This window comes from Mobula birostris, chromosome 5 (assembly GCF_030028105.1).
Source record: "Mobula birostris isolate sMobBir1 chromosome 5, sMobBir1.hap1, whole genome shotgun sequence".
In the NCBI taxonomy this organism is placed as follows: Eukaryota; Metazoa; Chordata; class Chondrichthyes; order Myliobatiformes; family Myliobatidae; genus Mobula; species Mobula birostris.
Genome location: NC_092374.1, coordinates 6,285,334 through 6,339,755, shown reverse-complemented (window position 1 = coordinate 6,339,755; position 54,422 = coordinate 6,285,334). Strand labels below are relative to the sequence as shown.

Here is a 54,422-nt window from a genome sequence, read left to right as displayed (position 1 = left end):
TTGTGCTGTATATCAATTATTTAGATGGCATAAAACACAAACTGCTGGAGGAGCGCAGCAGGCCAGGCAGCATCTATGGAGAACAGTACAGTCGACCTTTCGGGCCAAGACATCGACTGTGCTCTTTTCCATAGTTGCTGCTTGGCCTGCTGAGTTCCTCCAGCAGTTTGTGTATGTTGCTTGTATTTCCAGCATCTGCAGATTTCTTCCTGTTTGTAGATAACGGAATAAATGGCTTTGTTGCTAATTTTGCAGATGATACAAAAATTGGTAGAGGGGCAGGTAGGGTTGAGGAAACAGGTAGGCTGCAGAAGGACTTAAACAGATTAGGAGAATGGGCAAGAAAGTGGCAAATGAAATACAATGTTGGAAAATGCATTCGCATGCACTTTGGTAGTAGAAATAAATGTGTAAACTATTTTCTAAACGGGGAGAAAATCCAAAAATCTGAGATGCATAGGGACTTGGGAGTTCTTGTGCAGAACATCCTAAAAGTTAATTTGCAGGTTGAGTCGGTGGTGAGGAAGGCAAATGCAACGTTAGCATTCGTTTCAAGAGGACTAGAATACAAGAGTTGGGATGTGATGCTGAGGCTTTATAAGGCACTGGTGAGACCTCAACTTGAGTACTGTGAACAGTTTTGGGCCCCTCATCTTAGAAAAGAGGTGCTGGCATTGAAGAGAGTTCAGAAGAAATTCACAAGGATAATTCTGGAATGAAAGGGTTATCATACAAGGAATGTTTATTAGCTCTGGGTCTGTACTTGCTGGAATTTAGAAAGACGAAAGGGGAATCTCATTGAACCCTTTCGAATGTTGAAAGGCCTAGACAGAGTAGATGTGGAAAAGATGTTTCCTATCATGGGGGAGTGTAGGACAAGAGGGCACAGTCTCAGGATAGAGGGGCATCCACTTAAAACAGAAATGCGGAGAAATTTCTTTAGCCAGAGGGTGGTGAATTTGTGACCACAGGCAGCTGTGGAGACCAGGTCGTTGGGTGTATTTAAGGGAGAGATTGATAGGTTCTTGATTGGACATGGCATCAAAGGTTACGGGGAGAAGACCAGGGAGTGAGGCTGAGGGGGGGAAAAAGAATCAGCCATGATTGAATGACAGAGCAGACTCAATGAGCCAAATGGCCTAATTCTGCTCCTATGTCTTATGGTCTAACTCAGAGAAGCCCACATCATACCTGCTCATCTCTAACTATGCTTCAGGTTCATCTACCTTATTTTATATGCTGCATGCATTCAAATATAACACATTCAGTTCTGTATTCATCACCTTTTATGATTTTGACACCCTTTTACGATTTTGACACCCTTTTACATTGCAACTCATCCTGTTGACTCCAATTTTGGCCTATCCTTGCTAGCAGTCTCACTACACATTGTCTCTGTTTGTAAATCAACCGCCCCATCCTCAGCTCTATCACTCCAGTCCCCATCCCCCTGCCAAATTAGTTTAAACCCTCCCCAACAGCTCCAGCAAACCTGACTGCAAAAGTATTGATTCCCTTGGTTTCTGGTGTAACACATCCCTTGTGTACAGGTCATGCCTTTCCCATTCAGCTGCATGACCTTTGAAAGTGTTATATCCGAAATGCTTCTTCCCCCCCCATGCTGTTAATCTGATCAACCATCCTAGTTAGCCCCCTCCTCACCCCACTACCCCCATCACTGTACTGTACACACTTTAAACCACTTTTATATTGTGCATATATTGTAAATACTTCCTGGTATTTATATCTGCACTTTTGTATAATTATTTCTAATTGTTAGATGTTGGCATGACACACTAACACACCACAGTATATTCCTAATACACACAAATGTTAAAAAGTTGAACCTTGATGCATTTTATCATAGGCCCTGACCTCTCTCTCAGCAGCACACAAAACAAGAGTTCAACATATCCAAGTCAATGAAAGCTCAGGGAAAGGGAGACTCCCTTGCTGCCTGTTATGTGGTGACACTGGTTGTTGGAAGCTGGGCTGAGTCCCAGGACATCACTGTTGGTAGTTGGTACATGCGACAAACTATTCATACAGAACCATTTATTACAACACATTGAATTAGTACAAGGGAAAGCAGTAACAGAATGCAGAATGAAGTGTTACAGTTACAGAGAGTGCCATGCAGCACAGATAATATTTGTAAGGTCATAACAAGGTAGATTGTGAGGTCAAGAGCCCATCTTATTGTACTAGGGGATGATTTAGTAATGTGGTAACAGTGGGATTTATCTTCTGCCCTATGTCCAGATTACGCTGGTTGCTTTACTGAGGTGGCTGATAACCGTAGATCGAGTCCAAAGAGTAGAGGCTGGTTTCTGTGATGCCAACTCTACACGACCTTGTGGTCACATGCAGAGTAGTTGTTACACCAAGCCGTGATGCACCTGGATAGGATGCTTTTTATGGTGCATTGACAGAAGTTAAGTGAGGGTCATGGCAAATGTCTTCAGCCTCCTGAGGAAGCAGAGACATTGTTGAGTGTTCTTCACCATGGCGTCAGCATGGTTGGACTAGGACAGGGTATCTGTGATGTATAGTTGTAGAATCTGATGTTTTTGAAGAGATGACATAGAGAATTGATGATGGAAGAACAATAGATATTCCCATCACTACCTGTATTTCTGACAACTCAGAGCTTCTCCTGGAGACAGCAACATAGAAATTTTCCTCTCTTAAACACATCCAAGCCTTTTCTACCATGCATTCAAGCTGGGAGTCTTGGGAGAAACTTGGAATGAACCGTAACTCACTATTTCAATACTGTAAATGATTTGAAATAAACAACCCCCACACTTTATTCACTATAAGGTACAGAATGGCACAATACAATCCACAGAAACTGCAAAAATCATCAGTATATATATCCAAAACATGTGCTTTCACTTCTGCTATTAAGGCCCTACAGTTTGAGGCCAACCTATTCTCATAGTGCAAGAGAGACCGCAAGAAAGATTAGCATTTATATTAAATCTCATTCTAAGTCAAAACACTCACATACAAGTTACTTTGAAGTGTGGCCTCTCTTCCCCCACCCCACCCCACCTTTCAGTAGGAAATCCTTCCTACGTTCTCGCTGAATCCACAATTATTTCCTGGAGCTGGGAACCTTTAACCACAACTGACTATGGAAGCTTTGTGACTGGTTATCAGGTTATAGAAGCTTTAAACCTTTCCCTGGAAGGGGTTTGCAAAGTGCAATTATTCATTATATGGATTCAGAGCACCACCGCATTCACAGTCCATGCGGTCCAACTTGTCTAGGTCAACCAACATATCTTGGCTATCTACCTTTACACAGAGAGTGGTGGGTATCTGCAATCTGCTGCCTGCGGTGACTGTAGGGGCAGAAATATTAGGGATTTTTTTAAAAAAACATTTAGATAGGCACCTGAATGTGAAGAAAATGGAGGGATATGGACAATGTGTAGGCAGAAGAGATTAGTTAGCCTTTTGGTTGGATCAGCACAACACTGTGGGCCAAAGGTCCTGTGCTGTTCTGTCTACAATAGTCTCACTTGCCTGCATTTGGCCCATACCCCACTAAACCTCTCTGATACACATATTTGTGCAATGTCCCTTAAACATTGTAATTCCATCCACTTCTATAGTTTCCTCTGGCAGGTCACTCTACATAGCCACCACCCTCGGTGGAAACACTATCTTATTATGTTTCTTTTGTGCTGCATCAGATTCGGAGTAACAATTATTTCATTCTCCCTTACACTCGTGAACTGTTAATGCATTACATCTTTCTCCTCTCACCTTAAGCCTATGCTGTCTAGTTGTAGACTTCCCTGCCCCTAGGAAAAAAAAGAGTATACAGATAGATGAGAGCTGTCTGCTGTCGAGCTTTAAGATTTATTTCCTTCTCAAGGAGTGTGGATGGCCTGCAGACTACTTCCCACCCTCAACTGATCATTAACTGCACTGGTATTTGTGGACCCTACTGGGTAAAATGAGGAGTCCACTGCCCTGAAGCAAAACAATGATTAGTTTCTACGACGTCGAGAAGATAAGTCGAGAGAGAGGTCTATGCAAGACACACCGGCTGGTGCACAGTACCTGCAACAGCAAGACTTCACTCACATCAGGGTGTCCAGAGCACTCTGCGACCAGGGCTTTACTCCGCATACGATCATTATCGTGGGAAGCCGCCAGGTTTCATTAGTAACAGCCAGTCAAAACTGCCCGACCCATCACCAGCACCAGCCCACCCACCATCAAGGACATGTATGCAGAAAGCTCCAGTAACATCATGAAAGATCCCGCCCCCCCCCCACCCTGCTCACGGACTGTTTGTCCCACTCCCATCAGAGAGGAGGCTACGCAGCATCCACACCAAGACCACCAGACACAGAAAGAGTTACTTTCTCTAAGCAGCAGGTCTGATCAACACTGTCCATCCATTAACCCACCTCCCCACATCCCTAACCACGACTTTATCATTTCCTGTCAGTCACCTTATGTAGACACGTGCCTAGTGTCAGTTTATGAACATAACGATCTACATATTTCAGTTATGCATTTACGTTCAGAGTGTTTTTAAACTTATTATTGTGCTCCTTAGTGTTTTTTTGCATTGTATCTGATCTGGAATAATAATTATTTTGTTCTCGTTTACACTTGTATACTGCAAATGATATTAAACAATCTTGAATATTGAAGTGTTGCTGGTTGAAGAATAAACACTGACTGGCAATAATATCCCTGTTCTTGTCCATCAGAGGACAGTTGTTCTTCACGCCTCAAATGAAGGATAGTCTCTGACTGCACTGCGTATTGGTCACAGATTCCACAGCAGGGAACAGGCCCTTCCCTGCCAACTTTGTTGCCCAGCCAGCGAGTCCCGCTGCCTGTGTTTGGCCCATGTCCCTCTAAACCTCTACAGTCCATGTTCTTATCTGGAAGGCTTTTAAATATTGCTGATGCACCTACCTCAACCACCATTTCTGGCAGGTCAATCCAAACACACACCACCTTTTTGTGAAGGAGTTGCTCCCGATCTCCCTTTTAAATCTCTCGCCTCTGTGTGAAACCTACAGCCTCGTTTTTAGCCCCCCCACCCCTGAGAAAATGATGATGTGCTTTCACCCTGACTATGCTCCTTACGATCTTGTAGACCTCTATCAGGTCACCCTTGTTGCAGGGAATGAAGTCCTAGAGTACACACAACCCCTCCTTGTAACTCAGATCCCGAAGTCCAGGCAACGTCTCGGTAAAACCTCCCTAAGCACCGTGCAGGACCGCTGATTTATTTGGAGAAACAGCGCAGAACCGGCCCTCCCCAATTTAACCCTAGTCTAATCACGGGCAATATACAATCACTGATTAACCTACTAACCTTTGGACTGTAGGACGAAACCCACGCATCCCACAGTACAGACTCCTTGCAGTTGACGTCAGTATTGAATTCTGACACCCCAAACTGCAATAGTGCAGCTAACCACTACACTACGGTGATGCCCATCTGTTGCAGCTTACACCCTCAAGCAGTGACCACCCCCATGGTCACCATAGGGAGGTGGAGAGTTTTGCTGTTGCACCCTCACCCTCTGCCTGGCTCCATCTACCTGCCCATCCCCCAATTCTATCACTCCCCTCCCCTACCTGACTCCACTCTTCTCCCTCCCCTTTACTCCCTCTCCAGTGGCACAGGGTTTCCACCTGAAACGTTGACAATTCTTCTCCCCACAGCAGCTGTTCGACCCGCTGACCCTCCACCAGATTGTGCACTGTTTCAGATCCGCAGTCTCACGTGCCTCCACCACTTCGGAACCCTCGCCTCCGCAGTATTTGTGCATCTTCTAAAGACCAAGAGGGCACCATAATCACATGGAATTGAACTAGATGGAGAGTCCATTACCCTGAACTTCATGATACGTCTTTGGACGCACAGTGAGAAGCAACGTAACCGACCAAATTCTCTGGGTTAGGTTCTTTGATCTGGCCTTCCCCACTTCAACTTCAGACCAGGGGCCATTGATCTGTTACCCACTGTACCCCTTTGCTTCCCTGACAGTGCTCAACTCTCTGCCTCTCTTCTGTGACTTTTCCCTCCGCACTTCCCGGTTCGCCTCCAGCAGTAGCTCGATATCTTGGATCGCCCTGCCTGTCTTTGTCAGCGCTCCCTCGACGCTCCAGCCCTCCTCTGCCTCCGCGTGGCTGGTCTCCTTGGGCCGCTGAGTGACAGGATGGTCGAACGGTGGGGTCTCTCGCTTCAGACAGCTGGAATTCTCCAGCAGAACTATAGGACATGTGTTAAAGAAAACTAACGACAGATTGGACAAATTTAGACAAACCACACCTCCAACCCCACCAGTGAACACAATGCCAATGTGGAAACTATATGTTCTATTGTTAACTGGCAATTAAAACCTACAATGACAAATTGTGTACAATAGGGTCTTTTGAGAGCCTCTTAAGATGGGTGCATGAAGCTTGGAAAAATAGAGGGCCATGCGGCAGGGAAATTCTAAGCAGTTTCTAGAGTAGGTCACACGATCAGTACAACATTGTGGGCCGAAGGGCCTGTAATGTGCTGTAGATCTCTATGTAACACGATAGCGCGGCAGCGTAGTGGTTAGCGCATCGCTTTGCAGCACCAGCGACGGGGATTCAATTCCCACCATTGTAAAGAGTTTGTATGTTCTCCGTGTGACCGCATGGGTTTCCTCCCACATTCTAAAGATATGGTCAATTTGTGTAATTGGGTGGCATGGACTCATTAGGCTGGAAGGGCCTGTTAGCGTACTGTTTCTCTAAATAAATAACTTTGGAGTGTACAGCAGAGTACAGACCTTTTTGGCCCAAAATGTTGTGCTGACCCTTTATCTGTAGATCTGAACTTCCCATGATTCAGGACATTTACAAGGACAGGTGTGAGAAAAGGGGCCCTTAGGATCATTGGGGACCCGAGTCACCCCAACTGTTCCACAATCTATTCCAGCTGCTACCATCTGGGAAACGGTACCGCGGCATAAAAGCCAGGGCCAACAGGCTCCAGGACGGCTGCTTCCACCATGCCAACAGACTGATGAACTCACGCTGATTTGAGTGTATTTCTATGTTGCATTGACTGTTCTGTTTATTATAAATTACTATGATTGCACATTGCACATTTAGATGGAGACGTAACGTAAAGATTTTTACTCCTCATGTAGATGAAGGATATAAGAAATAAAGTCAATTCAATTCATTTTCTATCAGATTACAGGAGATCCATTTTCCAGCCTCTGTTCTAGAACCGCTAATACCTGAAACCAGGGATTCCTAACCTTTTTTATGCTGTGGACCCTTACCATTAACTAAAGAGTCCGTGGACCTCAGGTTGGGAACCCCTGCCCTGCTTAACTATCTCCAAGTTGAAGAACCCATGGGGTTCTCTGAACAGTGTTCTGGTTAGGGCATTCAGACCATCAAGTCTGTGCCATCATCCAGCCATGGCTGATTTTTTTCCCTAAGCCTGTTCTCCTGCCTTCTCCCTGTAATCTGTAACCCGCTTACCAATCAGGAACATATCAACATTTGCCTTAAATACAACTAATAACTCTGTGGCAGTGAATTCAACAGATTCACCACCCTCTGGCTGATCAAACTCTTACTCATCTCGGTTTTGAAGGGATGTTCCTTTATTCTGAAGCCATGCCTTTGGATCCTAGACTCTCTTACTAATGGAAACATCCTCTTTACACTCCCTCTGTCCTGGTCTTTCTGTATTGGGTAGGTTTCAATATGCTTCTTGACATCCTTAAACGGTCAGGTCTGACCTCAGAAATTCCTTCCTAAACTTTAGTCAGAGGTTAGTGAATCTGTGGAATTCATTGTGTCACGTACCCAGTGACGAGAATAAAGAACCAGCAGAAATAGAAAAGTTAACCAGTTCTTAAAGTGACAGTCCAACAGTTAATCTTCGTCTCTCTCTCTCTCTTTTACAAACAACCTGTGTTAAATAACTCTCTCTCTCTCTTTTCAAAACAACAGTTCATAGGAGTACTTCAGGATCCCCTCACAATTGATGGCTGTAGAGGCCAAGCAATTGGGTATATTTAAAATGGAGGTTGATAGTTTGTGATTTGTCAGCACGTCAAAGGTTACAGGGAGAAGGCAAGAGAATGGGGTTGAGAGAGATAATAAGTCAGCCATGATGCAATGGCAGAGCAGACTCAATGGGCCGAATGGCCTAATTCTACCACCCCCCCCCCCCCCAATGTCTTTATGGTCTAATGAAACACACACACACATACAGCTGATAATGATATATACTCTACAAAGGATACAGTTAAACCTTTGGATTTTTTGAAGTTCTGAGATGACAGACCTGGAAAATACAAAAGCTCATGATATACAAGGAAAGTCTCTGCCCGCAGGACACAAAGTCCATGCTCTCTTCTCACTGCAGCCATCAGAAACGAGGTACAGCAGCCTTAATCCCACCCCACCACGTTCTGGAGCAGTTCCTACCCCCCAACCATCAGGCTCCTAAACCACTCGCCACTACTCTCAACGGCTTCCACAACCTGTCCACTCACTTTTAAGGCCTCCTTTCAACTCATGCTCGCAATATTATTGTTTGTTAATTTATTATTAATATTTTGTTTTTCATTTTGTATTTGCATAATTTGTGTGTTTTCAACTAGTTTGTCAGTCTTTGAGTATAGTTTTCCATTGATTCTATCGTGTTTCTTTGTGTCAGCTGTGAAAGCCCACAGGAAAATGAATCTCAGGGTTGTATGATAATAAATTTATTTTGAAGTTTGAAGTGTCTGGTAGGTCAACATGGCTGAACCGAACTGTTTCATTCCGTCACGCATCAGAAACAAATCTGAAGGTGCTGGAAGGCAGCACCTGTGAAGGAGGAAAGAGTTAGTGTGTCAGATCAACAGCCTTTCACCAGAGCATTGACCTGAAATTGTCAACTGTTTCTCTTGCCACAGATGCTGCTGGTTGTTGACACAAATGATGCACCTCACTGCATGTTTCAATACATGACAAATAAAGCTAATCTAAAAGAGAGGGGGAAGGGGCAGACTAATTCCTGTGTCCAGTTCAGTCCCAGAATCTACATTGTTATATGATTTTCAGACTTTGAAACGCAGACTTTCAAGAAGCAGGTTTTTCATAGACTACAGCACAGAAACAGGCCCTTCAGCCCATCTAGTCCACTCCAAAATATTAACCTGCCTAATCTCATCAACCACACCCAGACCATAGCACTCCACACCCCTCCCATCCATGCACATATCCAAATTTCTCTTAAGTGTTGAAATCAAACCCATGTCCACCACTTCCACTGGCAGCTCATTTCACACCCTCACCACCCCGAGTGAATGAGCTTCCCCTCAAAATCCACTTTCACCCTTAACCCATGACCTCTAGTTCTAGACCCAGCCAACTTCAGTGGAAAAAGCCTGTTTGCATTAACCCTATCTATCCCCCTCATAATTTTGTACATCTCTATCAAATCTCACCTCATTCATTAACCCTCCAGGGAATAAAGTCTGAACCTATTTAACCTTACCACATAGCTCAGATCCTCAAGTCCTGGCAACATGCTTGTAAATTTTCTCTGCACTCTTTCATTGGAAATGGTTTATTATTGTCACGTAGTGAAAATTCTTGTCCTGCATATTGTTCATACAGATCAGAATCAGTTTTAACATCAGCACAAACCTTTGGAATGTGGATGTTAAAGGAAACAAAAGGAGTGTTTGGAGTAAACACAAAATACTCTGCAGATGCTGGGGTCAAAGCAACACTCACAACACGCTGGAGGAACTCAGCAGGTCAGGCAGCATCCGTGGAAAAGATCGGTCGACGTTTCGGGGACTGCTTCGTCGAGCACCTCCGCTCCGTCCGCCACAACAGACAGGATCTCCCAGTAGCCACCCACTTTAACTCTGCTTCCCACTTCCATTCAGATATGTCCATACATGGCCTCTTCTACTGCCATGATGAGGCTAAACTCAGGTTGGAGGAGCAACACCTCATATACAGTCTAGGTAGTCTCCAGTCCCTTGGTATGAACATAGAATTCTCCAACTTCCGGTAATTCCCTCCCCCTCCCTTCCCCTATCCCTATTTCACTCTGCCCCCTCCCCCAGCTGCCTATCACCTCCCTCATGGTTCCGCCTCCTTCTGCTACCCATTGTGTTTTCCCCTATTCCCCCTTCACCTTTCCTGCCTCCCCTCCCCACCCCTTTATCTTTCCCCTTACTGGTTTTTCACCTGGAACCTACCAGCCTTCTCCTTCCCACCCTCCCCCCACCTTCTTTATAGGGCCTCGGCCCCTTCCCTCTACAGTCCTGACGATGGGTTCCGGCCCGAAACGTCAACTGATCGTTTCCACAGATGCTGCCTGACCTGCTGAGTTCCTCCAACGTGTTGTGAGGTAGGAGACAGAACACAAACAGAGACACAGAATGGGTGAGGGTGGGGAAAGGGTCAAGGAAGGTGGGAGATGAAGTCAAGGTCTTGTTAATAGGATTAATATTAAATGAAAATATTTATGAAGCAAAATTAAAACAATGAAAATTAATATTGATCATAAATACCAAGTATAAAGTAACAATCAATAACGAAGTTTCCCCTGCGGTGTTCAGCCCGAGGAAGTGGCTGAGCTGGGTACAACTTTATTGATTTTATTTTATTCAGAGATTCAGCGGGGAACAGGGTTCCTTTGGCTCACAAGCCGCACTGCCCAGCAACCCACCAACCCTTTGAAAAGTGGGAGGAAACTAGAGCACCTGCGGTCATGGGGAGGGACGTACAAACTCCTTACAGATGGTTCCAGAGATGAACTCTGAACTCCAGTGCCTTGAGCTGTAATAGCGTTGCGAGAACTGCCACGCTACAGTGGCGGGATTGTGACATTTAAGAGGCATTTGGATTGGTACATGGCTTGAATGGTTATGAGCTGAATGTGGGCAACTGGGACGAGCAAGGAGGATGCCGTGGTCAGCAGGGACCAGTTTCAGAATCAGCTTTATTATACCGACATTGATGGCAGTATTGTTTAACATCACCAGCAATTATGATCAGGATTCAATTCCCACTGGTCTGGAAGAAGCTTTCACTTTCTCCCATTTCATCTGGATGCTCCGATTCCCCCACGTTCCAAAGACGTATGGGTTCAGGTGAGCAAGCTGAGGGCACGAAGCACGGTGACACCTGCGGGCGGCCCGCAGCGCATCCTTGTGCTTCAGCAGCAGTACCGTGCAAGACATGAAAATTACTGTTTTGCGACAGGTAGACAGACAAATAAACAAACAAATAATGCAAAGTAAGTGGTTGGACAGAAAGGCCTGCCTCCATGGCTCTATACAGTGGTGGATCCAGAAATTTGGCAGAGCAAGGAGAGATGCCCCAGTTCACGGTCGTGGTTAGAGACCAAGACAAGGTGCGTTTGGAGAAGAGGTCTGTTACAGTGTTGTGAAGACCGTGGAACAATCCCCTCACCAATCCTGATGCTGCCCACACGCCTGTAGTTGGGGCTCGTCCATGGATTTCCTCTGCTGTGGGTTGTCCCTCAGATATCGACACCAGTCAGCTGCAGCAGCAACGTACCTACAGCGGCAGGAGAGAAAGCTATCACTCACATGCCCACTACCGCCGATTTCCCCTCGAAACACACAAGGTGATAAGAGGCATTTTCCGAGGCAGAAATAGCTAATAAGGGGGGCATAACTTTAAGGTGATTGGAGGAAAATATGGGGGGAGGTGGGGGGAATGAGTGATGCAAGTTTTTTTTAAAATACAGAGAGTGGTGCATGGAATGCTCTGTCAGATACATTATGGACATTTAAGACACTCTTAGGCACATCAATAAAAGAAAAAATGGAGAAAGGTTAAATTGATTTTTAGAGTGGGTTAAAAGATTGGCACAATATCATAGGCCAAAGGGCCTTTACTATACTGCAGTGTTCTGTGTTCGGCACAGGAATACTGTGCTGTAGTCTCCTGTGTTTTCTTTGCATGTTGATAATTGTAGTTCCAAGGATCTGGGAAAATTCTGGGGAGGGCCTGAGTTAGTCCAGCATCTCTGTATGGCATTTTAGTAACCAATCCCACGATGTGAGTACCAGGGTATTTATTGCCCACCCTTTGAGAAGTTTAGGTTAAGCCATGTCCTTGAACTGCTGCAGTCCTTCTGGTGAGAGCCCTCTGCAGAGCTGTGGGCAGGGAGCTCCAGGATATAGAGCCAAATATACAGGCAGTCTTCAAGTTACAAAGGGATCTGTTCTTGAGAATTGATTGCAACTAACTTTTCACGTTTCACTGGATGAAATGAAGCTAATTTTTATCTTTATACTTAAATCAGCAGGCTGGAGGTCTCACGGGACCAACACCCACTCCTCCTTGTGTGTTTTCAGGAGAGGTGGGACACGGGGGGTGGGGGTGGGGGTGAAATGAGATGTGCACATGATATAGAAGTACTGGTTCCCACCTCTCGTAGCTTCCAGCAGAATGCAATTGCACCACTTGGGAGGACCCATCTGGGAACAGTAACTGGAACCAACCAGGCTTCATGTCTGTTTCCATTTCACTTAGCACCACAGGCAAGATCAAGGGATTCCACTGCTGAAGAGTAAAATCGAAGACTCACATTATTGCAAGCACTACAAAACCAGATTCGATGATCAGAATCAGGTTTAACATCACTGACAAATGTCATGAAATTTGTTGCAATGTGGCAGCAGTACATTGCAATACACAATGTTAATAAAACTATAAATTACGATGATGTATATATTAAAAATTAAATTACATAAGTACTGCAAAATGAAAGAAGAGTAGTGAGGTAGTGTTCATGGGTTCAATGTTCATTCAGAAATCTGATGGCAGAAGGGAAGAAGCTGTTGAGTGTGTGTCTTTGTGTTCCCGTACCTCCTGGATGCCGGGCAGGTTGGTACCCATGATGGAGTTGGACGAGTTTGAAACTTTCTGCAGCCTTTTCTGATCCTGTGCGGTGGCCCCTCTATACCAGACGGTGATGCAACCAGTCAGAATGCTCTCTACGGTACATCTGTAGAAACTTGCGAGTGTCTTTGGTGACATAACATTTCTCCTCAAACTCCCAATAAAATATAGCAGCTGGCATGCCTTCTTTGCAATTGCATCAATATTGGGTCCAGGAAAGATCCTCAGAGATATTGACACCCAGGAACTTGAAACTGCTTTCCCTCTCCACCTCTGGTCCCTTGGTGAGGACTGGTGATCAGATTCCTTCCTCTTTAGCCCTTTACCTCTTCCACTTTCTCACTTCAACCTCCCCTCCCCCCCACCCACCTACCTGGTCTCACCTATCATCTGCCAACTTGTACTCCTCCCCCGCCCCACCTTCTTATTCTGGCCTCTCCTTCCTTTCCAGCCCTGATGAAGCGTCTCAGCCCAAAACATCGACTGTTTATTCCCCTCCACAGATGCTGCCTGACTTGCTGAGTTTTTCTTTTGTTTGTGCTATTCACTATTTTGCTCTTGGTTTGCACTATTTTATAATCTTATTGCAATTTACAATAATTATTTATTACTAATTTATGCATTGCACTGTACTGCTACCACAAAACAACGAATCTCACAAGGTACTGTATGTGATAATAAACCTGATTCTCTGACACTCCACCAGCTGTGCTGACAAACTGACCGAAGACAAGGCCGGCTCCTTTCGCCTGTGCTGCGACCCAGAGTCCCAGGACGTGTTCAGTCTCACACCATTGCAGAAACTGATGTGGACCCGTCCATTGGAGAATGCCAGAAATCTTCCAACATTCTCAATCACTTTCTCAGAGAGAACAAGTGGGAGCTGGTTAGAATGTCCTGGCTGGAACTCCTCCTGCAAAAAAGAGAAAGGAAATTCATTATCTACAGACTCCTCAGAAAGCAGAGAGCAGAGGCATTGGTGAGCTTTCCTGACTCTGGGACCATGAGAGGTTGTGCAAGATGTGCACTCCCAGGAGTCTGAAACTGCTCGCTGTTTCCACTGCTGTGCCACACCACCCCCACCCCACCATTTTATCATTTCCTGCCAGTCACCTTGTGCCTAGTGTCACTTTATGGTCATACAAGCAATGTATACAAGTTATCTTACAGTATCTATTTATATTTATTGTGGGGTTTTTTTTGTGCTGTTTCAGATCTAGAGTGACAATTATTTCATTCTCCTTTACACTTGTGTACTGGAAATGACATTAAACAATCTTGAACTCTGTGAGCCCAATTCTACAGGGACCCAGGCATCCTTCCCGAATCTACAAGCACCTAGGTACACCACCAAAAAGAGGACTTATTTAACATTATTTTATCAGACATCCACAATAAGTCAAGGGTCAAGGATCAGTATATTCACCATAGTATTAGGAATTTGCTGTGGTGTGTTGATGCAACATGCAACAAGAAACATTTTACATGGGGCGCCGTGTAGCGTAGTGGTTAGTGTAACATTATCACAGATCGGCGGGGGGGGGGGGGGAGCGGGGAAGAGACGGGGAAAGTGTTCCAGATTTCGGAGTTCAATTCTGGTGCTGTCTGTAAGCAGTTTGTATGTTCTCCCTGTGAACCGCGTGGGTTTCCTTCCACAGCCCAAATTGATCATGGTAAATTGTCCTGTGATTAGGCTAGGGTTGCTGGGCTGGAAGGACCTATTCTGCACCCATTTCTAAATAAAAATAAACATTCAACAATTATAAATAATGATATAAAAATGAAGTTAGAGGGTAAAGTACAGATATTAAATAAAATTTGAGACTGCGCCTGTCCGTAAATGGAGTAACAGCAGTTTTGTGCTGCTCTTAGCTTTGTTCCTCTCCCACTAGTTTAAACTTCGAATTTAAAATTTTTATTTGCTGATTCTTGAGGGGAACAATATGTCTATGTCTATGAGGAGTGGGAAGAACTTGTCTGAACCTAGTGACAAAGGAAATGGGAAAGGAAAGGTGCAAAAGGAAAGATCTGATGAAGTGCCATCGAGGGCTGAAGATATCGTTCGGACACTGAATTCAATTAAGGATCAGAATGGGTCAATTAAAGACCAACTGGAAAAGAATAGTAATGAAATGAAGTCATTTCTGGGAAAACTTAAAGACCTGGAAACTCAAGTTATTTCACACGAAGAGGAATTGAAGATAACTAAGCAAAAATTGTTTGAAGCTACAACTCGTTTGAAAAGATATCAAAATAAGATTATAGACCTGGAAACTAGGTCTCGCCAAAGGAATATATGAATTGTTGGGCTGCAAGAAGGAGCTGAAGATGGAGATTTAACTGCTTACTTTGGTAAGCTTTTTCATACTCTATTTCCTACCATATTATCACAGCCGCCTGCTTTAGAAAGAGCAAACAGAGCTCTTACTTTGAAATTTAAAGATCCAAATAAACCAAGATCTGTTTTGGTTTGTTTTCATCACTTTAAAATTAAAGATCAAATAATGTGACAGGCAAGAAAACAGAGTTTTTAGATTTAAGGAATCTGAGCTCCGTTTTTATGAGAATTATCCGAAGGAGGTAATGGAACAAAGATCTCAAGATTTGCCCTGGTAATGAAACAGGCATATGATAAAAAACTGTTTCCTTCTTTGCGTTACCCGACAAGAATTAAAGTTTTTCTCCTAACTCTCCTCCTCATACATTTTTTGATCCAAAAGCCGCACTGGACTTCGTTCAAACTACACCTGCCACCGCTACCAAATGAACTGTCTGAAAGGTTGTTTGGTTATCTGTATATTATTGGCATTTTGGAAAGATGATTTATGAAAGTTACTTGGATATTTCATAGAGAGACTAATAGAAGAAGATAAGGAGTTTTGTTCATTATTGCATATGATTGGTTTTTTTGGAAAGATCTATGGTTCAAGTATGACTGTTTAAATGGTTACTCCAACATCCGACTGAGAAAAAGAAGATAAAGGGACTTGTTCCTTTAAGCTAATATTTGGTTTGATGGCTTTCTTTGTTTCTTTCTTAATTAATTAATTGGTAGTGTTTCCTACTAATGGGGCTTCTTTATACACACACACACACACATATATATATATGCACATACACACACTTAGGGGAGGGTTCAATTACTTATGATATTATTAATTGGTATTTTTGAAAATTTAGTTGGGTTAAATATGCTTTTAACTTTTTTTTCTGCTTTATTATAGTGTCTTATAACCGAATTCAAGGTTTCTTTTTAGGGATTTAATGTTAAATTTAAAAATGGTGCTGGTTTTTCTTTAAGAGATAAAATTATTTTGGTTCTTTTTTGTTTAAAAAAAGATTAAATATAAATACAGGATAGCTTGTAGATGCTGGAATGTAAACACTTTCCTTTGTTGAGACTTTATCGTTCCTCTTACAACGTCAATTGTTTTTTTTAAACTGAGGGAGGGAGGGAGAATCTTTTAAATTTTTTTTCTGTACAGACAGCGCAGTCCCTGGCTTTGTATTCTATCATAGGGTGCCTGCCTTTTTTCAGGCTTTGGGGGGGAGGGAGGTGGGGTTAGAGTTAGGAGTTTTTTCCCCATTGGGTGGTTCCGGAGCATGCGTGTGGTTGTATTCTTCATCTCCGCCATTTTCTATCATCCCGTATTGGTACGTGCTCTGCACATGTGTAAAGTAGAATAAAATTATAGTATGGAATTTAAACGGATTAATGTAATAAGTTGGAATCATCCTATCAAATGAAAAAAGACTTTTAAAATCATTAATCGATTCCAACCTGATATAATTTTTGCTCAAGAGACACATATCAGGGCAGGAGATCAAAATAGATTTTTTGGATGGTGGAGGGGTTTGCAGTTTCACTCCACTTCTCCGAGTAAAACCAAGGGCGTGTCCATCTTTATTAAATCCAATATATTTACTCAAAAGGATATTGAGTCAGATTTCAATGGTAGATTTTTAATTGTTAAAGGAGTGATCTGTAACAGAAAAGTTGTTTTGTCAATTTGTACGGTCCTAACTTAGATGACCCTTTTTTTAAAAAAGGTATTTGTTTTACTGCCTGATTTAAATGAATATATGTTGATAATGGGTGGGGATTTTCACTGTTGTTTAAATCCTTTGATTGATAAGAGCTCAACCAATCAGCGACTTCCAAATCACTCCGTGTCACTTATTAACTCTTTTTTTGACCGATTTTGGATTGATTGAATTATGGAGCTACCTACACCCTGATAACAGAGAATATTCTTTCTTTTCACATGTTTATAAAAATATTTGAGGATCGATCATATTATAATCGATCCTCGCTTCTTGCCTAGTGTTAAAAATTGTGGATATGACGCTATTGCTAATCTGATCATGCGCCTCGGAGTTTGTCTTTTGAATTTGATGATGTCATTCTTGCCCATCCATCATGGCGCATGTCTCAGACATTATTGCAAAACTCTGACTTTGTCAGTTTCATTGAAACCCAGATTAAAGAATTTTTTCTTTTTAATGATATAGGGGGTGCATCCAAATTAATTATATGGGATACATTTAAAGCATTTTTACGTGGTCAGATCAATTCTTATTCAGCTAAGCTTAAAAAACAGACTAAAGTAGAATTAGATAAGATTTCAAAACAATTATTACTATTCCACACAGTAGGCTTATTCAGAAAGTCAGAAGGCATGGGATCCAGGGATGTTTGGCCAGGTGGATTCAGAATTGGGTTGCCTGCAGAAGGCAGAGAGTCGTTGTGGAGGGAGTATATTCGGATTGGAGGGTTGTGACTAGTGATGTCCCACGAGGATCGGTTCTGGGACCTCTACTTTTCATGATTTTTATTAACGTCCTGGATGTGGGGGTAGAAGGGTGGGCTGGCAAGATTGCAGACGACACAAAGGTTGGTGGAGTTGTAGATAGTGTAGGGGACTGTTGAAGATTGCAGAGAGACATTGATAGGATGCAGAAGTGGGCTGAGAAGTGGCAGATGGAGTTCAACCCGGAGAAGTGTGAGGTGGTACACTTTGGAAGGACAAACTCCAAGGCAAAGTACAAAGTAAATGGCAGGATACTTGGTAGTGTGGAGGAGCAGAGGGATCTGGGAGTACATGTCCACAGATCCCTGAAAGTTGCCTCACAGGTAGATAGGGTAGTTAAGAAAGCTTATGAGGTGTTAGCTTTCATAAGTCGAGAGATAGAGTTTAAGAGTCGCGAGGTAATGATGGCGCTCTATAAAACTCTGGTTAGGCCACACTTGGAGTATTGTGTCCAGTTCTGGTCACCTCACTATAGGAAGGATGTGGAAGCATTGGAAAGGGTACAGAGGAGATTTACCAGGATGCTGCCTGGTTTAGAGAGTATGCATTATGATCAGAGATTAAGGGAGCTAGGGCTTTACTCTTTGGAGAGAAGGAGGATGAGAGGAGACATGATAGAGGTATACAAGATATTAAGAGGAATAGATAGAGTGGATAGCCAGCACCTCTTCCCCATGGCACCACTGCTCAATACAAGAGGACATGGCTTTAAGGTAAGGGGTGGGAAGTTCAAGGGGGATATTAGAGGAAGGTTTTTTACTCAAAGAGTGGTTGGTGTGTGGAATGCATGCCTGAGTCAGTGGTGGAGGCAGATACATTAGTGAAATTTAACAGACTACTAGACAGGTATATGGAGGAATTTAAGGTGGGGGGTTATATGGGAGGCAGGGTTTGAGGGTCAGCACAACATCATGGGCCGAAGGGTCTGTACTGTGCTGTACTGTTCTATGTTCATGCAATTTCCCCTGATATTGATTTATTCAAACAAAGGGTGGAACTTCAATCACAATATAACCTGTTATTAAGTCATCCCATTGAAGGCTATTTGCTTAAGTTAAAGAGCCAATTTTATATGTTTGGAGATAAAAATAATAAACTGCTCGCATCTCAATTAACAACGGCTAGAGCCAAAAGGCAAATTTTGAAAATTCGTAGGAAAGATGGTACCCTGGCTTGGGAATATGAAGAAATTAATAAGATTTTTCAAGATTTTTATACTGAACTTTATAAATCTCAATGTCCAGTAGATTCTTCTAAAATGAATGTTTTCTTACGAAAGATCGCTTTTCCTAAAATTTCTGTTGAGGATCAAAGAACTCTTGATGCCCAAATTACTGAAGCCAAAATTCATAAAGCCATTTTTTTAAAAAATGCAATCTGGTAAGGCCCCTGGACTTGATGGTTATCCTGTAGAATTTTATTAAAAAATTTGGAAAATTGCTTTCTCCATATATGTTGGAAATGTTTAAGGATTCTTTTGTGAAAGGTGATTTACCCTCTACTTTCTATGAGGATTCGATTTCTTTAATGCTTAAAAAGGATAAAGATCCTACTGATTGTGCCTCATATAGACCTATTTCATCATTGAATGTTGATGCTAAGATTCTGTCAAAGATAATAGCCAATCGGTTGGAGAATATTTTGGGTAAAATTATTTGTAAAGATCAAACAGGCTTTACAAACGGTCGTTATTCTTTTTCAAATGTTCGGAGACTATTTAACATTATATATTCATCCTCTTTATAAACGCCACAATGTGTCGTCTCTTTGGATGCCGAAAAAGCGTTCGATCGAGTCGAATGGAAATGTTTATTTAATGTTTTAGAGAAATTTGGCTTTGGTGTTAATTTTAATAATTGGATTAGAATGATATATAAAGCCCCTATTGCTACTGTTGTCACTAACAATTGTTGGTCTCCTTTTTTTTCCAGCTTTCACGGGGGACAAGACAAGGTTGTCCATTAAGTCCTTTGTTTAATTTAATATTAGATCCCCTTGCTATTGCTCCTCGTGAAGTTACAAATATTTATGGGATTTTTGTGAATGAGACCATTTATAAGATTTCTCTTTACGCTGATGATTTATTGATTTATATATCTAATCCCGAGGAATCTATTCCTGCCTTGCTAAAATTATATAATGAATTTGGAGATTTTTCAGGATATAAAATAAATTTTAGTAAAAGTGAATTGTTTCCTTTAAATGAATCTGTTTCTATATATGATAATACTCCTCTCAAAGTCACGGATTCTTTTAGATATTTAGGTGTTATAATCACTAAAAAAATATAAGGATCTTTATAAAGCCAATTTTGTTCCCTTGGTAGACTCTATGAGGTATTTATTTAGTAGATGGAGTCCACTCACATTTTCACTTGTTGGTCGCATCCATATAGTCAAAATGATGATTTTACCAAAATTTTTATATTTATTTCAGAATATCCCTGTTTTTTTGACTAAGAGGTTTTTTGATCGGATTGATTCTATTATTTTATCTTTTATTTGGAATAATAAAAGACCAAGAATTAGTAAATGTCACTTACAAAAGTTGAAAAAGGATGGAGGTCTCGCTTTGCCTAATTTAAGAATGTATTACTGGGCTGTTAATGTGCGATACATGTCCTTTTGGTTATATTGGGTTGATGAGAATGATCGGCCAATTTGGGTAGACTTGGAATTGAAAGCTGTGAAACAGTTTTATTTAACCTCGTTATTGGGAGCTGCTTTACCTATACAATTAGCTAAAGTTGCTAATTTAAAACTTATACCCTGTGATTAAGCATTCTTTACAAACTTGGCTCCAGTTCCGCAATTTTTTTGATCTTAAAAAATTTAAACTTTGTAGCTTAATTTATCGAAATTACTTTTTTAAGCCTTCCTTGAATGATCCAATTTTTTTACTTTGGAAAAATAAAGGTATTAATTCTTTTTTGAATTTATTTAAAGAAGATAGTCTGATGTCTTTTGAACAATTAGTTGATAAATATCCTCTTTCATACTCACGCTTTTTACAATACCTTCAAGTTAGACATTTCTTACAAAAATATTTAAGTAATTTTCCTTACATATTGGATGCTGACCTGTTAGATACTATTATGAGTATGGAAGAATTCCATTGGAAGAATTTATAATTTACTATTACAATGGGATAAGCGTCCTTTACTTAAGATTAAGCAAGATTGGAAAAAGGAACTCGATTTGTCTTTTATGATGGAGAATTAGATGCGGATTCTGAAGCTGGTTAACTCTTCTTCGATCTGTGCAAGTCATTCACTGGTTCAATTTAAAATTGTACATCGTTACCATTTGACGAAGGAGAGATTGTCTAAAATATTCCCTAATGTTGATAGTTATTGTGATAGATGTAAAACTGCGACAGCTACACTGACACACATGTTTTGGTCTTGTTCTATACTGGAACAGTTCTGGAAGTCAGTTTTTTTTGACAATTTCTAAAATATTTAAAATTTACAACCTAACAAACTGTGCTTTTTAGAATAATTCCTCAAAATATCCGTGGTATCTCTGTGTCTGACCAACATGTTATTGCATTTGTTACATTGATAGCTAGGAGGGCCATTTTGTTGAAGTGGAAGGATACATCGGCTCCCACTTTGTCACAATGGTTCTCTCAAGTGATGCTGCCTTAGTTTGGAGAAAATTAGAAGTCGAACCTTTGAACCTGTGTTTGATTTTGAGAAAAGATGCGGTTCATTTGCTCATTATTATCATTTGAGTTAATTGATAGATTTCCTCCACAATCTAATTGTAAATTTTTGGTACTTTTCTTCGTGCTGGCGGTTTGATGTTTATCTTTAGAAGCTTTCTCTGGCTCCGGGGTTGAACACTTAATGGGGCTTTTTCCCCCCACTTTTTCTTGGGTTTTTTAAATCACCAAAATTTTTTCAATCTTTAAAATAATGTTTTTTATCTTGAGACATTGTACGTGTTGCGTACTCGTGTTAATTTTGGATAATAATAATAAAAAGATTTGAAAAGGAAGAAAGGATAAAATCTGTAAATATGCAAGTGTACTTTCACAAGAGATAATTATGGTCCATTCAGCCCATCTTAATTAGCCTGACTGGAAAGACCCTCCGCTCTGCAATGAGTGGTCACTTGGCAGACATTCCCAGCAACAGAAATGAGCATCAGGGAAGGAGGTGTGGTAGGAAGGGAAGAAAAACACTGGGACAGAGATTAGACAAATCCATTAGCAGTGATTACTGGACACTAGACAGGAGATTTTGAAACCTCCAAAGGCCTGAAGGTAGAATGGTACACTGCTGTCTATACAACACCAGAAGACATACGGGCAGAATTAGGTCATTCAGCCCCCGTCAAGTCTGCTCTACCATTCAATCATGGCTGATTTACTATCCTTGTCAACCTCATTCTCCCGTAACCTTTGACACCGTAACTCAATAAGTCGCTATCAACCTTCACTTTAAATATACCCAATGACTTGGCTGTCACAAACTCCTTACAGACGACGGTGGGAATCGAACCCCAATCTTACTGTGGGCTGCTGCAAAGTGTTACGCTACCGTGCTGCTCCAGTTCCTCTGGCAATGCCTGGCCAGCCAGGAACATCCTGCCGTTACAGAGGAGGGCACTTTGGCCCAAGCCGAGGGCCAGGGCAGAAGAGACACTCACCGTTTGCCAGCAGCACATCCCGAGCGGTTTGAGAGACAGCTTCAACTGGTTCCGGAACTGCAGCATCCTGCAAAACATGACACCCAGCCAAGAGAAAACAGGGAAAGGTAAGTGCATTCTCAATTATTACCAATGCCATCACTTCAGGGAGAACACAGCCGTGAGGACACGAGAGATTTATTTATTTAAAATATGCTTCCTCATTCCACCCCTCTCTCGCCACTCTGCATCCTCCAAACTCATTCATTGGTCACTGTAGGTTCTATTTTATGTATTCAAAGACACAACACAGTAACAGGCCCTTCAGGTCCAACAAGCCCACACCCCCCTATTACACGCAGGAGACTAATTAATCTACAAACCTGTACGACTTTGGACTGTGGGAGGAAACCCACACGGCGAAGGGAAGAATATACAAACTCCTTACAGACAGCGAAGGGAAATCCGTAATCACTAGTGTTAACCATTATGCTACTGCCGCCCCACCTGGGCAATTGGTGGACTGAGGAAGGGTGAGACTAGAGATGAAAGATTAGCTTTATTTGTCACATTTATATTGAAGCATACAGTGAAATTTCTTTGTGTCAGCCACCAACACAGTCTGAGGATGTGCTGAGAGCAGTCTGCAAATGTTTCCAGCACCAACGCAATATGTCCATAACTTACTAACCCTAACCAAACATCTTTGAAATGTGGGAGAGAACTGGAGCACCGCAAGGAAACCAGCGCAGTCACAGGGCGAATGCACAAAGGCCTCACGGACAGCAGCGGAAATGGACCTGGGGCGTTGGCACTGTAATAGTTACGCTAACTGCCTGCCCTAGCTACAGTGAATATCAGTAACAGGCTACTCTGACAGACCTCACCCCCCAGTACTGGCAATGGCTGTGAGCATATGGAAACAACTGCCCTCCAAGTCCCTTCAGAACAGAGATGGGGAGCACTTCCTTCAGCCAGAGGGCAGTGATTCTGTAAAATTCATTGCTACAGAGAGCTGTGAAGGCCAAGTTATTGGGTATATTGGCAGCTTCACTGAGTTGGGTAATCAATGTGAGGCAGTATGTTTAAAGAACTACCTTTCCATCAGGACTGCGATCAAGATTTAAAAGGCAGAGTTTCGTGGCAGTTTCACTGAGTTGGGCAGCAACCGACCAATGAGAGGGATTCATTAGAAAAGGCCAATAAAAATAAGGGCTAGTGCAAATGGAGCAGCCACTGCTGTGAGTGTGCCAGTGTTTAGAGTGGTTTCCACTCATCAGGCTTGGGCGAGGTAAAGTATCTGGTAAGTTTCTCTCTTTTTGTTCATTTTTCGTCTGTTAGGGCATCGTAGTGCCGTGAGAATGGCTCTGGGGCAGTGTTTTGTACTGTGTGTAGGATGTGGGATCTCCAGTCTCCCCAATAAACACCGAGCTGCAGCTCCTGAGAGAACACATTGAGGAACTGGAGCTGCAGCTCGATGACCGTCAACTCATTCGGGAGAATGAGGGGGTGATAGGCAGGGAGAGCTACAGGGAGGTAGTCACCCCTAGGTTGCGGGAGACAGGTAATTGGGTGACTGTCAGGAGAAGGTGGGGAAATGCACAACCAGTGCAGAGAACACCGGTGCCCATTCCCCTCGATAATAGGTATACAACTTTAGATACTGCCAGTGAGGAGCCACAGTGACCGGGTCTCTGGCACCAGGTCTGGCGCTGTGGCTCAGAACAGCAGAGAGGTGAAGAGGACTGCAGTGTTGAGAGGAGATTCCTCAGTCAGAGGAATATTGAAGAGATTGTGTGGGCATGATAGATACACACGGATGGTATGTTGCCACCCTGGTGCCAGGGTCAGGAATGTCATGGAACATTCTTAAGGGCGAGGGTCTTAGTGCACAATGTGCAGAGGACCTGAAGGAAGACTTTAGGGAGCTAGGTAGAAAGCTGTAAGACATGACCTCCAGGATAGCAATCTCTGGATTGCTGCCTGTAACTCACACCAGTGAGGATAAGAACAGGATGATTTGGCAGGTGAATGCGTGATTGAGGAGATTTAAGGATCATTGGGATCTCTTCTGGGAAAAGTATGACCAGTTCAACATCCTTGCGGACAGGTTTGCTAGAGTTACTCCGGAGAGTTTAAACTAATTTGGCAGGGGGATGGGAACCAGAGTAATTGTGATGAGGATGAGATAGTTGGTTTACAAACAAAGGCAATCTGTAATGCGACTCCTAGCAAGGAGAGGCTGACGATAGGGCAAAAATTGCAGTCAACAGGAGGAGTTGCAATGCAAAGGGCAGACCAAATCAAAAAAGGTGAATACAGTACTGGAGATGTTACATTTGATGCATGCAGTCCACTGAATAAAGTCGATGAAACTGCCGCAGTTACAGATTGGCATGTATGATGTTGTAGGCATCACTGAATCATGGTTGAAGGAAGATTATTGCTAGGAGCTTAATATCCAATGATACACATTGTATCGAAAGAACAGGCAAGTAGACTTTATTGGTATAAGTTTAAATAAAATCATTAGAAAGAGGTGACAGAGGGTCAGAAGGTGTTGAATTGTTGTGGATAGAGCTAAGGAACTGCGGGGTAAAAAGACCCTGATGGGAGTTGTATACAGACTCCCTAACAGTAGCAAGAATGTGCTTTACAAATTACAATGGGAGCTACAAAATGCATGCCAAAAGGGTAATGTTATAATAGTCATGGGGGATTTCAATACACAGGTAGATTGGGAAAATTAGGTTGATGCTGGATCCTAAGAGGAGGAATTTCTAGACTGTCTACGAGATGGCTTTTTAGAGCAGCTTAAGGTTCAGCCCAATAGGGTATCAGCTATTCTAGATTGGGTGTGAAGAAGTTTCCCCTCATGTTCCCCTTAAATATTTCACCTTTTACCCTAAACTATGACCTCTAGTTGTAGTCCCACCCAACCACAGTGGAAAAGGCCTGCTTGCATTTACGCTATGTGCAATGAACCAGAACTGATTACAGAGTGCTTAAGGTAAAAGAATCCTTAATATTGCAAGTGATCATAATATGATCGAATTCACCCTGAAATTTGAGAAGGAGAAACCAAAGTCAGATATATCAGTATTGCAGTGGAATAAAGGGAATTACACAGGCATGAGAGAGGAGTTGGCCTAAATCAAATAGAAAGAACACTGGCAGGGATGATGGCAGAGCAGCAATGACTGGAATTTCTGGAAACAATTCGGAAGAAGTAGTATTCTAAAGGGAAGATGACACAACCGTGGCTAACAAGAGAAATCAAAACCAACACCAACATAAAAGCCAAAGAGAGGGCATTAATAGAGCAAAAATTAATGGGAAGCTATTAAGAACCAACAGAAGGCAACTAAGTAAGTCATTAAGGAGGAAAAGATGGAATGCAAAAGTGAGCTAGCCAATAATATTAAAAAGGATACCAGAAGACAGTAGATATTGGACTGCTGGAAAATGATGCCTGAGAGGTAGTAATGAGAGACAACGAAATGGCGGACAAACTGAATAAGTACTTTGCATCATTCTTCACTGTGTGGAAGACACAAGCTGTATGGAGGAAGTTCAAGGTGTCAGGGGTCATGAAGGGTGTGAAGTTACCATTACTAGCGAGAAGGTTCTTGGTAAACTGAAACATCTGAAGAGACAGTGGAGGCATTAGTAATGATCTTTCAAGAATCACTAGATTCTGGAATGGTTGCAGATTGCTGGAAAATTCAGAAGAAAGAAAATTATAGGCCAATTAGTCTGACATCAGTGGTTGGGAAGATGTTGGAGTCCATTGTAAAGGATGTGGTTTCGGGTATTTGGCGACACATGATAAAATAGGCCATAGTCTGCATGGTTTTCTCAAGAGAAAATCTTGCCTGACAAATCTGCTGGAATTCTTTGAAGAAATAACAAGCAGGACAGACAAAGGAGAATCAGTTGATGTGTACTTCGATTTTCAGAAGGCCTTTGACAAGATGCCACACGAGGCTGCTTAACAAGTCAACAAGAGCCCATGATATTACAGGAAAGAAACTAGCATGGATAAAGCAGTGGCTGATTGGCAGGAGGCAAAGAGTGGGAATAAAGGGAGCCTTTTCTGGTTGGCTACTGGTGACTAGTGGTGTTCCACAGAGGTCTGTGTTGGGACCCATTCCGTTTACATTATACGTCAATGATTTGGATGATGGAATTGATGGCTTTGTTGCAAAGTTTGCAGATGATACAAAGATAGATGGAGAGGCAAGTGTTTTGAGGAAGTAGAGAGCCTACAGAAGGACTTAGATTAGGAGAATGGGCAAAGAAGTGGCAGATGGAACATAGTGTAGGGACAAGTAAGGTCATACACTCTGGTAGAAGAAATAAAAGGGTTGACTATTTTCTAAACAGAGAGAAAGTACAAAGGGACTTGGGAGTCCTTATGTAGGATTCCCTAAAGGTTAATTTACAAGCCTATGATGAGGATTGCAAATGCAATGTTAGCACTCATTCATGTGGACTTCTTAATAGTAAGGCCACAGTCAGTCTGTGTGGACAGCAAAGTCTCTTGTTCCTTTACACTGAACACTGGCACTCCCCAAGGCTGTGTGCTCAGCCCACAGCTGATGCACAACTATGTCACAGGATTCAGCTCAAACTGCATCACCAGGTTTGTGATGACACAACAGTGGTTGGCCTTATCAAGAACGATGACGAGACAAAGTACAGAGTGGAAGTGGTGTGGCAGGTGGATAGTGTGAGAACAACATACGCTTGAACATGGAGAAGACAAAGGGAACCATTGTGGACTTCAGAAAGATGCCTAACGGACAATCTCACCTGGTCCCTTACTATGGCCTCCCTGATCACGGCGGTGCAGCAGTGTCTCCAGCTCCTAAGAAGATTAAGGCAAGCAAGGCCCCTCACCCCTCCTCAACCATCTTAACTGTGTTTTACAGGAGCACCATTGAGAGCATCCTGACAAGCTGCATCTCCGTCTGGTGTGGGAGCAGTCGAGCATCGGACCAGAAGCCCCTACAAAGGACTGTGAGTACAGCTGGGAGGATCATAAGCCTCTCTCTACCACCCATCGGGGACACTTATCAGCAGCACTGCACACACAGGCCCTTAATATAATTAAGGATCCCACCCATCCATCCAGCATCCTCTGACCTTCTACCATCAGGCAGGGGACTACGATGCGTAAAAACAAGAACTGTCAGGATGAGAAACACTTTCTTCTCCCAGGCCATTAGGCTTCTGAACTCCCTGCTGCATCGTATTTGAAGAGCTGCTGGTTAATCTGTTCCAGTACAATATTTAATATTAATGTACTTCAGTTTGTTATTTATGTGTGATTCATCCGTAGATTTTATCCGCACCTTCATAAGTTACCGTTTGTTATGTGTTCTACTGTGCTTTACACCCTGGTTTGGAGAAACGTTGTCTTGTTTCTATATACATTATATGTTATATTCATGTATATAGTTATGACAACAAACCTGACTTTACATTTCAAGAGGGCTAAAATATAAAAGTAAAGATGTAATGCTGAAACTTTATAAAGCACGGGTGAGGCCTCACTTGGAGTATTGTGAGCAGTTTTAGGCCCCTTACCTGAGAAAGAATGTGCTGACACTGGACAGGGTTCAAAGGAGGCTCACGAAAATGATTTCAGGATTGAGCAGCTTGTCATATGAAGAGCGTTTAATGGCTCTGGGCCTGTACTCACTAGAATTCAGACGATTGCGGGGTGACCTCATTGAGGCCTATCAAATGGTGAAAGGTCTTAACTGAGTGGAAGTTGAGAGGATGTTTCCTATGCTGGGACAGGCTAAGATTACATAGACTCAGAATAGAGCGACGTCCCTTTAGAACAGAGCTGAAGAAGAATTTCTTCAGCCAGGGAGTGGTGAATCTGTGGAATTCCTTGCCACAGGCAGCTGTGCAGGCCAATTCTTTATGTACAGTGCAAAAGTTTGGGCACCCCTGGTCAAAATTTCTGTTATTGTGAATAGCTAAGCGAGTAAAAGATGACCTGATTTCCAAAAGGCATAAAGTTAAAGATGACACATTTCTTTAATATTTTAAGCAAGATTACTTTTTTATTTCCATTTTTTACAGTTTCAAAATAACAAAAAAGGAAAAGGGCCTGAAGCAAATGTTTGGGCACATGGTCAGTACTTAATAACACCCCCTTTGGCAAGTATCACAGCTTGTAAACGCTTTCTGTAGCCAGCTAAGAGTCTTTCAATTCTTGTTTGGGGGATTTTTGTCCATTCTTCTAGTTCTGTGAGATTCTTGGGCCGTCTTGCATGCACTGCTCTTTTGAGGTCTATCCACAGATTTTCGATGATGTTTAGATCGGGGGACTGTGAGGGCCATGGCAAAACCTTCAGCTTGCACCTCTTGAGCTAGTCCATTGTGGATTTTGAGGTGTATTTAGGATCATTATCCTGTTGTAGAAGCCATCCTCTTTTCATCTTCAGGTTTTTTTTTTACAGATGGTGTGACGTTTGCTTCCAGAATTTGCTGGTATTTAATTGAATTCATTCTTCCCTCTACCAGTGAAATGTTCCCCGTGCCACTGGCTGCAACACAAGCCCAAAGCATGATCGATCCACCCCCGTGCTTAACAGTTGGAGAGGTGTTCTTTTCATGAAATTCTGCACCCTTTTTTCTCCAAACATACCTTTGCTCATTGCAGCAAAAAAGTTCTATTTTAACTTCATCAGTCCACAGGACTTGTTTCCAAAATGCATCAGGCTTGTTTAGATGTTCCTTTGCAAACTTCTGACACTGAATTTTGTGGTGAGGACACAGGAAAGGTTTTCTTCTGATGACTCTTCCATGAAGGTCATATTTGTGCAGGTGTCGCTGCACAGTAGAACAGTGCACCACCACTCCAGGGTCTGCTAAATCCTCCTGAAGGTGTTTTGCAGTCAAACTGGGGTTTTGATTTGCCTTTCCAGCAATCCTACGAGCAGCTCTCTTGGAAAGTTTTCTTGGTCTTCCAGACCTCAACTTGACCTCCACCATTCCTGTTAACTGCCATTTCTTATTAACATTACGAACTGAGGAAATGGCTACCTAAAAACGATTTGCTATCTTCTTATAGCCTTCGCCTGCTTTGTGGGCATCATTTATTTTAATTTTCAGAGTGCTAGGCAGCTGCTTAGAGGAGCCCATGGCTGCTGATTGTTGGGACAAGGTTTGAGGAGTCAGGGTATTTATAAAGCTTTGAAATTTGCATCGCCTGGCCTTTCCTAACGTTGATTGTGAACAAGCCATAGCCCTAACAAGCTAATTAAGGTCTGAGACCTTGGTAAAAGTTATCTGAGAGCTCAAATCTCTTGGGGTGCCCAAACTTTTGCACGATACTCCTTTCCTTTTTCTCGCTCTAAAATTGTACAAAACAAAAATAATACACTAATCTTGCTTAAAATGTTGAAAAGAATGTTTCATCTTTAACTTTATGACTTTTGGAGATCAGTTCATCTTCTACTCACTTAACTATTCACAGTAACAGAAATTTTGACCAGGGGTGCCCAAACTTTTGCATACCACTGTATACTTAAGCCAGAGGTTGATATATTATTGATTGGTCAGGGTATGAAGGGATATGGGGAGAAGGCAGGAGATTGGGCAGTGCAGACTCGATGGGTCAGATGGCCTAATTCTGCTCCTATTTCTTATGGTCTTGTGTTTAAAGTGGAGATTGATAGGTTTTTGATTAGTCAGGGTGTCAAAGGTCATGAGGGAAAGGCAGGAGAACAGGGTTGAGAGGGAAAATAAATCTGCCATGACAAGACACGATGGGCTAAAAGCCTAATTCTGCTTCTAAATCTTATGGTCTAGCAACATGGGAAAAATCGTTGTAGTTTCAATTACTTTCTCAAGGCCTATTAGGGATAGGCATTAATGTTGAGTCCACAACAATGAACACATTTTAAATTAAATAGTTGAAACGTTGGGAGCAGCGTACCTGATTGCACGTGTGACCAAGGAACAGATGGAGTACTTGGAGCCTGGTCTGTCCGGAGGAAGGCTGCTCACCCTGTACATTCTCTCTTCTCCCTGACCCAAAAATAGAAAGGACATCCAGTGAAGCTCCTTGATGCTGCGTCACGGCCACTGCAAACACACACAGAAATACAGACAGGGAACTCCCGCATTTAAATCTGATAAACCTGCAAGAGGTTTGCACAGAGAAGGCTCCTCTGGCTCTTTCAGTCACAATGCCCCAGCAACTCCATGAGCCTGAACAACCCCAACCTAATCACAGGATAACCTCAAGTTCAAAATAAACTTTATTATCAAAGTACACATGTCACCACATACAACCCAGAGATTCATTTTCTTCTGGGCATACTCAACAAATCTAAAGAATAACAACTATAACAGAAGGAATAAAAGACCACCCACCTTGGGCATTGAGTGCAGAACACAACAAAAGCAAATACAACAAAAAAAAAACGATAATAGATAAATAAGCAATAAATATCGAGAACATGAGATAAAGAATCCTTGAAAGTGAGTCCATAGGTTGTAGGAACAGTTCAGTGATGAGGCAAGTGAAGTTATTCCCTTTGGTTCAAGAGCCTGATGGTTGAGAGATAATAACTGTTCCACAACTTTTTGTAGGATTTTCTGTTCAAGGGCATTGGTGTTTCCATACCAGACTGTAATGCAGCAGGTCAATATACTCTCCACTACACATCTACAGAAGTTTGTCAAAGTTTTAGACGTCACACCGAATATCCGCAAACTCCTAAGGAAGTAGAGGTACTGACCTGATTTCCTCGTAGTTATACTTGTGTGCTGGGCCCAGGACAAGTTCACCAAAAAAATAACACCTAGGAATCTGAAGTTGCTAACCCTCTCCAATGAGGAGACCTCTGGTTTCCTTTCCTGATGTCTATAATCAGCTCCTTGGACTTGCTGACATTGAGTGAGAGGTTGTTGCTATGATACCATTCAGACAGATTTTCAATCTCCCTCCTATATGCTGACACATCACCACCTTTGATTCAATCTATGACATGGATGTCATCAGCAAACTTGGCACTCGAGCTCTGCTTGGCCACAATGACCAATTAACCTACGGACGTGTGTATACACAGCCCGATAAGGCTGTGCAGGCATATGAGGGAATTTGTACACAAATGAAACTGGCAAAGATGTCAGAGATAGAGCACGTTAACGAGTCGTGCGGCACAATTACAACCATGTGACCAATTAACCCGCTAACCTGTACGACTTTGGAACATGGGAGGAAACCAGAGCTCCTGGGGAGAGCCTACACATTCTACTGAGGAGGCAGTGACACCCTACGGAATGGCAACGGAACTGAACTCTGAACTCCAGACTCCGGGACACCCTGAGCTGTAACAGCGTCACACGAACCCCTACGCTACCACGCTATTGTTAGTAACACACACAACAAAACACTGGAGGAATTCAGCAGGTCAGGTAGCACCTATGCAGCGGAATAAAGATTTGATGCTTTGGGCTGAGACCCTTCATCAGATATGTTAGATCACACATCAGGTGAAGGGTCTCGCCCAAAACATTGACTATTCCAGCTTCTGCAGAATCTCTTGTGTTTATGCTTTGCTGTTGCTTGTATTGTCCTGCTGAACAAGCTGGGCAAACCAGACTGGCACCAGTGTGTGGTGGCACTTGTGGGCTGCCCGCAGCACATCCTTAGGTGTGCCCGTTGTTAACGCAAATGCCACCTTTCACTGTATGAAGTGCTGTACAGTACACTGCAAATGTCTCAAGCAAATATACATACAGCGAGGGCACCCAAAACCTTCCACAGTACTGTAATAATTTTAGGTATTGCATTGTACTACTGCTACCAAAAAAAAGATATATGTGAGTGATGATAAATCTACTGAGAACTGAGAGTGGGAAGGGAACAGGGAGAGGGAAGGGAGTGGGAAGCACCGGAGAGACATTCTGTAATGATCAATAAACCAATTGTTTGGAATCAGATGACCTTGCCTGATGTCTCAGGGCTGGGTGTGTCTGCACCCGCACCACCTTTCAACCCTGGCTCTCCTTCTTTGCCATCTCTCCCACACCCCTCCTGCGGCACTCCACCCTCAACATTCCCAACATCCCTTAAACACAAAATACCCTGCAGATGCTGGGGTCAAAGCAACACTCACAACAGGCTGGAGGAACTCAGCAGGTCGGGCAGCATCCGTGGAAAAGATCGGCGACGTTTCAGGCTGGAACCCTTCGTCCCCCAGCCTGTTGTGAGTATTGCCCCCACATCCCTTGCTCCCGCCAGATTTACAAACTCACTCTCTACTCCACGTTCACAAATACAGTGCTGTGCAAGTCTTAGACACCCTAGCTAGGTATATGTGCCTAAGACTTTTGCACAGTATCCTGCATAAAATAAATAAATCTTAATTCTGAACCTGAAATCTAGACTCTGCCTGAGTCAGAGCACTTATATTTTTATTTCAGATTTCCTGCATCTTGTGTGTGTGTCTTTAGTTTGGGCCTGTATTTAGCTGGAAGACAGCGACAAGATGTGCCCGGTGAGTCTGTGTTACAGGCAGATGAGGGAGTTTGTACACAGATGAAACAGGCAGAGAGATGTCAGAGATACAGCACAGTAACGAGTCATTACATCCACATGATCAATTAACCCCCAACCTGTACGTCTTTGCAATTCGGGAGGAAACCGGAGAACACCCACACAGTCACAGGGAGAACAAACCCCTTACCGACTCCTGTGGGAATTGAAACTGTTTTGCTGTCGCTGTAATAGCACGATGCTGACCGCCATGCTACCGTGCCACCCACCCTTCACTCAAATATAACCTCAGATATATGAGTGAATGTCGCTGCACATTAACATGATTTGCCATTGAGATTATAATGATTAGTACCACTAAACTGGTGCTATTAAAAGGACCAGAGATGGTGTGGTCCAGTTATTACTGACTCTTGACTAAACTGCCCTTTCTTTCTCTCCATATTTTGAAGATTCTTGGTCTGTGAGGTAATTTGAAGGTGGCAATCATTCAAGGCCTTACCCTCAACTCCCATGTCCAAATGACATACATAACCTAGAGTTACAGGGGGATGGGAACCAGATGGCCAGAACAATTAGTGGAGAGGTTGTTGAGGCAGATGTTACTAAGACCACAACAAAGTCAGGAATCAAAAGGCTGAGCATGGTGAGACTAGTGCCCTGAACCGTGTATATGGCTTGTTACAGACTAGAAGGGCTGTACTTTTCTGTGATTCTATGACTACTCTCTTACAAGGTTGCCAAGATTTGGCATTTTATCAAAAACTTTGAGAAACCTCTACTGCAGCCTGCTGGGTCACCTGGAGGAGGTTGTATGATGTTGAAAGACCCGAAACACCTGATGATTCTAGGAACATCACTGAAGATGTGTCCAGAAGCATCAACAGATGTATGTACACAGCTTACAAGGTTACAAAGATTTGGCATTTTATCAAAAACTTTGAGTAAACTCTACTGCAGCCTGCTGGAGACTGCACCACAGCCTGGTAGGGTCACACCTATGCCCTTGAAGAAAAAGTAATGGATATGGTGCAGTCCAGCACAGATAAAGCCTTCCTCATTACTGAGCACAGGAAGCAGCATCCATCAGGGACTCCCACAACCCAAGTCACGCTGCTGCCATCAGGAAGGTACAGGAGCCTCAGGACCGACACCACTAGGTTCAGTAGCAGTTATCACCCCTCAACCGTCAAGCTTTTCAACCAAAGGTGATAACCACTCAACTTCATTTGCCTCATCACTGAACTGTTCCCACAACCTATGGACTCACTTTCAGGAATTCTTTATCTCATGCTCTTGATATTTATTGCTTATTTATTTATTATTATTTTGTTTGTTACTATTTGTACTTGCCAGGGTTTGTTGTCTTTATCACACTCATTGTTTGTTTATTCATCCTGTGTGCAGTTTTTTTTCCCCCCATTGACTCTATTGTGTTTCTTTGTATTGTTACATGCTCAAGGAGGTCTGTGATTTCTTTTTGTGAGAATGATGTAATGGTCTTTTGGAGGTCACCTGATGTGATTTTCCCGCCGATGTGAGGTCACGTGATGACATGTGCACCACGGGTATATAAAGGGAAGACCCAGATGACGCAGTTAGTTTTTAGTTTGTAGATTTCCAGGTAGAACGTGCTGTGCCTCCGCTTCTTTTGCGTATTTGTTTTTTGTGACGCAGTTTCATTTTTAAAACGGAGTGTTGCATTCTGTTGCAAGATACAATATTATTGGACTGGAAATTCTTGCTAGATGTGTTATGTACCTTATTCCAGCAGTAGTGCGAGAGAGTGAAGACTTTATCGAAGTACAGGACCGAAGGATTGCGAGGAGTTGGCATCGTTCGGCAGTTTAACAGAGGATCGATCTTATTGAGTCTTCATTGAAGGAGTAGCGACCTGCATCGAGATAACTCTTGCCAAAAGAGAAAAGAGTTCATGCAAAGGTTTGCTCTCTAGAAACTAAGGTCAGTTGTTTTAAACTGTTTACTTTCGGCGTCGTGAGTCCATCGGACAGAACCAGCAGGAAAGTCACGTCTATGAAGAAATCCTTCTCCAGAGAAGTCTCTCCCAATTGAACGTATAAATCTGTTGGACTTTCGAATTTACCATTTTAAGAACTATATCTGACCTTATCGCTTAAAGACCTGCTTTTGCATTTAACGCTTTAAGAACCAGTGCCAAGTGACGATTTGTTGAACGGCTGCATAACGGTTAACTTCCGGTTAAGGTTTGCGTTTGTTTTTCTGTTTATCAATTATCCGTGTTTAATAAATGTTTGGTTGTTTTTATATAATCTGTCTCGATTGATATTCATTGTTGCCGGTTACGTAACAGTATCTAATTTGAAAGCCCACAGGAAAATGAATCTCAGGGTTGTATATGGCGACATATATTACTTTGATAATAAATTTACTTTGATCTTTGAAATCTCAATTTACCTTCCTTTGTACTTCATCCAAGTGACCATCCCACATGTGTAATACAGTGGATGGATTACACTGCCTGGCATCCACACAATACAGACTTTCCACCAGGAGGCAATGACGAATCAGAGGTGGAAATCCAAACTGGCTTTATTTTTAAACAAAAGATAAATACTAACTTTATTTGTCATATATACATTGAAACATACAGTGAAACGCATCATTTGCATTAAATTAACATGGATTTAGCTAGGCAGCCCAAAAATCTCACCACACTTCTGGCGTGAGTATATAGTATATAACCATATAACAATTACAGCACGGAAACAGGCCATCTCGGCCCTTCTAGTCTGTGCTGAACTCTTACCCTATCCTAGTCCCACCAACCTGCAGTCAGCCCATAACCCTCCATTCTTTTCTTGTCCATATATCTATCCAATTTAACTTTAAATGACATCATAGAACCTGCCTCAACCACTTCTCATGGAAGCTCGTTCACACAGCTACCACTCTCTGAGTAAAGAAGTTCCCCTTATGTTACCCCTAAACTTTTGTCCTCTAATTCTCAACCCATGTCCTCTTGTTTGAATCTCCCCCACTCTCAATGGAAAAAGTCTAACCACGTCAACTCTATCAACCCCCCCCTCATAATTTTAAACACCTCTATCAAGTCCCCCCTCAACCTTCTACGCTCCAAAGAATAAAGACCTAACTTGTTCAACCTTTCTCTGTAACTTAGGAGATGAAACCCAGGCAACATTTTAGTAAACCTCCTCTGTACTCTCTCAATTTTATTGACATCTTTCCTATAATTCGGTGACCGGAACTGTACACAATACTCCAGATTTGGCCTTACCAATGCCTTCTACAATTTCAACATTACATCCCAACTCCTATACTCAATGCTCTGATTAATAAAGGCCAGCAAACCAAAAGCTTTCTTCACCACCCTATCCACATGAGATTCCATCTTTAGGGCACGATGCACCATTATTCCTAGATCCCTCTGTTCTAAAGCATTCTTTAATGTCCTACCATTTACCATATATGTCCTATTTTGATTAGTTCTACCAAAATGTAGCACCTCACATTTTTCAGCATTAAACTCCATCTGCCATCTTTCAGCCCACTCTTCTAACTATCTTAAATCTCTCTGCAAGCTTTAAAAACCTTGAAAATATAGTATGCTCACAACTCACTAACCCTAACCTGTACGTCTTTGGAGTGAGAGAGGACACCCATGCAGTCACGGGGAGAACTTACAAACTGCAATTGGTGACGGCTGGTGTTGTAACAGCTTTGCACTAACCGCGATGCTACCGTGTTGCCCTTCCTTTTATCTACACTCTTCAGTCACCGGCCTGGGGTTCTCCGTCTCCACCCAATCGCAAACAGCACAGAGAATCAGCCCTGGGGGTCTTTGTTACCTCACTAGCAGACCAGGTCAGGCTGTTAAAGCTCAGAGCCACTGGATAACCAAACAGAAAGCACAACTTTGTTGATGGAAAGTTAGAACTCATTTACCTCCTCATCAGCGCATCCTGGCCAATAATGAGTGAAGTAGTTGTTCGTGGCATCGTGGGGCTTGAGAACAGAACCATCTCCTGGGTAAATTTCCACGGAGGTCACTGACCCAGCAATAACCCTGAAGAACCAGAAATTTGAACAGACTAACACCTGGAAGTCACAAACATCACTGACAGTATCTCAGTGCTTAAGTAGCAGACTGAACTTTGAAACAGTTATCTCGAGATGCAAGTTCAAATCCCACCTTGGCAGTTGCGAAATTGACAATCAAGTAAATCAGTTTTTAAATTTTATTATTTTTATTTACATTTTTTTAAATTTAGAGATACAGCACAGTAACAGACCCTACCAGCCTAACAAGCCCATGCCACGTGACCAATTAAACTACTAATCCGAACGTCTTTGGAATGCGCGAGGAAACAGGAGAACCCGGTCACAAGGAGAACATACAAACTCCTTGCAGACAGCGTTGGGAACTGAACCAGGGTCACTGCTACTATAACAGCATCATGCTATCTGCTACACCACTATGCCGACCCAAAGGTATCCAGGATTGTCTTCAAAAGCCACCCGTCATCTCTCTACAAGTGGGGGCACGGCATGGTAGAGCAGTGATGCTAATACACTGGTCACCGATTCCATTGCTGTCTATAAGGGGAGTTTGCATGTTCTCCCTGTGACTGTGTGGGTTTCCTCTGGGTGCTCTGGTTTCCTCCCACATTCCACAGATGTGCCGGTTAGTAAGTTAAATGGTCACATAGGCGCTGTAAGGGCCTTTAACCAGGCTGTATCCCTAAATAGTGGGCACATGGCCAAGTAGTTAAGGCACTAGGCTAGTGACCTGAAGGTCATGAGTTCGAGCCCCAGCCGAGGGAACGTGTTATATCCTTGAGCAAGGCACTTAACCACACATTGCTCTGCGACGACACTGGTGCCAAGCTGTATGGCTCCTAATGCCCTTCCCTTGGACAACATTGGTGTCATGGAGAGGGGAGACTTGCAGCATGGGCAACTGCTGGTCTTCCACACAACCTTGGCCAGGCCTGGAGTGAAGACTTTCCAGGCGCAGATCCATGGTCTCGCAAGACTAACGGATGCCTTAAATACGGTAAATCTGTTGGTCAATTAGGTAAATCACATTTTTTTAAATTACACACTAATAAACTGCAAGCTGTTGACTCGAATCAAACACAGACAATGTAGGAAGCAAGCACATCAGGCCGCTGAGGAAAAAGAAACAGAAATAGCCTTTCCAGTCAGGAACCTTTCTAGTCGCCATAAGAGGAAGATGTCATTAAAGCCGGAAAGAGCAGAGGGAAGCTTAACAAGAGTTTTAACAGGACTGCAGGACTCCAGTTATAAGGAGGGACTGTATAAGATGGGGCTTCTTCCCCTGGAGCAAAGGAGACTGAGGGGCATAGATAATGCGAATGGTCACGGTCCTCTCTCCCCAGGGTGGGAGGCAAAAACTAGAAGGCATAGATTTGGGTTGAGGGGGGAAAGATGTAGAAGTTCAAAGTTCAAAAAGTTCAAATTAAATTTATAATCTAAGTACATACATGTCACCATTTACAACCCTGAGATTCATTTTCTTGCTGGCATACTCAATAAATCCAATAACCATAATAGGATAAATGAAAGATCCCACCAACAGGGCAGACAACCAGTGTGGAAAAGACAACAAACTGGAAATAGAAAAAGAAACAAAAAAACAAATAATTATTATAAATAAATAAGCAATAAATATCAAGAACATGAGATGAAGAGTGCTTGAAGGTGAGTCTATAGGTTGTGGGAACATTTCAGTGATGGAGCAAGTGAAGTTGAGTGTCATTATCCCCTCTGGTTCAAGAGCCTGATGGATGAGGGGTAATAACTGTTCCTGAATCTGGTGTTGTGACTCCTGAAGCTTCTGTATCCTTTACTTGTTTGGCAGTAGTAAGAAGAGAGCACGATCTGGGTGGAGGCGGTCCCTAATGATGGATGCTGGTTTCCTACAACAATGCTCCATGTAGATGTCTTTAATGATGGGGGAGACTTTACACATGATGAACTGGCCCATATCCATTACTTTTGGTAAGATTTTCCATTCAAGGGCATTGGTGTTGCCATACTAGGCTGGGATGCAACCAGTCAATATGCTCTCCAGCAAACATCCACAGAAGTTTGTCAGAGTTTTAGATGTCACACCGAGTCTTTGCAAACTCCTAGGAAAGTAGAGGTGCTGCCATGCTTTCTTTGTAGAACGTGCTGGGCTCAGGAAAGGTCCTCCAAAATGATAACACCGAAGAATTTAAAGTTGCTGACTCCCTCCACTTCCGATCCCCTGTCTCATGGACCCCTGGTTTCTTCCTCCATAAGTCAATAATCAGCTCCCTGGTCTTGCTGACATTGGGTAAGAGGTTGTTCTTGTAGCACCACTCAGTTACAGTTAGGTTTTCAATCTCCCTCCATTATGCTGATTTATTATCACCTTTGATTCTGCCTACAACAGAGACCTGACCTGAGGGACAAGTTTTTCCACTCAGAGGGTGGTGGGTATGTGGAATGAGCTGTCAGTGCAAGTGGTAGAGGCAGGTATGATGACAGCATTTAAAAGATATTTGGACAGGTACATGGATAGGAAAGGTTTAGAGAGACATGAAGCAAATCACTCAGAGGGTGGTGCGAGTGTGGAACAAGCTGCCAGCAGAAGTGATAGATGCGAGTTCAACGCAACACTTAAGAGGTTTGGCTAAGTACATGGATGGGAGGGGTATGGTCCAAGTGCTGATCAATGGGACTAAGCAGAATGAGTTAGGCATGGAGTAGGTGGGCTGAAGGGTCTGATTCTGTACTGTAGTGCTGAGTAACTCTAAATGGGACTACCTCAGGTAGGCAACTTGGACAGCAGGGACAATATGAGGTGAAGGTCACTATAGCTCAACTGAATAATTCTGACATAGGGCCTTGGTCCTGAAACATTAACTTCTGATTCTGCTTCCAGAGATGTTGCTCAACTTGCTGAGTGTTTCCAGAAATTCCTGCTTTCCAGCGTGTGCAGTTTTTAATTTAAATATTGATTTGAACCAATGGTCTGATGTGGTCCTGGCCTGATCTTGAGCACCACCTAGTGACTACAGTAATAAAAAGATAGGCCTAGTGGCTTCACATCTTGTTCACTCACAGACATAACTGCCAAGATTAGCATGTACCAATATCCTGCACAAATTGAGGGAAAGCCGCTTTCTTGGCATGGTCAAGCTGGTGGAAAGTCAATATTAACTGAATGTTGAGTTGAGTGTGGTGGGTCTGTAATGTCCTATGCTCTATGTCTACCTTCACGATGTTCAATAGTGTTAATGCCATTCCCCTCCACCCCACCAACTGGAGGTCATTGGTAAATTGAACTTTAACATTACTAAAGCAAATCAGACTCTTGACTCTTCAGAGATTTTCTGTTTACTACAAATCAGCCTGATGAAATATTTTCCTTCTGGCACATGAGTGTGGCCTCCTGCTTGACTGGCACCCCAAGGACCCACTTAAACATCCATTCCACCACAATAGCTTTCAGATTTATTTATCACATGCACATCAAAACATACAGTAAAGTAAAATGCGCTGTTTGCGTTAACAACCAACACACTCAAGGATGGGCACCCGTATGGGTCTAGCTATGGCTGCCTTTTTGTTGGCTTTGTGGAACAATCTAAGTTCCAAACCTATTCTGGTAACTGTCCCTCACTCTTCCCTCGCTACATCGACGACTGCATTGGCGCTGCTTCCTGCACGCATGCTGAGCTCGTTGACTTCATTAACTTTTGCTTCCAACTTTCAACCTGCCCTCAAGTTTACCTGGTCCATTTCCGACACCTCCCTCCCCTTTCTAGATCTTTCTGTCTCTGTCTCTGGAGACAGCTTATCTACTGATGTCTACTATAAGCCTACTGACTCTCACAGCTATCTGGACTATTCCCCTTCTCACCCTGTCTCTTGCAAAAATGCCATCCCCTTCTTGCAATTCCTCCGTCTCCGCCGCATCTGCTCTCAGGATGAGGCTTTACATTCCAGGACAAAGGAGATGTCCTCCTTTTTTAAAGAAAGGGGCTTCCCTTCCTCCACCACCAACTCTACTCTCAAACGCATCTCCCCCATTTCACGCACATCTGCTCTCACTCCATCCTCCCACCACCCCACTAGGAATAGGGTTCCCCTGGTCCTCACCTACTACCCCACCAGCCTCCAGGTCCAACATATAATTCTCTGTAACTTCCACCACCTCCAACGGGATCTCACCACTAAGCACATCTTTCCCTCCCCACCTCTCTCTGCTTTCCGCAGGGATCGCTCCCTATGCAACTCCCTTGTCCATTAGTCCCCCCCGTCCCTCCCCACCAATCTCCCTCCTGGCACTTATCCTTGTAAGCAGAACAAGTGCTACACATGCCCTTACACTTCCTCTCTTACCACCATTCAGGGCCGCAGACAGTCCTTCCAGGTGAGGCAACACTTCACCTGTGAGTCAGCTGGAGTGATATACTGTGTCCGGTGCTCCCGATGTGGCCTTTTATATATTGGCGAGACCCGATGCAGACTGGGAGACCGCTTTGCTGAACATCTACGCTCTGTCCGCCAGAGAAAGCAGGATCTCCCAGTGGCCACACATATTAATTCCACGTCCCATTCCCATTCTGATATGTCTATCCACGGCCTCCTCTACTGTCAAGATGAAGCCACACTCAGGTTGGAGGAACAACACCTTACATTCCGTCTGGGTAGCCTCCAACTTGATGGCATGAACATTGACTTCTCAAACCTGCTAATGCCTCACCTCCCCCTCGTACACCATCCGTTATTTATTTTTATACACACATTCTTTCTCTCTCTCTCCTTTTTCTTCCTCTGTCCCTCTGACTATACCCCTTTCCCATCCTCTGGGCTTTTCCTCCCCTCCCCCTTTTCCTTCTCCCCGGACCTCCTGTCCCATGATCCTCTCGTATCCCCTTTGCCAATCACCTGTCCAGCTCTTGGCTCCATCCCTCCCCCTCCTGTCTTCTCCTATCATTTCAGATCTCCCCTCCCCCTCTCAAATCTCTTACTCACTCTTCTTTCAGTTAGTCCTGACAAAGGGTCTCGGCCTGAAACGTCGACTGTACCTCTTCCTAGAGATGCTGCCTGGCCTGCTGCGTTCACCAGCAACTTTGATGTGTGACACTCAAGGATGTGCCGGGGGCAGCCTGCAACTGTCACCACATGTTCCAATGCCAACATAAAATGCCCAGAATGCTTGGCAGAACAACACAGAATACAACGAAATAGAGCACAGCAAGCAACAAAACAACAGTAGAACAAGTCCCATTCTACACACACACAGACCTCCAGCCTTTGGTCAACATAAGCAACAGCCACACAAAAAGGCAACTTTGGGTGCCGTTGTAGCACAGCGGGTTAGTGCTACACTATTAAATTGTGGGGCAAAGTTTGAGGTTCAGTTCCGGTGTTATCTGTAAGGAGTCTGTATGTCCTCCCTATGAACTGCATGGGGTTGCCCTGGGCGCTCTGGGTTCCCACCACAGTCCAAAGATGTACCGGTTAGTAGGTAGTTGGTCATTGTAAATTGTCCCGTGATTAGGTCAGGTTAGGGTTAAATCTGGATTGTTAGGGGTTGCTGGGGTGGCGCAGTCTGAATAGGCAGAAGAGACTATTCCATACTGTATCGTGAACAAATCAATAAATTAAACGAGCCCCTTTCCACCCACCCCCTCACACACACAGATCTCCAACTCTAACACTCAACATACCACAATGAAGTGGAAACAGCCTTGTTAATGCAGCGTCATTTCAAGTCCCTAGTGGTTCTTACCTGTAGACTACCCCTTGGTACCAAACCACTTTCACTGGCTCTGAACACAGGCAGCTCTCGAGGTCCAGAGCTCTCAGACCTGGCACGTTTCTGTATCGCCACCTGGGAGCAGAAACAGCAGTCACTATCGACCGGCCGGCATCGTAAATCACCAGCAGTCACTACCGGCCGGCATCGTAAATAACCAGCAGTCACTATCGACCAGCCGGCATCGTAAATCACCAGCAGTCACTACCGACCGGCATCGTAAATAACCAGCAGTCACTATCGACCAGCTGGCATCGTAAACCACCAGCAGTCACTACCAACCAGCATCGTAAATCACCAGCAGTCACTACCGACCAGCCGGCATCGTAAATCACCAGCAGTCATTACCGACTGGCATCGTAAATAACCAGCAGTCACTACCGACCGGCATCGTAAATAACCAGCAGTCACTACCGACCAGCCGGCATCGTAAATCACCAGCAGTCACTACCGACCAGCCGGCATCGTAAATCACCAGCAGTCACTACCGACCAGCCGGCATCGTAAATCACCAGCAGTCACTACCGACTGGCATCGTAAATAACCAGCAGTCACTACCGACCGGCATCGTAAATAACCAGCAGTCACTACCGACCAGCCGGCATCGTAAATCACCAGCAAGCAAAGGGAATTGCATCACGAACACTATTGTGATAGTCTAAATGTTGGTGACTACCAAAGAGCTTTCCAAGAAATGTTCTGCACAGTTAATGATTTTCTTACCTCTTCATTAATTGTGGTCTGACAACTTAGAGACGGTGTCGTCACCAATAATAAAACAAAATAACTGGATGCAGAATGCACGCCTCAACTCAAACACACTTCACTTGTGCACAGAGATCAGCAGGGCCCCTGTCACCCACACTATTCTGAATTCAGAACAGAAAAATGCCACCTTTATGCACAATTAACTGGGAGTTACAGATACTGGCCATTTGGTAAACTCTGTATGTTTGAATTCTTTATTTGCAAGCTCAATCACCATTGACAATACAGGTGTTAAAATCAATAGAAACTACAAGCTGACAACTAACGATACTTTGAAGTTAGTAAAGGCTGTTTCTTGCCTGGGTTGTCTGTACTCTCTGTGCCTGGATATTATGGTAACCCTTGCCTTACCACAACTTCCACAATGGTAGGCTGCCATCCACATGATACTGAAGCTGGTAACAGTATCCAGACTGGTTTTAACATGGCTAAGTATGGGAATTAGACAATAACACACACCCTCTCCATTTCAAACTTCAGCCTGTACAGCAATTCCAACAACCCAAGAGGCACAGCCTGGTCTACCACGGGCACATGCCTCTCCACCTCTGACAGCATCTACATGAGATGCTGCGTCAAGGAGATATGTGAACGATAACCACCAACTGGCCCACGCCGACCTCTTGCCATGCAGGAGGTACAGAAGCCTATATTCAGGAACAGCTTCATCATCTTCTGTGGAACTCTAACCCCACCATATCAATGGAACAGTGCCTGACTAGCAGAGACTTGTCTTTGATAGTCTTGCTTTTGCAGTCTTTCCCTCGCTCATCCCTCTATGTAATAATTTTATGTATATTTTATGTTCTGTATGTTATCTTTGCCTCCTCACTCCAACCTTGAACTGATTCCACAACCAAAGACTCTTCATCTCATGTCCTTGATATTTATTATTAGTAATTTTTGTATTTGTGCAGTTTGTTTCTTTTGCACTTGTTTGTCCGTCCTGTTGGGTGTGGTCTTTCATTGATTCCATTGTGTTTTTTGGACTTACTGTGTATGCCCACAAGAAACACATGTCACAGTTGTTTATGGTGACATACATGTATGAGCAGCTGGTGCATATCACAACTGGTTGTGTGACCACTGACACCAGGCAGACAGTCTCTGAAGAGTATTGATAATGGCTGGGGTCACCCGTCTTGTAAAGACACGGCCCAGAAGATGGCAATGCAAACAACTACATAAAAATTTGCCAAGAACAATCATGGTCATTGATAGATCATCATGCCCACATCATACAACACGGCACATGATAATGATGATATCTACTTTAATAATAAATTTACTTTGAACTTTGTGCTTGTCTATGATGCTGTTGCAAGTGAGTTTTTCATTGTACCTATCCACGGGACAATAAACTCGACTTGAGAGAGAGCACGCACCATCCTGGAGAAATAAAGGTATACTTTGCCTCTGCCCCCAAACGCCTACAGCCCCTTACAGACAGGGTGTGGTAAACAGCTACGAGAACCTACCTGTGAAGATGTGGGGCTAGGCAGTGAAGAGGCAGTGAACTGCGAAGGACAGTTGTCACTTCTGGCACTGCAGCAGGCACCAGGATGCCAGGACTGCCCGCGTGGTCACCCATCCCACTTGGGTCTGTTGATTTATCCTGCTGGCGATTATAGTGAAGTGCCAGATGCAGAGGGTGCCGCCATTCTGGTGGGCACCAGGACACCGTGTGGTGCTGAACCACCCAGGTGTACTGGTACATGTACTTGGAATGGATCCCTGTTGGCCCACTGCCCTCGAGGCGTGAACCACGGGGACGAGTGGCTGCTGAGGCTTCACTCTGCAGACTCTGGGCTCTCGTCTTCGAAACTTTGTGCCCCGAAGTCAGTCCTGCGGGCTCCATGTTCTCCTGATTTTTGTAATGCTCATCACTCTGTGCTGAGTCCAGTTTAAGATGGGACTTGCTCGGGGCAGACTGGCTGACTCGTGCCAGGAAATCCACGGTGAACTCATGCCGAGATGGAGATAAGTGGAGGAAGGCGTAACCTCCCAGGGAGCAGACTGTAACCCGACCATCGCCAGCAACTGTCACCGCACCTTCACTACTGGCACCGGGCCACCTCACTTTGGAAACGTCATAGAACACATTCTGCAAAGGCACAGGAAAAGAGCAAAAGTTTGAACAGATATTAATCAGAGGAGAAAAAAACTTGTATGTACACACAACACACATCAAAGTTGCTGGTGAACGCAGCAGGCCAAGCAGCATCTGCAGGAAGAGGTGCAGTCGACGTTTCAGGCTGAGACCCTTCGTCAGGACTAACTGAAGGAAGAGTTAGTAAGGGATTTGAAAGGGGGAGGGGGAGGGGGAGATCCAAAATGATAGGAGAAGACAGGAGGGGGAGGGATAGAGCCAAGAGCTGGACAGGTGATAGGCAAAAGAGGATACGAGAGGATCATGGGACAGGAGGTCCAGGAAGAAAGACAAGGGGGGGGGGGGAGACCCAGAGGATGGGCAAAAGGTATATTCAGAGGGACAGAGGGAGAAAAAGGAGAGTGAGAGAAAGAATGTGTGCATAAAAATGAGTAACAGATGGGGTACCAGGGGGAGGTGGGGCCTTAGCGGAAGTTAGAGAAGTCGATGTTCATGCCATCAGGTTGGAGGCTACCCAGATGGAATATAAGGTGTTGTTCCTCCAACCTGAGTGTGGCTTCATCTTTACAGTAGAGGAGGCCAGTTGTCACAAGGAAAGATCATACACGCTGAGATCACTATTAATGTGATAGTGGACAGTTTAACACCGTAAGATCTAGGAGCAGAATAAGGCCATTTGGCCCATCACACCTGCTCCACCATTCCATCATGCCCAATTATCATCTCTCTCAATCCCACACAGGGAGCATTTAATGTCTCTAGGTCAGTGCTCAGTGGGGTTCAGAAGGATGATGGGGATCTTTTCAAGGTTCAATTTTATTTGTCACATGTACATTGAAATACAGTGAACAGCACTGCTTGCGTTAACTACCAACACACACACGGATGTGCTGGGGCAGCTCACAAATGTTGCCACACACCCCAGTCCAACACAGCATGCCCATAATGCTTGGCAGAACGACACAGAGCACAAGAAGCTACAAACAGCAGCAAAAACAAGCCCTGTTCCTCCCCACTACCCAGACATACACAGTCCCTTAGTCCCAGGACATGGACTGGGGCCTGCAGACTCGGTTCTGCCAACTTCCACACCTCTGCTTTCATTTCAAGCCACTGAAAGGCCTGGATAGAGTGGACGTGAACAGGGCGTGTGCATCAACAGGAGGAAATAGGATCTAAGGGTGCAGCCGCACAATAATGGGATGTCACTTCAGAAATGAGATGAGGAGCAATTTCTTCAGCCAGAGGGTGGTGAATTTGTTGCCACAGAGGGCTGTGGAGGCCAAGGTCAGGGGCGTCTTTAAGGCAAAGACTGAAAGGTTCTTAATTGGTAATGGAGTCAAGGGTTATGGGGAGGGGGAGGAGGAAGTATTGCGTTCAAAAATAAAATCAGCCATGATTGAATGGTGAGTAGGTCGATGAGTTGAATGATCTTATGGATTGCAAACACCACCCAATTTGTACCATTGGGTGTCCTGACCAGCTGCATTACCGTTTGGTACAGGAACTATAAGGCATCTGATACCAAGCACCTACAAAGGATTGTGAGAATTGCTGAGAGGATCATTGGGGTCTCTCTTCCACCTATGATATTTATCAGGAGTGCAGCCTACACAGAGCCCTTAGCATTGTCAATGATCCCTTCCATCTGTCCAGCAATCTATTTAAAGCCCTACCATCAGGCAGGAGATACTGTAGAAATTAGGACCAGCTTCCTCCTCCAGAATGTGAGACTACTGACCCCCCTGCCAGCACTCAGGTCTCATCACGTATGAAGCGGCAGTAGTGTTACACTGTTCACTTTTTAACTTGTCTCATAAATGCACCTTATTATTTGTTAATTTATTTGTGGTAACATCACTGTATGTGTTATGTATGCAAGTTATATGTACTGTGTGGTGCACCTTGGTCCGGAGGAACATTGCTTCGTTTGACGGTACACATATACATGTGTACGGTTGAATGACAATAAACTGAACTTGAAATAAAGAACTCTCATGAATGACACGGAGAAAATAAATTAATATTCTGTGTTCAGTCTTTATTTGTTAGATAAACTGACGAAGCCAAACAAGAAAGCCAACGTTTCTATGATTGATCTTATGAAAAAAATTACTGGTCTTATGTAACACACAAGATGCTGGAGGAACTTGGCAGGTCAGGCAGCTTGTTGAGTTCCTCCAACATTTTTTATGTTGGACTGAATTTCCAGCATCTAGAGAATCTCTTGCATTTACAACTGGCCTTTGGTGCAATGTACTATTCCGAGTCTAGTGCAGCAAGGTGCTGTGCGTGTTTACTGTGTGGATTATGGTTCAGGGAGATTGATCATCAAGGAGGTTGCAGAACTCACCAACAGCTTGTCTGCAGTGATCAGATCTGCGGGGAGGTAAGGCCGTGAGGCAAACCGATTCCTGAATTCCAGTGCATGTAGCACTTGCTCCTAAAAGAAAAACAGTTAGCACAGAATACTCAGACAATGCTTGCACGTAAAACAAAAATGGTGGAAAGTCAGCACTTACTGTGAAAGACCATAAGACAAAGGAGCAGGAGTAGGCCATTCGGCCCATCGAGTCTGCTCCGACCTAGTACACAGAAGAGGAACAGGCCATTCAGCCCACATTGTCTATGCCAAGCATCATGGCAGGTTAAACTAATTCTATTCTGCCTGCAGATGATCCTTATTCCAGTATTCATAGTCAGAGAATAAAGGATAAAAGTTGGGTTGTCAGGGTGCGATTGTACAGGAAGCTGGTGAGGCTGCACCTTTGGAGTATTATGTTCAGTTTTGGTTGGTCTGCTGTTGGAAAGAGATTATTAAACTGGCAAGAATGCAGAAAAGACTTACATGCATGCTGCCAGGACTTGAGGGACTGAATCATAGGGACAGGTTAGGACTTTATTCCTTAGTACATAGCAGACAGTGAGGTGATCTTATAGAAGTGTATAAAGTCACGAGGTGCATAGACAGGGTGAATGCACTCAATCTTTCTCCCAGAGTTGGGAAGTAAAGAATGAGAGGATATAGGTTGAAGGAGAGAGAGGACATTTTGGGCTAAGAGTCTTCATCCAGATTCCTGTCCAAATTTACTTCAAATCTGTTTAATTGTAAAGTAGGTTATAGTCATGACAGTTGCTAACAGTTGCAAGGCTTTGAGAAAGCAGAAGTTGGCTGTCCCACCTTGTAAGTGCTGATGACGAACGGCGTTCGCTGCCGGATGCGGCAGCTACTCTGCAAGGGATGCAAGTTCTGTGTAGGACCCTTCTCAATCACAAACTCCGACCCGCAAGGAGAGAGCTGCAGGCTGGAGCCATCTGTATACTGAACTTCCACAGAGTCATCCTCGTAGGCGACCATCAGACTCACCAAGGCCATGGCAAACCAGACACAGCAACAGGGGCGTCCGCTGAAAAATTATTCCCAACACACATTGTTACACAGTTAATCCTGCAGTTAAAAGTATACAGTGCTTATAATAACATCTACAGAGACATAGAGCACTAAAGCACAGAAAAAGGCCCTTTGGTCCACCTTGTAAAAGCCGAAATGTGATCCTGCCTAGTTCCATAGACTCACACCCTGACCATAGCCCTCCATACCTCTTGTATCCAGACTTCTCTTTAATGTTCCAAAGGAACCCACATCCACCACGTCTGCTGGCAGCTCGCGCCACACTCTCACCACCTTCTGAGTGATTAAGTTCCCACTCATGTTCCTCTTAAATATTTTGCCTTTCACCCTTAACCTCTAGTTCCCCACTAGTCACTGCCTGCCATTCTGAAAAGGTCCCGTTTATTCCCACTCTTTGCTTCCTGTCTGCCAACCAATTCTCTATCCACATCAATACCTTACCCCCAATACCGTGTGCTTTAAGTTTGCACACTAATCTCCTGTGTGGGACCTTGTCAAAAACCTTTTGAAAATCCAAATATACCACATCCACCGGTTCTCCCCTATCCACTCTACTAGTTACATCCTCAAAAAATTCTATGAGGTTCGTCAGACATGATTTTCCTTTCACAAATCCATGCTGACTTTGTCCGATGATTTCACCGCTTTCCATCACATCTTTGATAACTGACTCCAGCATTTTCCCCACCACCGATGTTAGGCTAACCGGTTTATAGTTCCCCGGGTTCTCTCTCCTTCCTTTTTTAAAAAGTGGGGTTACATCAGCCACCCTCCAATCCTCAGGAACTAGTCCAGAATCTAAAGAGTTTTGAAAAATTATCACTAATGCATCCATTATTGTACAAAGAACTCAAGCCTTTTGAAAACAATTTTATAGACATTGAACTAATTTCTATTTTTATGAGGGGGGCACTGTAATAGTGTAGAATCCACAGAACGGTGCAGGATAGCAGATCACCAAATGAACTACTACTTAAGAGAATACTTTTCCAAGTTCAAAGTATGTTTATTATCAAAGTATGTATAAATCATACAACCTTGAGATTTGTCTGTTTACAGGCAACCACAAAGCAAGAAACCCAAAAGAACCCAATTTAAAAAAAGAAACACCAACACCCAATGTGCAGAGAAGAGACACAAATCACGCAAACAATAAAAGCAACCAAGAGTATTCTGAACCAAACCGGGTCCATAGAGCAGTCCCCACAGCTTCAGTCTCAGTTCATTACACAGCAGGCCGTTGCCGTAAAGCTTGTAAACACAAAGCCTCACCACTGCAGAGATAGGAGTAAATGTTGCGGCAGAGTGAGCAGAATCAGTCTGACCCTCACCTCCGGAACTGACGCCCTGCCTTTTCAGTCTCTCTGGGCCAGCATTTAAACCGCCCAAACACCGGATCGCAGCCCCCAGCCCGCACAAGAACCCCGGCCCTGCCGCAGCAACAGGCTCTGGACCTCTACCCCACTGTCCAGCCCGAGGCCATTCTCAATCTTTCCAAATTGACTCTCTATCCCCCTGGACCCCACTCACCCCTTCATGCCCCCCACCCGCATCTCCCTCCTCCCCGCTCTCTCTACTCCGGGAACCACGCACCCATCCCTCACCAAGGACCCCACACACACCTCCCTCCCCCCCGGTCTCTATCCCCACCCCCAGGCTTCACTCACTATTGTCCCCCCACTTTCTCTTCCCCCCACAAGGACCCCACTCACCTGTCCCTCCCCCTGCATCCCACTTACCCTTCCCACTCCCGCTCTCTATCCCTCCCCCTGACCCCACTCACCCGCCAGTCCCTCTCACTCTCTTTCCACCCGGATCCCACTCACCCTCCCTCTCCCTTGCTCTGGATTCCTTCCCCCCTCATCCTCTATCCCCTAGATCCCTCTCATCCTGCACCCCGAATCCCACTGACCCCTCCCTCCCTCCAGACCCCACTCACCCCTCCTTCTGAAACGTTAAGAAGTTAGCATCTCGTAGGCCTCTTGTGACCCTGACTATTTTGTAAGAGTCATAGCAAGCTAAGACGTTAAAAAACAGAGAAGCACAAATGTTTTTTCATAAGATCAGCTAAGCGCGTAACATCATCCTTTATGTGACCTGTACTTAATTTCAGTTCTTGCTTAGAGTAACTTGTATCATTGCTTAATTAATTGCTGTAAGAGACATACTCTGCTTTGTACTCACTATAGCACCTGCAAGATAAGCATTAAAAGGAATGGCTGTTTCAAGGACAGGAGGCTTTGAATAAGCCAGTGCCAGTCTGTATCCAGGCATAGTGGCAATTAAAACTGTTACACGAACAATTTATGGCTGATAAAGCTAACAATATCTGTACAGAAACTAACGGGGGTGAACCCACATGTATTTCTGTCTGTGACTGCATATGTATAAAAAGAGCTGTATTTGCCTTAGAACCGGGAGACCCCCAGAGCAGTCTAAGAGATTGCTTAAGGAGGGTTCTCTCTAGTAATTTGATAATAAAGAGTTAAAGTTACATTCACTGTAGTACATGGTGTCTTTGCATCGGAGAGATCAAAAGAAGTTTACAACACTTCCCCTGGACCCCACTGACCTCTCCCTCCCCTCCGCACCCCGGACCCCACTGACCTCTCCCTCCCCTCCCACCCAGACCCCACTGACCTCTCCCTCCCCACCACAGACCCAACTGACTTCTCCCTCCCCTCGGCACCCTGGACCCCACTGACCTCTCCCTCCCCTCCGCGCCCCGGACCCCACTGACCTCCTCCCCTCCGCACCCACTGACCTCTCCCTCCCCTCCGCACCCCACTGACCTCTCCTCCCCTCCGCACCCCACTGACCTCTCCCTCCCCTCTGCATCCCGGACCCCACTGACCTCTCCCTCCCCTACACCACCCCGGACCCCGCTGACCTCTCCCTCCACACCCCGGACCCCACTGACCTCTCCTCCCCCTCCCTAGACCCCATTGACCTCTCCCTCCCCTCCCAGACCCCGGACCGCACTGAGCTCTCCCTCCCCTCCCCCCCACTCCGACCCCACTGACCTCCTCCCTCCCCTCACCACCCCGGACCCCACTGACCTCTCCCTCCCCACCCCGGACCCCACTGACCTCTCCCTCCCATCCACATCCCGGACCCCACTGACCTCTCCCTCCCCTCCGCACCCCAGACCCACTGACCTCTCCCTCCCCTCCCCAGACCCGACCGCACTGAGATCTCCCTCCCCTCCCCCCACCCCGGACCCCACTGACCTCTCCCTCCCATCCGCATCCGGACCCCACTGACCTCTCCCTCCCCTCCGCAGCCCGGACCCCCACTGACTTCTCCCTCCCCTTTGCACCCCGGACCGCACTGACTTCTCCCTCCCCTCCCCCCCGGACCCACTGACCTCTCCCTCCCCTCCGCACCCCGGACCCCACTGACCTCTCCCTCCCCTCCCCGGACCCCACCCTCCCTCCCTCGGCACCCTGGACCCCAATGACCTCGCCATCCCCTCCGTGCCCCGGACCCCACTGACCTCTCCCTCCCTCCGCGCCCCGGACCCCACTGACCTCTCCCTCCCTTCGCGCCCCGGACCCCACTGACCTCTCCCTCCTCCTCCGCGCCCCGGACCCCACCGACCTCTCCCTCCCCTCCGCGCCCCGGACCCCACCGACCTCTCTCCCCTCTGCACCATGACCCCACTGACCTCTCCCTCCCCTCCCCAGACCCTATTGACCTTTCCCTCCCCTCCACACAATGGACCCCACCGACCTCTCTCTCCCCTCTGCACCATGGACCCCACTGACCTCACCCTCCCTCCCCACCCCGACCCACTGACCTCTCCCTCCCCTCGGCACCCCGGACCCCACTGACCTCTCCCTCCCTCCGCATCCAGACCCCACTGACATCCTCCCCTCCCCACCCCGGACCCCACTGACCTCTCCCTCCCTCGGCACCCCGGACCCCACTGACCTCTCCCTCCCCTCCGCATCCCGGACCCCGCTGACCTCTCCCTCCCCTCCCCAGACCCCACTGACCTCACCCTCCCTCCCACCCCGGACCCCACTGACCTCTCCCTCCCCTCGGCACCCCAGACCCCACTGACCTCTCCCTCCCCTCCGCATCCCAGACTCCGCTGACCTCTCCCTCCCCTCCCCTCCCAGACCCCACTGACCTATCCCTCCCCTCCGCACCACGGACCCCACTGAACTCTCCCTCCCCTCCGCATCCCGGACCCCACAGACCTCTCCCTCCCTGCCCCTCCCCTCCCCAGACCCCACTGACCTCTCCCTCCCCTCTGCACCACGGACCCCACTGACCACTCCCTCCCCTCCCCACCCCGGACCCCACTGACCTCTCCCTCCCCTCCCCACCCCGGACCCCACTGACCTCTCCCTCCCCTCCCCACCCCGGACCCCACTGACCTCTCCCTCCCCTCCACCCCCCACCCCGGACCCCACTGACCTCTCCCTCCCCTCCACCCCCAGACCGCACTGACCTCTCCCTCCCCTCCCCGCACCCCAGACCCCACTGACCTCTCCCTCCCCACCCCACCCCGGACCCCACTGACCTCTCCCTCCCCTCCCCACCCCCAGACCCCACTGACCTCTCCCTCCCCTCCACACCCAGACCCCCACTGACCTCTCCCTCCCCTCCCACACTCCAGACCCCACTGACCTCACCCTCCCTCCCCGACCCGGACCCCACTGACCTCTCCTTCCCCTCCCCCCCACCCCTGACCCCACTGACCTCTCCCTCCCCTCCATAGTCATAATCATAGTCTTACTTTATTGATCCCGGGGGAAACTGGTTTCCGTTACAGTTGCACAATAAATAATAAATAGTAATAGAACCATAAATAGTTAAATAGTAATATGTAAATTATGCCAGTAAATTATGAAATAAATCCAGGACCAGACTATCGGCTCAGGGTGTCTGACCCTCCAAGGGAGGAGTTGTAAAGTTTGATGGCCACAGGCAGGAATGACTTCCTATGACGCTCTGTGCTGCATCTCGGTGGAATGAGGTTCTGGCTGAATGTACTCCTGTGCCCAACCAGTACATTATGTAGTGGATGGGAGACATTGACCAAGATGGTATGCAACTTGGACAGCATCCTCTTTCAGACACCACCGTCAGAGAGTCCAGTTCCATCCCCACAACATCACTGGCCTTACGAATGAGTTGTTGATTCTGTTGGTGTCTGCTACCCCTCAGCCTGCTGCCCCAGCACACAACAGCAAACATGATAGCACTGGCCACCACAGACTCATAGAACATCCTCAGCATCATCCGGCAGATGTTAAAGGACCTCAGTCTCCTCAGGGAAATAGAGACGGCTCTGACCCTTCTTGTAGACAGCCTCAGTGTTCTTTGACCAGTCCAGTTTATTGTCAATTCGTATCCCCAGCTATTTGTAATCCTCCACCATGTCCACACTGACCT

At 44.9% G+C, this 54,422-nt stretch overlaps 1 protein-coding gene across 2 annotated transcripts; it reads right to left on the bottom strand.

Annotated features, from left to right (window-relative positions):
- Positions 1 to 5,650: 5,650 nt before the first annotated feature.
- On the bottom strand, positions 5,651 to 50,498 carry c5h5orf34 (chromosome 5 C5orf34 homolog). Of its 2 annotated transcripts, XM_072257534.1 has the most exons (12): positions 48,786 to 50,498; positions 47,958 to 48,047; positions 44,973 to 45,598; positions 42,700 to 42,801; positions 36,852 to 36,972; positions 30,336 to 30,427; positions 22,397 to 22,463; positions 13,655 to 13,843; positions 12,458 to 12,591; positions 11,470 to 11,577; positions 8,292 to 8,332; positions 5,651 to 6,259 (listed from the first exon to the last, which is right to left on the bottom strand). In XM_072257534.1, exons 1-12 carry the CDS (start codon positions 48,978 to 48,980, stop codon positions 6,003 to 6,005), a joined length of 2,022 nt encoding a protein of 673 aa, XP_072113635.1. In that variant the 5' UTR covers positions 48,981 to 50,498; the 3' UTR covers positions 5,651 to 6,002. The 2 variants fall into 2 exon arrangements, with proteins under 2 accessions (XP_072113635.1, XP_072113636.1); XM_072257535.1 differs by lacking the exon at positions 42,700 to 42,801.
- Between the last annotated feature and the right edge of the window lie 3,924 nt (positions 50,499 to 54,422).

Excerpts from the sequence above, each read along its gene's own strand:
- c5h5orf34 (XM_072257534.1), bottom strand. The coding sequence starts at position 48,980 with ATGGCCTTGGTGAGTCTGATGGTCGCCTACGAGGATGACTCTGTGGAA. Across the intron at positions 22,464-30,335 it reads TTGGTCACACGTGCAATCAG|GATGCTGCAGTTCCGGAACC; the intron begins GTACGCTGCTCC and ends CATGTTTTGCAG. Across the intron at positions 13,844-22,396 it reads GGATGTGCTGCTGGCAAACG|GAGGAGTTCCAGCCAGGACA; the intron begins GTGAGTGTCTCT and ends TCTTTTTTGCAG.